General features: G+C 38.4%; 2 protein-coding genes and 1 long non-coding RNA gene across 4 annotated transcripts in view; 1 reads left to right on the top strand and 2 right to left on the bottom strand.

The window, feature by feature from the left end:
- Positions 1 to 15,878, bottom strand: part of farp1 (FERM, RhoGEF (ARHGEF) and pleckstrin domain protein 1 (chondrocyte-derived)) — a 134,768-nt gene extending 118,890 nt beyond the window's left edge. The window contains exon 1 of the mRNA XM_079811946.1: positions 15,722 to 15,878. The gene's annotated coding sequence lies outside the window, so the exon portion shown is untranslated. The remainder of the gene's footprint in view (positions 1 to 15,721) is intronic.
- Positions 15,879 to 21,288: 5,410 nt separating this feature from the next.
- Positions 21,289 to 25,508, top strand: LOC307123713. The gene is made up of 4 exons (XR_013816197.1): positions 21,289 to 21,607; positions 21,771 to 22,019; positions 22,106 to 22,169; positions 24,048 to 25,508. It is a non-coding gene; the product is annotated as an uncharacterized lncRNA (long non-coding RNA).
- An 843-nt stretch (positions 25,509 to 26,351) lies between these two features.
- kpnb3 (karyopherin (importin) beta 3) lies at positions 26,352 to 65,960 on the bottom strand. 2 transcript variants are annotated; one of them, XM_079812365.1, is made up of 26 exons: positions 65,815 to 65,960; positions 63,818 to 63,898; positions 59,389 to 59,581; positions 59,193 to 59,295; positions 59,016 to 59,112; positions 57,540 to 57,644; positions 56,754 to 56,876; positions 56,313 to 56,433; positions 51,901 to 51,988; positions 51,656 to 51,762; positions 51,451 to 51,575; positions 51,266 to 51,355; positions 47,599 to 47,772; positions 47,004 to 47,222; positions 45,588 to 45,671; positions 45,368 to 45,500; positions 45,149 to 45,270; positions 41,750 to 41,846; positions 40,470 to 40,642; positions 40,232 to 40,343; positions 37,752 to 37,807; positions 37,533 to 37,655; positions 37,227 to 37,446; positions 33,936 to 34,164; positions 33,716 to 33,857; positions 26,352 to 27,328 (listed from the first exon to the last, which is right to left on the bottom strand). In XM_079812365.1, exons 1-26 carry the CDS (start codon positions 65,890 to 65,892, stop codon positions 27,242 to 27,244), a joined length of 3,282 nt encoding a protein of 1,093 aa, XP_079668491.1. In that variant the 5' UTR covers positions 65,893 to 65,960; the 3' UTR covers positions 26,352 to 27,241. The 2 variants fall into 2 exon arrangements, with proteins under 2 accessions (XP_079668491.1, XP_079668492.1); XM_079812366.1 differs by lacking the exon at positions 65,815 to 65,960 and adding an exon at positions 63,996 to 64,087.
- Positions 65,961 to 72,089: the final 6,129 nt, after the last annotated feature.

Raw genomic sequence — 72,089 nt, 5'->3', positions numbered from 1 at the left:
TGTTTATTAATCAATGGATGGATGGATGGATGGACGGATGCATGGATGGGTAAATAGATGTACGGGTGGATGTTTATTAATCAATGGATGGATAGATGGATGGACGGATGCATGGATGGGTAAATAGATGTACGGGTGGATGTTTATTAATCAATGGATGGATGGATGGATGGATGGACGGATGCATGGATGGGTAAATAGATGTACGGGTGGATGTTTATTAATCAATGGATGGATGGATGGATGGATGGACGGATGCATGGATGGGTAAATAGATGTACGGGTGGATGTTTATTAATCAATGGATGGATAGATGGATGGATGGATGGATGGGTAGATGGATGTACGGGTGGACGTTTATTAATCCATGGATGGATAGATGGATGGACGGATGCATTGATGGGCGGATGGATGTACGGGTGGATGTTTATTAATCCATGGATGGATAGATGGATGGACGGATGCATGGATGGGTAAATAGATGTACGGGTGGATGTTTATTAATCAATGGATGGATAGATGGATGGACGGATGCATTGATGGGCGGATGGATGTACGGGTGGACGTTTATTAATCCATGGATGGATAGATGGATGGATGGATGGATGGACGGACGGATGGAATGGATAGAGTTACTGTTTTCCTTCAAATTCCATCCCAAGACCAATATGACATCTTGTAAAAAGGGGCATAATAGGTGGCCTTTAGGAAACATCCCATAGGAAACACATTAATTCATCCAAACCCGTCAAATCCTTACAGCTGTTGTGACGGCTTAAAGTCAAACAATAGGCCCACCGTCTCTCACCGCTGGAAAACACGGAGTTGATGGCTTTAGGAAATCATTAGGAAGGGTTTAGAGGGATTTCTAACCCTAAAGATCCAGATCCCGCACTGCACCTCCAACACCACGACTGGATTATGAGCTCGTGAACTTCAATACAGCAGCACTTTAACTAAATCGAGGATATGCATTAAAGCACATAATGAAGCAGCAGCGAAGACACTAAAAACAGCTTTGAACTAGTTCTGCCCTCATGCTAACCCATCTTTCGAAGATTGCACTTACATCTAAACCCTCTTAAAGACATCCTCCGAAATATTCAAAGCCTTTTAAGGTGAATTCAGGGATTGAGAAATGCATAATGGCTGTGAATGACTGCATTTGAAGGGTCGAAATTATACAGAACTCCACAGGATTCAAGTAAACACCACAGAATAAGTCCCACTTCTGCTGAAGTCATCGGAGCGCGGCCTCCTCGGTTAGGAAACGGCCCACGTTTACCTTCATTACGCGGGTTATTCAATACTTTATTAATAGAGCATTTCTGTAGACATCAATCTGTGTAAACCCAAGAGTTATAGCATTTCCTTCTCTGCAATTTGGCAAATGTTCTGCCACTGATGTTGTTGAGTTGTAAATAACAGGTCTGCTCTCAGATATCAACCTGTGAAATACACACATCACTTTCTGTGCGGAATGAGTTACAGTGGGAATCACAGATGGAAAATGGGCCAAACTGAGGACAGCCGTAAAACACTTCCCCTCCCAATCGAAGGAAACACACACACGCCTCGCTGGATAATCAAACATAAAAACGGAGAGAGATGAGAGACCAATGATCCGCTCATGGCACTGAAAAGCTTCTCCTATATACAACAAACACCTCAGCGGTACAGCACAACTGAACATGTACACTGGCATATATTCCCATGTTCACTCAACACAGGGATTTACATACAGGAAACACTGCTGAGTGAGAAACGCCACTGCTGCACGACAGATCAGGACTCAACTCATGCATACGAACACGAACATTAGCTCAGATAGAAATGCCACATTCTAGATTCATATTTACAAGATCACATCCTCGAGTCAAACACACACTCCATCTTATTCCTCACACCTGTACAAGCTCATCAAGGTCTTATTAGGAACACTAGAAATTTCCAGATGTGTTGAGGCAAGATGGAGCTAAACTCTGCAGGACAGTGGCCCTCCAGGACCCACTTTGGACACCCTCGATTCAAGATTCAAGATTCAAGAGTTTTATTTGTCACATACACAGTTATATACACAATATACAACTGGCAGTGAAATGTAAACAGGTCCGCTCCATGGACAGTGCAAATAACAGTTACAAGAACACAAGGGAAATTAAAATAGAATAGAATAAAATTAGAATAAAAAGTATTAACATAAGTAGAGTTATAAATAAATCAAGTAAGATAAAAATAGGAAATAAGATAAAAATAAAAAAATAAAATAAAAATATAAAATATAAAGTAAGTGGATATGATAAGTGAGATAAACTGTAGACTTAAAAATAAGTGGTTAACATAAAATATATATATATATTTATATATAGAGAAGTATGATGTGCATGCAATAGGTATAATTGCAAATCGGAGTATAATGTGCAAACAGGAGTATGATGTGCAAACAGGTTTATTACAGGTTGTTACACAGTAACAATAGGAACGTAAAGTGCAGTGCAATGGCAGTATGTGAATGTTAATGTTTAAACTGGATGTTTATGTGTGTGCGGGGTGAAGTGAAGTCACGTGACTGAGTTCAGGAGTCTGATGGCCTGGGGGAAGAAACTCCTCCTGAGTCTTTCAGTCTTTGCCATCAGGCTACGGAAGCGCTTACCAGATGGCAGCAGGGTGAAGTGAGAATGATTTAAATGATCAAAGAAGTACTTGGATAAAAGAAATAGCAATAAAAAATGAGTAAATCACCATTTGAAAGTAACAACGCTTCAAATAAAATTTGTATTAGCTACATTGTGTTAAAAATCTGTTTGTCAGTGTTTTTGAACAAATCTCTTGAAAGAATGATTCAATGACTCACTCATAAAGAGTTCATTTGTTTCATTAGTGGATGAATCAGTGTTTTGAATGAATCTCTTGAATGAATGATTCAATGACTCACTCATAAAGACTTCACTTGTTTCATTAGTGGATGAATCAGTGTTTTGAATGAATCTCTTGAATGAATGATTCAATGACTCACTCATAAAGACTTCACTTGTTTCATTACTGGATGAATCAGTGTTTTGAACAAATCTCTTGAATGAATGATTCACTGATTCACCCACTAATGAAATAAGTGAACTCTTTATGAGTGAGTCATTGAATCATTCATTCAAGAGATTAGTTCAGGATCACTGATTAATCCAGTAATGAAACAAGTGAAGTCTTTATGAGTGAGTCATTGAATCATTCAATCAAGAGATTTGTTCAAAAACACTGATTCATCCAGAAATGAAACAAGTGAACTCTTTATGAGTAATGCTGCGTTCACACCAAACGCGAATAGAGCGTCTGGCGCGAGTGATTTCAATGTTAAGTCAATGGAAAGGCGCGTTGACGTGCGTCTGGAGGTCTCGCGGCGCGAAGGACGCGAATCCGCCTCATTCGCGCGTCCAGTTCGCGCGAATTGGACGTGAATTGAGCGTCTTGCGCGATACGCGCGTTACACGCGAATGGTGCTTTTGTGCATTCACACGTTTGAAGCAAATTCGCGTCTGACGCCCGAGTTGAAAAATTTGAAATTTGCCGTCAATTCGCGCCGCGTTAACCAATCAGGAGCCTGCTTGCTGCTGTCACGTGGTAAAGTGACGTGTATGAGAAACCCTGCATAAATTAAAAATTGTACTATTGTGTCACAAAATGTAGTTTTAAGACTTTTTCAGGTGGGAATGTAGTTGTTTAAAGCTCAAATCTGTGGTTTATTTATAAAGAGAGTGCCTATTTAAAATTAATAATCTTGTGTTTTTGGAGTTGTGAGATCCAGGCGATCACCGGGCAATCACCGCTCATAACCCCGGCGAGAGCAGCCTTTCCTCGGCCAGTCCTTCCGCCGTCTGCCGCTGGCTCTGATGTCCTGTAGCGGTTCGTTTTGTGTGGATCTAACGGCCGAGCTTTGCTCTCATGAATCTATAATTTGTTCCCTGGCAAATCGTTTTGACTGAGGGCAAAGAGAAGTTTCATAACTTTATATTTTAAGGATAATTAAACATACATGCAGTGAAGATAATGTAGGACTTGCCTGGACCACATTTGTGTGGCTATTAATGCTTAATATATATTTTTAATGAAAATGAAAAGAGGCAGAGTGGTGTTTTATGACATATTTCTCCTGGAGTGCCTTGAACGCGCGTCAATTTCGCTTCCAGCGCTCGATTTCTACGCACGTCCAATTCTCTGCTGACGCGCGAATGCATTCAAAATGTTCGCGCGTGAAACTAGACGAGGTAGACGCGATTTTGACGCTCAATTCGCGTTTGGTGTGAACGCAGCATTAGTCACTGAATCATTCATTCAAGAGATTTGTTCAAACACACTGATTCATCCAGTAATGAAACAAGTGAAGTCTTTATGAGTGAATCTTTGAATCATTCAAGAGATATGTTCAAAAACACTGATTCATCCAGAAATGAAACAAGTGAAGTCTTTATGAGTGAATTATTGAATCATTCATTCAAGAGATTAGTTCAGGAACACTGATTCATCCAGTAATGAAACAAATGAAGTCTTTATGAGTGAGTCATTGAATCATTCATTCAAGAGATTTGTTCAAACACACTGATTCATCCAGTAATGAAACAAGTGAAGTCTTTATGAGTGAATCTTTGAATCATTCAAGAGATATGTTCAAAAACACAGATTCATCCAGTAATGAAACAAGTGAAGTCTTTATGAGTGAGTCATTGAATCATTCATTCAAGAGATTTGTTCAAAAACACTGATTCATCCAGTAATGAACAAGTGAAGTCAGTGAATAAAAAATAAAATTAAATAAAAATGAATTCAATATCTTTTAAATAGACTGCAGCAATTCGTATTTTGTCAGAACCTCTAGTAAATCAGTAAGTGGGTTTTAATAGATCTGGTTTGAACCCAGTTTGCATTGTTCAGAATTGCAGGAAAATCGTGATGTCTTTTTTAAACCCAAACAAAATCTCAATTTATCCAGAATCGTGCAGCTCAATCAGATACACTGGAAAAAAAAGGTTTAGGATTTACTTGGAAACAAATCTCACTCATAAACAATTACAAAGAAAGAGCAAGTAACAAGTAAAAAATGCAAAAACAGTGTAAATAAGCCACTGTAAAACAAAAGGACAAAGACTGCAGGGCGACACAACACAAACGCTAAACTTCAACACACACTACACTAACACACAGAGGAATAATAAACACACACATTCCAGCACTGATTCAATCTCAGATCCAGACGCCCGCTCTCAGATGTGTGTGTGAGAGACGAGTCACGACAGGTTAACAAGCACTGGGGGGGGGATTCTGCATTCACACAGTCAGAAAACCCCCGACAGAATCTCCTCAACACACACACACACACACACACCACTGATCCCACAGCAGCCTCTGGGAGTCAGGACAGTGGATGAGATGATAATGAGGTCAGAGCGGATCAATGGGGCTTATCAGACGTTTACCAGGCTCTGTTCATCAGGGGAACGAGGGAGTGTGAGGATGTTCACTGCAACACACACCACTTGAGCTTTCCTGTGATGGAAGATGATGAAAAGGCCATTTTAATATGGATTTCCATCTGCAGTTTGACATTTTGTTTGACGGAAAGGACGGCGATATAGATGATTAGACAATTATTGTCTGATATTTGGATGCTTTTTTCATAGTTTAAATTGTTTTAGGGCTAATATTTTAACTACATAACTAACATACAATTTAATAAAATATAATTTAATAAAAAATTTATTACTTTACACAATTTATCAATGTAAATATGTATTTATTAAAAATAAATAAGTTAATAATAATAAACTTATTTTACACAATTAACAGGTAAATATTTGGTCAAGTAAATATAAATATAATGAAAATAATAAAATCAAATAATTCTACGCAATTTACTTAAATATAATAAACATTTTTTATTATTTATTTATTATTTAGATAAAACAACAACAAAAATGACTTATTTTACACAATTTATTTAACTTAATAAAAGTGCATTTATTAAAACTAAAATTAATAAATCAATAATAATACAAATTATTTTACACAACTTAATAAAAAACATGTTAATATATTGATTTATTTATTAGATAAATGATCAAATTAAACACAATTTACTTAAACTAATAAAAAATTACTTTCACAATTAATTGAATAAAAACTAACAACTAAATATGTATTTAGTCATCTAAATAATAAGTAAATATATAATTATAAATATAATAAAAATAATAAAATCTAATAATTTTACACAATTTACTTAAATCTAAATAAAAAAATATTATTTATTTATTATTTAGATAAAACAACAACAAAATGACTTACACAATTTACTTAACTTAATAAAAATGCATTTATTAAAACTAAAATTAATAAATCAATAATAATAAAAAAACGTATTTTACACAACTTTATTAAATATTATTAAATAAATGATCAAATTAAACACAATTTACTTAAAAACTAATAAAAAAATTCTTTCACAATGAATTGAATAAAAACTAACAACTAAATATTTATTTAGTCATCTAAATAATAAGTAAATATAATTATAAATATAATCAAAAATAATAAAATCTAATAATTTTACACAATTTACTTAAATATAAATCAACTTTTTTTATTATTTTATTTATTATTTAGATAAAACAACAACAAAAATGACTTATTTTACACAATTTATTTAACTTAATAAAAGTGCATTTATTAAAACTAAAATTAATAAATCAATAATAATACAAATTATTTTACACAACTTAATAAAAAACATGTTAATATATTTATTTATTTATTAGATAAATGATCAAATTAAACACAATTTACTTAAACTAATAAAAAATTACATTCACAATTAATTGAATAAAAACTAACAACTAAATATGTATTTAGTCATCTAAATAATAAGTAAATGTATAATTATAAATATAATAAAAATAATAAAATCTAATAATTTTACACAATTTACTTAAATCTAAATAAAAAAATATTATTCATTTATTATTTAGATAAAACATTGACAAAAATGACTTATTTTACACAAGTTACTTAACTTAATAAAAATGCATTTATTAAAACTAAAATTAATAAATCAATAATAATAATAAAAAAAATTACACAACTTGATAAAAATATGTTAATATATGTATTTATTTATTAGATAAATGATCAGATTAAACACAATTTACTTAAAAATAATAAAAAACTACTTTCAAAATTAATTTAATAACAACTAAATATGTATTTAGTCATCTAAATAATAAGTAAATATATAATTATAAATAATAAAATCTAATTATTTTACTTAAGAAATCAGCCAGTGAGGGTTGCCAAACATATAACATCCTAGAAACATAATAATCACTGCAATAATGATCCAATCCTAGACTCTTGGTTTGCCATACGTACAGTCCATTTAACACTAACATCGACCAACAATACAGCCAACGATAATAATGACTGATAAAAGCAAAAGAAAGACTTGGAGCACGAATAATAGACACTGAAAACATGGAGAAGAGGGTGAACGGGATAGAGACCAAAGAGGTCTTCAGGGGCCGTCCACAATCACAAACACCGCAATAAAGGGGCCCATTCTTTCCTGTCCCGGCCCGAAGTTACTGGTTACACGCATTTAAACTGAATGAGTAATTGAGAAGCGGCTCCTCCGGGACCTTTAATCCCCCTCGGCTAGCGGTTTCATTACCCGCCCAAACCCAGAGTCTTCAGCATCTGATTTATGCCCTAACCACCGAGCGTCTGCAGCTCTATTAGCAAACCCTCACTTCAGCGGAGAGATCCGTTAACTGCACATCTGATCACCGGAACAATGCAAACTGGGTTCAAACCAGAGCTATTAAAACCCACTTACAGAAACATGACGACAAACGCATGGTCATTATCTTGTGCTATCTTTAGCTCAGTCGTTTTTAACAGCTCCTCCTGGAAATGTGCTGAACGCTTCTTGCATTAATCTGCTCTGAAACTGCACTGGTACTGGTTCAACAGGTTGACCTTCTTTTGCAGGAAGACTCAACATGACTTTCTCACACTTCGTTTGTGTTTACTCCAGTCTCAGAGCGCATTATCTTTCCCAGAGGAGGTCACACAAACAGAAAAGACGAGGGATCGCGTTCCCATAACGGTGTGTGTAGATCAGATCAGCCATAGAGTCAGTGAAACACAATCTATTCTAGAATATCAAGACTCAATTCTACAAATTTCAATGGAGGTTGCACAGGCATTAAGGATTGTAGCCAAGCAGTTTTGATGCCTACCTGGACATTCTGGTGGTTGCCAGGGCGTTGCTATGCAGCTGCTAGGGTGTTCCAAGTGGTTGCTAAGGTTTTGCTAAGCACATTGCTACGTGGTTGCCACGGTTTTGCCCAGTAGCTGCCAAGGAGTTGTTTTAAGAATGTTTCTAAGCAGTTGCTAGGGTCTTTGGGATGTTGCTAGGGTGTTATCAGTGTGTTCTAGGATATTATGTGGTTACAAAGGCATGCTGAGTGGTTTAAACACATTGCTGTGTAGTTACTATGCGTTCACGAAGGCATTTTGAGTTTAAGCACATTGGTTGCTATGTAGTTGCTAGGGTGTTGCTAGGGTGTTCTGGAATGTTATGTGGTTGCTAAGACATTCCGAATGGTTTAAGCACATTACTATGTTGTTGCTATGGTGTTCTGGGATGTTGCTAGGGTGTTATCGGTGTGTTCTGGGATGCTATGTGGTTACTAAGGCATTCTGGGTGGTTTAAGCACATTGGTTGCTATGCAGTTGCTAGGGTGTTCTGGAATGTGATGTGGTTGCTAAGACATTCCGAATGGTTTAAGCACATTACTATGTTGTTGCTATGGTGTTCTGGGATGTTATGTGGTTACTAAGGCATTCTGAGTGGTTTAAGCACATTGGTTGCTATGCAGTTGCTAGGGTGTTCTGAGATCCTAGGTGGTTGCTAAGGCATTCTGGGTGGTTTAAGCTCATTGCTGTGTAGTTGCTATGGTGTTCTGGGATGTTGCTAGGGTGTTGTCATGGTGTTCTGGGATGCTATGTGGTTGCTAAGGCATTCTGGGTGGTTTAAGCTCATTGCTGTGTAGTTGCTATGGTGTTCTGGGATGTTGCTGGGGTGTTTCCAGGGTGTTCTGGGATGTTATGTGGTTCCTAAAGCATTCTGGGTGGTTTAAGCTCATTGCTGTGTAGTTGCTATGGTGTTCTGGGATGTTGCTAGGGTGTCGTCATGGTGTTCTGGGATGCTATGTGGTTGCTAAGGCACTCTGGGTGGTTTAAGCTCATTGCTGTGTAGTTGCTATGGTGTTCAGGGATGTTGCTGGGGTGTTTCCAGGGTGTTCTGGGATGTTATGTGGTTCCTAAAGCATTCTGGGTGGTTTAAGCTCATTGCTGTGTAGTTGCCAGGGGGTTCTGGGATGGTACGTGGTTGTTAAGGCATTCTGGGTGGTTTAAGCTCATTGCTGTGTAGTTGCTATGGTGTTCAGGGATATTGCTAGGGTGTTGCCGTGGTGTTCTGGGATGTTATGTGGTTGTTAAGGCATACTGGGTGGTTTAAGCTCATGGCTGTGTAGTTTATATGGTATTCTGGGATGTTGCCAGGGAGTTGCCAGGGTTTTCTGGGATGTTATGTGGTTGCTAAGGCATTCTGAGTGGTTTAAGCTCATTGCTGTGTAGTTGCTAGAGTGTTCAGGGATACTATGTGGTTACTAAGGCATTCTGGGTGGTTTAAGCTCATTGCTATGTAGTTGCTATGGTGTTCTGGGATGTTGCTAGGGTGTTGCCAGGATGTTCTGTGATATTATGTGGTTGCTAAGGCATTCTGGGTGGTTTAATCTCATTGCTGTGTAGTTGCTATGGTGTTATGGGATGTTGCTAGGGTGTTGCCAGGGTGTTCTGGGATGTTATGTGTTTGCTAAAGCATTCTGAGTGGTTTAAGCTCATTGCTGTGTAGTTGCTAGAGTGTTCAGGGATACTATGTGGTTACTAAGGCATTCTGGGTGGTTTAAGCTCATTGCTGTGTAGTTGCTATGGTGTTATGGGATGTTGCTAGGGTGTTGCCAGGGTGTTCTGGGATGTTATGTGTTTGCTAAAGCATTCTGGGTGGTTTAAGCTCATTGCTATGTAGTTGCTAGGGTGTCCTGAACTGTTGCCAGGGTGTTGCTATGGCATTCTGAGAGGTACTTTTAAGCATGTTTTAAACCCTGAACTCCAGATGCAGTGCTGTGATTTGTGACAGCTATAGTTTGACCATTAGCAGTTTCTCACCATGAACGCTGATAAACAATGAGTGAAAGGGAAAGCTCCGCAAAAAGGCCACAGACTGGAAACTTTTACTCTAAGGGAAGCACAAAGTAGGAAGCAAGCAAAGAGATAAACAAGAAGAAACAGGAAGTACTTCTGGAGCAAATTATGTCTCGTTAAAACCAAAGCAGACCTACTCAGTCAAATGTCATGCCTATGAACTCAACCTGACAGAAAGAGAGCTTTGAAAGTCACGATTAAGGGAGGCCCATTTCAAAGGACATGCACGGTAAAAAAAAAAGAAAAAAAGGCTATTTTATGCCTTCCCAAACAGTAACTTTATTTGAACACCCTCAAACAATCATTTCTTTTTCCATCCTATACAAACACACACACACCCTTCCCAGAGAACAGAGACAGAAAAGTGAACGTGGAACAATACGTGCAGCGAGGGTTCGTTCCCAGACTCGCGCTCGCTCAACTAGTTAACCTGCCTCTCAGCTTGTTTGCCTGAAAGTTCCCAGAGATGTGTTCAGCGAGGCGGACGGCGTCAAACACAGGGTTCACTGAGACAGATTCAACAGACACGGATCAACAGCCCCAGACTACACAAAACACATTTTGAGGAAACTGCTTCACTAAACAAGTGTGACACTCACTCATCAGATCATCGAAACACTAGATACTGAGAATTAGAGATCAACATGCTAAAACTAAAGCCCAATTTATACTTTCCCCAAAAATGTAACAACGCGTCAATTCTATGAGAATGGAAGCGCTGTGATTGGTCTGCCAGAACCCCTCCCTCGGGTCAATAAATAAATCTGAGATAGGAGTGTGTGTGTGTCCAGACATGGGATGATAGTTCCATCCTTACATCTGCTATATAACACAATATTTTATAGTCCAGAAAGTAGGGATGTTCGATATTATCGGCACGACATCGGAATCGGCCGATAAATTCTTAAAATATAAAAAATGGCATCGGCCGATATGAAAAATTATGCCGATATGATAACGTGTTGATATGAGGCTGCAATAACTCACGTGTGCAAGGACTGCTATAGCGATAAGATCATGTCAGCCGCCATTCTTGAAGTGAATACATTTCATGTCTGGTGATGATCTATATTGACAGTTTTTAAATGCTGCCTTGAATTTGTGAATCAATGCAGGATTGCCAGGTTTTCACAACAAAAATATCCCAAAACAAGCACAATCACGTCTCCCCACTCTCTAGCGCGCGCAGCAGCTGAAGCTCCTCCAGGTCCTAGTGCCCGCCCGCTAGAATATTATATATAGCCTATTTAGTGGGGGCGCTGTTGTTTTAGTAATAAAATGAAAAGTAGAAAACACAAATAAATAGAAGTTACTTCTTTTTCTGAATAAATAAAGCAGTAATGATGTCAAAGCACAAGCATGACACTTGTAAATTAAATACTTGTATATACAGTTTATTAATCTGTAATAACATTTTATGAAATGGATGATGAAAAATAATCCAAGGAGCACTAAAATAATTGTATATTTTCTTAATTTGAAGCTAAAGACAGCGTCAGCTGATGCCATGCCACCCCCACTTCATGTGCACAAACATTAAATCCAAAAATACAATATTTAGGTTACATCTGTATCTGTCTGGGATGAAAAATCACTGACTTTATTATTGTTATTTTCAGCGCTTTTAATATACACTTATTATAAAAAATAACTTTGTTATCATGTATTTATCTTAAACAAGTATCCTTTTAGTAAGGAGACCTAAAAAAATCTTTAAAAAAGTTTTTGCTCAAAATGGTGGTTTCCAAACAAAGGGAAAAAATAAGCATATCGGTATCGATATCAGCATCGGCCAAAATGAGTTGAAAAATCTTGGCATATCCGATATCGGCAAAAATCAAATATCGTGCATCCCTAGTCCAGAGATTCTTTATGTTAGTGAATAAAAACATAGATCCGCTGTGTATAGTTTATTTATTTTCTCATTAAAACCAAAGATGTTAATCAGTGATTGTATATCAAGAACAGGGACACATTAGGGTGCATTTCGTTTTGTGATTTCAACGGAACGAATAAAGTCTCCGCAACAGCAATCGATTGAAGCACTCGGCATGATTTCACAAACGCATTCCAGCGCCAGATCGCCTCATGTAACTCTACTAATCAACTAGAGATGCTTCATTTGTATTACATACAACAACTCAAGCTGCAAGAAAAGCTGCTATCTATTTGCCGCCATCACTGCTGCAGCTACTAGGGCTGTGTATGGCCAAGAATCTGGCGATACGATACGCATCACGATACAGGGGTTACGATACGATATATTGTTATATATTGCAATATTGTAAGAAAGGCAATATATTGCGATATTTCTTTTTCTTTTCTTTTTTAGAAAGATCTCATTTAAAAGAATAAAGAACACAACCATATGCATAAAACAGTATCATTTATATCACAAATCACTATTTTGTGCAATCTAAGTAAAGGGAAAGAGTAAAGTGCGGGATTTTTTGTGTACATGTTTTAAAGGTTCAGTTTGGATTTAGATTTATCGGCTAATATACCAGCTATCGGCTTTCAGATATAAAGAATTATCGGTATCGGCAAAATATGGTGCATCTCAATTATTTACACCTGAAATGTTGGGACATGGCTTTTAATGGGGTGACTTTTGTTTTTGTAATTAAGCTATCAAAAATGACAAAAAATTGGATTTAGATTTATCGGCTTTCAGATATAAAGAATTATCGGTATCGGCAAAATATGGTGCATCTCAATTATTTACACCTGGAATGTTGGGACTTTTGTTTTTGTAATCAAGCTCTTAAAAATGACAATAAAATTTGGATTTAGATTTATCGGCTTATGTATCGGTTATCAGCTTTCAAATATAAAGAATAAATCGGCAAAAAAATTCATACCTGTGCATCCAAATTATGTTGCAGGTATACACTCACCTAAAGGATTATTAGGAACACATACTAATACTATGTTTGACCCCCTTTCGCCTTCAGAACTGCCTTAATTCTACGTGGCATTGATTCAACAAGGTGCTGAAAGCATTCTTTAGAAATGTTGGCCCATATTGATAGGAGAGCATCTTGCAGTTGATGGAGATTTGTGGGATGCACATCCAGGGCACGAAGCTCCCGTTCCACCACATCCCAAAGATGCTCTATTGGGTTGAGATCTGGTGACTGTGGGGGCCATTTTAGTTCAGTGAACTCATTGTCATGTTCAAGAAACCAATTTGAGATGATTTGAGCTTTGTGACGGTGCATTATCCTGCTGGAAGTAGCCATCAGAGGATGGGTACATGGTGGTCATAAAGGGATGGACATGGTCAGAAACAATGCTCAGGTAGGCCGAGGCATTTAAACGATGCCCAATTGGCACTAAGGGGCCTAAAGTGTGCCAAGAAAACATCCCCCACACCATTACACCACCACCACCAGCCTGCACAGTGGTAACAAGGCATGATGGATCCATGTTCTCATTCTGTTTACGCCAAATTCTGACTCTACCATCTGAATGTCTCAACAGAAATCGAGACTCATCAGACCAGGCAACATTTTTCCAGTCTTCAACTGTCCAATTTTGGTGAGCTTGTACAAATTGTAGCCTCATTTTCCTATTTGTAGTGGAGATGAGTGGTACCCGGTGGGGTCTTCTGCTGTTGTAGCCCATCCGCCTCAAGGTTGTGCGTGTTGTGGCTTCACAAATGCTTTGCTGCAGACCTCGGTTGTAACAAGTGGTTATTTCAGTCAAAGTTGCTCTTCTATCAGCTTGAATCAGTCGGCCCATTCTCCTCTGACCTCTAGCATCAACAAGGCATTTTCTCCCACAGGACTGCCGCATACTGGATGATTTTCTCTTTTCACATCATTCTTTGTAAACCCTAGAAATGGTTGTGCGTGAAAATCCCAGTAACTGAGCAGATTGTGAAATACTCAGACCGGCCCGTCTGGCACCAACAACCATGGCACGCTCAAAATTGCTTAAATCACCTTTCTTTCCCATTCTGACATTCAGTTTGGAGTTCAGGAGATTGTTTTGACCAGGACTACACCCTTAAATGCATTGAAGCAACTGCCATGTGATTGGTTGATTAGATAATTGCATTAATGAGAAATTGAACAGGTGTTCCTAATAATCCTTTAGGTCAGTGTATGTAACAATCAAAGTATATCATAATACACTTTAAATAACATTACAATGTCATAAATAAAGACTAGTGATGTACAATGAGGACGTAGTCGTCACCATCAGTGTCCCAATGTGTAGTGACTGAGCAAGGGTCCTTAAAAGGGTCCACAACATACTGATTCACCTCCTAGGGAGCTGATTAAGACTAAGTATTAAGTACTTAATGCACACTACATTGAGTGCGTCCTCAAATGAGAAGAGGAGTGTTATTACTCTACTAAAGTGCTTCTGACCATCTATTAACCACCAACAACCCTGGGAAACCACTCACAACCGCTAGTCAAGATCACTGAAGAGAACTAGTTTCCACCACCCATATTTACATGTATTGTTACTGTTCGGTACAAGTCACCACTCAAACATGAAGTAATATGTAATATATTAACATAATAAATAATCATTAACATGGTCAATGTGCTTAAAGGATTTTAAAATCCGAGGCGCTTGCTTCCAGTCGGCCGGCCGATGTAGGTTAGTCGAGTAATCCCTGAGGTTCAGATGTTAGTAGGTTAAGCTGCATTGACTGTGTGTGTGTGTGTGTGTGTGTGTGTGTGTGTGTGTGTGTGTGTGTGTGTGTGTGTGTGTGTGTGTGTGTGTGTGTGTGTGTGTGTGTGTGTGTGCCATCAAGAATTAATGTGACAGGGAAAGCCCATTATGTGCAAATGACTACTGCACACCCTTAATATACAACATCAGCTCTTATGCATTTATGGTGAAAAATGAATGCAATTAAGAAATAAAGGTCAATAATGATGTTTCACCTGCTTATGGGATATTTATGATAATTCCATGCATCAATAATCCCATTTTCTGTGTTGCATTAGTCCAAAAAATGTACTGTGGTAATACCATAGAATATAGTGATGCTATCAAATAATAGACCAAGGTATTCCCACAATTGCAAAAAAAAAAGGTACCACTGTGTTTCTGGACATGGACCAATGCATTCTTGGAAGTCCACTGGAGTGCCATTTAAATAAACTACACCGATATTATCACTAAAACATGGCACAGCACTTTCTGAAAGAGCCTGGTATTACCATGGTATTGTGGGTAAAAGTACAGTATGGCACTGTGGTAAAGCACTACAGTAAATCTTTGATGTGGAAACGTACGATATGACGCGTGGCAACAGCGTCGGCTCGTGAGATTTAACCGTGTAACCATGGAAACCGCTACAATATATCAGCGATCGTGAGATTAATAGTAACTCTTTTTTCGCTGCCGGTTTATTGCAAGCATATAAAACAACACACAATCTTACCTTCAATGCTGAATGAATACTCCTGGTGACTGGATGTGCGCGCAACTATGTTGTTAAATGATATTCCGCCGAGAATAGCGCGCGGAGCAGCGGCTGAAGTCGCGAGGATTCAGTTTATCGGTGGTTATTCGCGGGAAGCGCTGCAATCCACCGTCTTCCCGGACGCCATGACTGAACTGATCCCGAACTGAATTCATACAATAAAACACCGCCTCCAGCCTCCAACACCCGCACTACAGCCTCGTGAAGCGCTGGGATGGGGACAGCGACACCTGGCGGGGGGTTCAAACTTCACCTGGTTACAATGTTGCCAAGTCCGCTGTTTTCCCGCGAGATTTTTTACACTGTTGCCGCGGGTTGTTTGTGTAACTTTTTCTAAGTATCACCACCTGATTACACCACTGTATCATTGTAATACTATAGTATATTTTTTTGGTAAGGGATGGTAAATAAAAATGCAAACAAACTAGTACCAAAGCATCTCAGGGAACGTTCTTAGAACGTTCTGGCAACAACAAACGTTCTTCCAGTAACAGTAATAGAATGTTTGTTCAAAGTGTTTAGTGATGTTCTCAAAACGTCACAACGTTCATGGAACGTTCGCTTTTTTTTTCGTTCGGATTTAGTTTAAATGTAACTTGTTTCAGAACGTTTAGATAACATTCAAAAGTAACATAATATGTTCCCTTAAAGGGACAGTTCACCAAAATAATTAAAGTCGTCAAATTGTTCCAAACCTGTATGATTTTCTTTCTTCTGAGGAACACCAAAATATATATTTTAAAGAATATTGGTATGGTAGCCATCGACTTCCATAAGTTAAAAAAAGTAACACTTTATTTTACAGTGTCCTTGTTACATATTACACACACTTACCATAGTAATAACAGTACATTATACATAATTACATGCAACTAACCCTCGACCCAACCCTAATCATACCCTAATCTTATAATAAGTACATGTAGTTAATATTACTCAGTACTTAAATACATAATTACACTGTAACAGTGACACCTTAAAATAAGTGTAACCAAACACAAATACTATGGAAGTCAATGGTGTAACTCAAACAAGTGAGTAAATAAGGTTGAGTAAATTACAAAATGTTCATTTTTGGGTCAACTATATACATTATGAAAGCACTGTGATGAGTAACAGCTCCACCAAGCTGTGTAAGCAACACTTCCAGTCCAAAAAAATGAATTTTAAGTAACACAGGAATTTTATGTTACATGTATTTACTATAGTAATAACAGTAAATTATGCATAATTACATGCAACTAACCCTAAACCGAACCCTAATCCTACCCCAACCCATAGTAAGTACATGTACACTCTAAAAAATGCTGGGTTAAAAATAACCCAAGTTGGGTTGAAAATGGACTAACCCAGCAATTGGGTTGTTTTAAGCAAACATTTAACCCAACCGCTGGGTTAGTTCATTTTCAACCCAACTTGGGTTATTTTTAACCCAGCATTTTTTTAGAGTGTAGTTAATTAATATAACTCAGTACTTTAATATATAATTAAACTGCAACAATTACACATTAAAATAAAGTGTTACCAAAACAAATACTATGGAAGTCAATGGGTGGCGTCATCTGTCTGGTTACCAACGTTCTTCAAAATATCCTTTTATGTGAAACTCAAACAGGTTTGGAACAACATGAGGGGGATGTTCATTTTTGGGTGAACTATCCCTTTAACGCTCCCACAACCATTAGAAAACGTTTTAAAAACTTAAACTAAACTAAATGCAAGACATCAAAATTAATTCAAATAAATCGTTCAGGAACATAAAATCTGATTTATAAAAGCACTGTGATGGGTAACAGCACCACCAAGCTGTGGAAGCAACACTTTCAAAGTACAAAAATTAGAATTTTAAGTAACGCTGGAATTTTATGTTACATGTGGTTACTATAGTAACATTGGTAACATTTTATTTTACAGTGTCCTTGCTGCATTCATTACATGTACTTACTGTAGTAATAACAGTAAATTATGCATAATTACATGCCTTCAACCAAACCCTAAACCTACCCTAACCCTATAGTAAGTCCATACTCAGTACTTAAATACATACTTACACTGTAACAATGACACCTTCAAATAAAAGTGTAATCGTAATATCTATAAATTATGCATAATTACATGCAACAAACCCTAAACCCCAATCCTAACCCTATAGTAATGCCGCGTTCCAGGCAACCCGTAACCCGTGTTTTTCCAACCTTCTCCCCGTGAAAGTGGACTGGAACGGCAGCCAAACCCGTGACTTCCCACCCGTGAACTCGTACTAGATAGATGTACTCCCAGTTACGAGTTTTGACGTCACAAAGCCCGCGAAGCAACAATGGCAGCCCCCTACGGATGCAGTGTTAATGAAACAAATTTACAAATAACGTAAAATAAAAGGTATAACAGCTTTTCTTGCCGTCTGCACTGTTTTTCTCATCCGTTTCCCTCAAATAAGCAGGGAGTAAGCACCTTTGGCGATAGAAATGATTGTGAATTAGCATACACCCCGTACGGTCCGCCACGCTTTGTTCACATCAAACTACCACACAATTCCTTGCGCTAGGCAGTTTGGCGTCACTACAAAGTTGTGAGTCGTGGTTTGAAGTTGTAATTTACGGGCTCAAAAACCTGCCTGGAACGCAGCATAACCTCCGCCCACAAGAATACGCAAAAAAGGGGGCGTGGTCTTGTTGCTCTCCCACGTGGAGAAGAGGAAGTGTTGCGTTCGGTTGCGTTTGTAGTGTGTTTGTCGCCATGTCGTCGAGACGCTGTTATTTTCATCCTGAAGTCAAATCACCTTTCTTTGGCCAGGGATGCTGTAGTTTGAGCGCGTTCATCTCCCCGTTATGGTAAGAGGCGTGACCTTTCCGGGCAACGTGCGCTAAGCTGCTGTCCAATCACAACACGGGAACCGCTGGCACAATCAGAACTCGTTACGTATTTCTGAAGGAGGGACTTCATAGAACAAGGAAATTCCTGGATGGAATTTCCTTTAATACAGAATGCACATCCTATGGGTGCAGTTAGTACTTGAGAAATACATTTATTCTGTATTTTAATCAGAAAGATACTGTAGATACAGTATGAGAGGGTAACACTTGAAATGAGCATTTGTTTAACTGAATGTGCTGTTACCTCGTCTGTTGTTTTTCCTGCATCCTTCTGCAACAAATGTGCACTGTGTCTTCCTAGAAAATATTAATTACTGATTACTAATATTCAAAATTTAAAGTAAAAATTTGCTTGAATTCATAGTCTATTCCTCCCCTTCTTTATTTCTGACAACAGCAGATTCACTGATAGGAGTCATGCTGACGCACAGTAGATACATTGAAAATAACAGTTAAAACGTCCCAAAATACATTAGATAGATAAATAAAAATGGTATTATGCTTACCTGAGTAAAGTCAAACTCCCAGTCCAGCGCAATATACAGTATAGTACTGTTTCCCTTCCCCCCCCCCCACATTTTAATAACAATTATGAATATAAATCAAACTGCAGATTTGACAACACCTAAAAAAGGCATATCCCGGTGTTTTACTGATTAAACTTATGTCCATTATTAATGTTGTGTTAAACCTGGTCATTTATTACTTACCATGAACATAATATTTCCACAGTCTGTAGTGTCGACTCTTCTGGGGCAGATGAAGCTAATTATAAATGTAAAATACGCAGGGCCGGTGTTTGCTATAGGCGAGCTAGGCGGTTGCCTAGGGCGACAAATGTGTTGGGGGCGCAGGCGCCCTCTAGTGGCGCCCTTAAACTTACTTCCCATTAAGCATTAAATTAAAACAAGCGAAATAAAACATACTGTTTATTAAACATGATCATCCTTGGGCGCCCCCTCAGCCGCACGTTTAATTACTTAACCTGATTATTAGATTGAATTGAAAGTGAATATTGTCTAGCACAGGCGTTCAGACGTTAGGTCAGGCAAGTGCTCATCACTGGCGCGTTCAGAAATGAAGCGGTCTAACGTTAAACCCTCGAGTGCACAGGGACGGAAAAAGAGAAAGGCAGACGATCAAAAGAAAGCCCAGTATAGAGGTAAGTCTTCTCATCTCAGCCATAAAGGTGTCAAACGAAATAAATTTACTTCGTATTATCGATATTATCAACTAATATTGGACGGCATTGGACGTTTTATTGCTGTCACTAAGCTATCACTAGAGCTAGTTATCTACATATTACTACGCATTTCACTGACAATAAGGAAATCCAGACGAGCCAAATTTTAATGCTGCGTCAATTTTGAAGGTGAATAGAAATGCCAGAAACAACTGTTCATCTTTTATTATTTAAGATAGGGATAGAGCTACAAGAACTTATATATTTTAATTTTGTAGTGGTAAGTTCAGTGTATCAATAATAGCACTTTTGTTTGTAGAGGGTATAGTTAATCCAGTTTATGGGTCATAATTTGCTTAAGTGTCTTTACAGGTGCTTGAGAGTTTTTGCACAGTTTATGGAGTTAATATTTGGTAAATATCCTTGAATATTTTTTCTAGCATTTGTGTATGACCAATTTATTGCAGTTGATCCTTCAAGTCTTAACTTTCTTGATTAAGTGTTGGAATGACTATAAAAGCATTTTTGTTTGTTCATCCATAGTTTGAGTCATAATTTGTTAAATATCCTCCAACTTTCTTTGAAGCATTTTTGTATGTGCAATTTATTAGAGTGTATCATTTAAGTCATAATTAGCTTTTTAAGTCTTGGAGTAACAATAGGAGCATTTTTATTTATATAGTTTTTATAAATACTTAACCCATTTGTGCCCAATTTTTTCTGAATGGCATGTTCTGCATTTATTTTCCCCAGGTTTTTATATTTTTTCTTGAAAATCGTATTTGAATCTGTGGCAACTATAGTTGGGCAAATATGTTTTATGCACCCCTTCAATGTCAAATATGAATAAGAGGAGAACATTTAGCATCTAACTCAAAATAACTGCTTTCAACAGATCAATCTTTATTCATAATCAAATTTATTATGTTTGACTAAGTATACTAAAAACTATAGATCTGTTGTAAGATGTGTTTCGTTTGGATGATTCTAGAGACCTTCATGATTATGTTGATATATATATGTCAACAAAAAATAAAACAAAACTCAATCTCGCCTAGGGCAACCAAAGAGCTAGAGCCGGCCCTGAAAATACGGTACACAAGACGTGGCTCTTTAAACAATTTACTACAGTAGGTAGCGATACTGTCGTTCGCTGATATTAAAGTTATTAACAAACCTACCGATTCTTATCGAATGCCAGGGTTTATTTACTCATAATGTCTATCAATGAACTAATTTGAGCTCTGCCGACATCAACACTGTTCACACGCTGCTGTCGCCCAGCCATCATCTGATTGGTTGCTGTCACTCTTTGGATGCTAGTGATACTGCCTACTTTGGCAGGTTGTCTGGCTGCTGCCGATTTTTTTTCTGAACCCCTGCTGACATTTGGGTGATTTTTCACTCTCTACTTCCTGTGAAGTGATGTATCGATGTTCCCTTCTTCCCTGCGCCGTTCGCAGTGCCCTTCGGACTGAACATGTTGGCTCCCTTTGGATTGGAATCTCACTTATGATGGCGGAATACCCTCTGAAGTCCACTTCGCAGTGCACTTACGGTCGAATGGAACGCACCCGTTAAAAGGTTCCACCCATAGACTGTTAGGTTCCACCCTAAAGTTCCTAGTTCAGGGGGAAAAACGCGCCAAAATACGGTGTCAAAATACAGCGAAACATGAACACGTTATATTGCACACTGTAAACACAATCAAAGCTTCAAAAAAACAGGAAAAACGGGACCTTTATTTCGCGGAATAAGTTTTGTGATCCAACAGGATGAGCAGATTTGGTAAGTGAGAAAAACGGCGCGATTTTATAAGTTGCCTAACTCAAATAGTTTGAAACGTCTAAATAGCTATTTTGTATTAAACAATTTACCGTCTGTCTGTTTTTTTATAATAGTAAATTAAGAAAACTTTGAAATATAGGCTAATTCGTTCTTTTATGCCCAGAGGTCCAGTTTGTGGATAGGAACGCAGCAGCCCTTATTCAAAGGGTTTCTTCATTGATGCCAATAGTAGATGAGCTAAAAAGTAAAGGCATGATACATCCTGAAAAATATGCAGAGATCAGAGCAAAAGATACCAACCAGGAAAAAATGAGAACGCTGTTTGAAGCACTAGAAGCCGGAGGACACCAAGTGAAAACTCATTTTTATTACGCACTGAAAAATCATGAACTATACCTCTTCAAAGACCTGGGTAAGATAATCTACTACAGTTGTTATTCATTTGACACCATAAACTCAAACCTGCATACATATGACCTGTCATGTTGTTGTTAACAGGTGAGAGGACTGAAAACCATCAGCCGAACCTGGAGGAGAACATGGTGCTACGGTGAACTGAACAGTGAGTGTCATTTCCATTGCATGGTTAAAGGGTTAGTTCACCCAAAAATGAAAATTCTGTCATTAATTACTCACCCTCATGTCGTTCGACACCCGTCAGACCTCCGTTCATCTTCAGAACACAAATGAAGATATTTTAGTGTAAATCTGATGGCTCTGAAAGGCCTCCATTGGCTCAATGGCACGGTTCACTCTCAAGACCCTTAAAAGGTACTAAAGACGTCGTTACAAAGTCCATCTCACTACAGTGGTTCTACAATAACTTTATGAATCGGCGAGAATAGTTTTTGTGCGCAAAAAAACCCTAAATAACGACTTATATAGTGATGACGATTTCAAAACACGGCATCATGAAGCTTCGAAGGGTTATGAATCAGCGACTTCATATGTATATAGCCTACTGTACATATAAGGAAAAATAAGTTTGCCTTTTTAGCACTATTTCAAACTATTTTAAATTATATTTGCTCACATTCATTTATATTCACTTGTGTGTGCTTGTATAAGTATCATTAAAAATATTAGGATGAAAGTTATTAACGTTTTTTAAAATTTCACATTTAAAGAAATCTAGTGTTTGATCATGTCTAAATGTATTCAAATGAAAAAACCTAGAAATTAGTAAGCAGTTATGATCTGCAATACTTTTTTGAGCAACTAGACAAGATACATGTATATTGATTAAAGAGCCACACAGACACCTATAGTGGGTAAACCATGGCATTACAAATGAAATTAATAATTTTTCCAGACACATAATGACTCTAATTTGCATTGGATTTCTACACTTTAACCTTAATTACTACACTAATTGTAATATAAATAAGAAAAAAAAGTATTTATTTTTTATTTAATTCATTAATGGACCATAATTATTGCACAAATAATAGGCCTATTTAGTACCAAAAGATCTCCTCAAAATATTCAATAAATATTATTAAACTAAAATATAGAACATTTATTTAATTGAAAAATAGTTAAGGTGTATGGTCACATTTGACCACCAATGAGTACAAGTGTGACCAATTAGTAAGGAATAGCTGAGGGCTAAATACAAGAAAAACATTCACATTAATGTTAAGATGTTGCATCTCCATCACTCTCCATAATAAAATGATACTATAAATGTGGTTGACGTAATAATCAATGTACAGTATGCTGTACTGTTTAACAAAACTTGCTGCAAACACCTGAATAGTGAAACTGTCGTCTATCCATTCCGAAGTGTCGCTCCGTGAAGCATGTGACCGTGCGCGCCGCCGCGAGATGAGAGCATGTCGCCTCTGGCTTTAACTGTTATGCCACATTGTTTGAATTCCGTATTAAAACTTAAAAAAAAATGTTAACGCTTAGACTTTGTTTCATAACAAAAGCAGGTTTGGCGTTTGAGAGCGAGAGACGTGCGTGAGTGACAGAGAGACGGAGGGAGAGCAGGGAAAGAAAGTGCAGCTGAACGAATACACGGAGTGTTTTAAATAGGGTAAAACATTTTTTTTTAAAAGAATAATGACAAGCAATATGTGGCGGCCGCTGTTGATTCTGTGGCGCACTGCGACAAATTAGTCTATCTGTGGGAAACACTGCTGTAGTGAGATGGACTTTGTAACGACGTCTTTAGTACCTTTTAAGGGTCTTGAGAGTGTAAAGTGCCATTGAGCCAATGGAGGCCTTTCAGAGCCATCAGATTTACACTAAAATATCTTCATTTGTGTTCTGAAGATGAACGGAGGTCTTACGGGTGTCGAACGACATGAGGGGGAGGAATTAATAACAGAATTTTCATTTTTGGGTGAACTAACCCTTTAAGATGTCAAATACTTTTTTTGTTAGCAATTTTCTCGCTGGAGAGCAAAGCAAACCTTTTATTGTACTTTTACAGATTGCTGATATTCTGTCCAAGACTTTACAGACCTAACATGGACAAAAGAGAGAAGATGCAGTCACATGCAGTTAAAGGAACAGTCTTCATTTAATATACCAGGATTTGTAGGCTGTGTTTGAAATGAATGAAAGTGACCTTTTTGAAACATTTGACCTTTGCGTTACATGGAAGAAAATGTCAGGTTTTTAGGTGAACTTTTTTAAGCCATAAGAATGTGTATGCTGTTCATTGTTAAAAAGCCAATATTTTATACACCATCATCCATATTTATTCGACTTTTATTTTTTATATGAATAAATATATTCAAATGAAAGTGTTTGTATTAATAAAAATTGTTTTTTTTTTAAAAGAAATAACGAATGATTTTACAGTGCTTGCAAAGTAAATAGATGTGAGATTAAACTTTGAAAATCATCCACTGACGTACATCAATGATGTCACAATGCCATATACTTGCCTTTCTGTAATTTAGAGCTGCTTTTATGCCTTTGATTGCCTTTATGCTGTTTATTTCCTTTCACGACACATTGAAATGACTGTGCATCTGTTTTTACATTCAGAGGATTCTCTTCTTGATAAATTGATAACTTTGTGAATTGTGAATTGGTTTACACAGTATTTTTGTAATTAAACAATCTTACCTGACAAATTACTATTGAATATTCTGGACTGATTTATCTCTAGAAGTTTACAAGGACGAACGAAGCAGCTTCATCTGGTACCTTTAGATTTCTGTCTCTCTCATTTGCATGAATGTGCACAGCTAAGTTGAACTACCCTTTACTTATGAGCGAGGTTAACCTCAAACTCTGTGTGTGAGTGGAATAAAATAAAATGGCCTGATGGCCTTAAAGGGTTAGTTCACCCAAAAATGAAAATTCTGTCATTAATTACTCACCCTCATGTCGTTCGACACCCGTCAGACCTCCGTTCATCTTCGGAACACAAATGAAGATATTTTAGTTGAAAGCTGATGCTGAGAAAGGCTTCAGATAGGCCTCCATTGGCATTCAGTACATTTACACTCACAAGACCCATAAAAGGCACTTAAAACGTCGTTACAAAGTCCATCTCACCACAGTGACTCTACAATAATCTTACGATGCGACAATAGTTTTTGTGCGCAAAAAAAAAAAATCTAAATAACACCTTTATCCAACTTGTTCTTGTCTTCCGTGTGTGCCTCCACGACGCATGCGCGAGAATATGACGTAGCGCCGGGGTTCGGGAATCCATGAAATGCGCACTTTAGCCCCATTTTGAGAACTACGCCGAGACCTAAAGCACGATCAATGTAGAATCCAACAGCTTAGACACGCGCGTCTTCCTCTGCTTGTAAACAAATCGCTTCTGGTTCATGTGTCCGAACGCCGGATCTGCGTCATATTCTCGCGCATGCGTCCTACCCTAATCCTATAGTAAGTACATGTAGTCAATATTACACAGTAGTTAAAAGTGTAACCCTTTATTTTAAGTTTAAGTTATTACACTGCAACTATAAATGTAAGTGCCGAGTAATATTTAGTAACATACTTATTATAGGGTTAGTTGCATGTAATCAGGCATAATTTACTGTTACTATGATAAGTACATGTAATATGCAACAAGAACACCATAAGATCAAGCGTTACCAAAAAAAGTATAACCAAATTTTGTAATAAGAGTTTATTAAAGGGCTCAGGATTGATTCAAAAATGATCCAACATGAAATGGATATTTTAGTTCCCAAGAAATGCATAAATTCACTTGCTCCCAGAAAGGACAAACATTTGCAATTGGTGTCAAAATACTAGATACTAGCAACGCTATTTATGAAATAATTTAGGAGAATTACTACTGTCAGGACAGACTTGTGTAGGACAACTAAGGATTTAAGACATTGCAACACTACTTTTGACATAAACCGGATTCAGTAGAGTCTTATTTGATCCCATTAATATGTCAAAAAAAGAATCCTGTGCACATTGTGTAGCACTTTTACTTTAATAAAGTAAATAGAGTATGTGCATTAAATCCCACAAGTTTTATATTGAGTTTATATGCACTTCCATACACCGATATAAGACTGTTGTGCCAATATAACTACAATCTCTTCCTATACGCTCCCAATCTCTGCTGTAAAACCATAATAAAAGACCGTCTTTATTGGTCGTTCTGCTTTAAAGAACCGCATCTTGTGAATTATGGTTAAAAACAGCCATTCAGTCGTGAAAAGCATTTCAATTGACACTTTAATTGAATGCAAATAAGCAAACGGGATTCCTCCACATCGACAGAGCAAATGAAACACGGACGCGGAGCTCATGTCTTGCAGCTTTAATACTGAAAGTGTTGTAAAATGATGAACCAGGATAGATTGCATATCATACAAATGTTCCATGGACATGTGACCATCGATAAGCCAACTGGCTTCAGACTTGTGCATTTCCTTCATAATCAGAAGCCCTGAACCCAGAGTCCCGGTTTTCCCGATGTTGTTTATTTCATTGCATGGATTACGAGAGCCAATGAGAGACACTGTTAGCCGTGACACACATCATCATCAGCAGAGGAGGAGCAAACCGATGCCCATCTCTCCCAAACGTCACCACCGGCCCGAGGGACAGGCGGAGAAGAGAACAAAAAAACAAAAACCTGAACGAAAAAACAAAAAAGTCGACGACATGACCGCTGAAATCATCGCTCTACTGCATTCGAGCTCAACCAACACGAGTCCATTTCAGTCCGATCCGTCTCAGAGAGGGAGAAAAGAGCCAGACCGACCCTTAAATCAGCTTCCGGTTGGATCGACAGACACACGAGTTGTGACAAAACAACTATAACTGATCTCGTAAGGGAGAAAAGCACAATTTCTACACCAGAAATTCTTAAAGAACTACGATGGATGACGGTTAGTTTCATTTCACACCCCTAAATCCCCCCCGCATCCGCTCAAGATGAGGGTTTGTGAAGCCGTTGGCCCTTTTTGAGGTGACACACACACACACACACACTGGACGCTCGGCCCGCTTGAAGACTGAGATATTAGGTCCAGACGGCTCAGAGGCCCAACACGGACTCAAGTCACATGACCATTCTTTGTTCAAAATAGGGAAAAGGGCCAAAAATTCTAGATGTGGAGTTCCAGGTGCAGTTTTTTTAAATCCTCAGTAGATGGGCTGTTTTACAGGGTTAAGGCTTCGCTCGCTCTCTCAGGCCGAGTTCAGGAGGTCCTGGATGGCCTTCTGCTGCGTCTCATTGAGGGCCGATACACACTGCGTCCACAGGCCTCCAGAAACCTGAAAACACAAAGAACAGTCACACATTTGACTCGGAAACACCATGCAAATTCTGCTCGGGTCAATCCAGAGCGAAAAAGAAAAAAAATTACGGCTCAACTAGGAGATGCATGTGTATTTTAGGGCTGCATCTATTTTTTTGTCGATTATTTTTCCAGATTAATCTGATTATTGTATTTCAAAGAGGGTAGTGAATTAGTACATTAACATGAAATCAATGAATGACAATATTAATTGTATTTCAGGAAGGGTAGTGTACTTATCCCATTTTATAATGAAATATATGAAGCATTTTGAACATTGTGTAACTAATGATATTATTCATCATAAAATGTATACAGAGAATGCCTAATTAGGAAATGTTTACTATAATTAGGGTTGGGTATCGTTTGGGTTTTTTCCGATACCGGTGCCAAACCGATACTTTTAAAACGGTACCGGTGCCTAAACGGTGCCTGAACCGATACTTTAAAAAAAGAGCCACAAAACGAGGTGGATGAGATTAAAGAATGGCTTTTTATAGATTTTTTTTAATTATTATTTAAATTGAACAATTTATTACAAGTTTAAAGTATACTTAAATATGTAAATATAAATAAATACAAAACACAATTTGCATAAATTCACAGTAAAACTAAAGCCACCTAACCCAACTACAATAGGCCTAATTTAACTCTAAATACAGTAATAACAGCAGTAGTCTGTTTTCTTGGTATGCTACGAACCAGCTTCAAGCTTTAGCTTTATTTTGCAGAAATATGACCATATTCTCTGGCTAAATATTTTAGAGCGCATCACCTTATTGTTTCCATGGAGACGCGTTATGCTTCTCACATGACACACAGCTACTACAATAGCGCTGTATGACAGCTCACTCAGCTGTATCGGGTTTATTTCGCTTTTTCTTTTTTAATCAAAATATTCACAAACTTTCTAACTATGTCATGAACTATCTGATATTCTGATTTTCAAATATGTGTGTGAGTAAATGTGTGTTAGTTGATCTATACTGCGCGATGGGCGGCGCCACGTTAGTTTGCGCCTCAGAGAATCGGATCTGTCGGATTTACATCACATACATGTATCTTCATCTCACGAAATACATGAAAGTAAGTGACGTGCTGAACTGGGAGAAGAATAGAGTAAACTGTATAGTCACTATACGTATCTGATGTGAATAAAACACTTAGTCAAGTTATCTTAACTGTCTGAAAGGATTGTTTTTGCCGCTTCCATAGACATCATTGTGTATTTTTTGCTAGTACTTATGAGCATTTAAATGTCTGAAACCTAAAATAAACATGTGGATGAAAACACTGAATAGTTGTGATGTGACGAGCGCTGCGTGTCTGTCTCTGGCTCAGCGCCGGCCAAAGCGCGAAAGCACGTTTGATTTTAAGTGGCACCGAAATGAGGCACCGAAATCTGCGTTCTGATTCGGTCTGGTACATACCGGTCATAAAGGTACCGGTGCCATATTGGCACCGGGTTTCGGTACCCAACCCTAACTATAATAGGTTGTTAATTACCATAGTCGAGTATAGATTTACTTATTGATTTGTGTCAATAGTAAACGAAAATGCACTTGTATTAATCTGCAAAAGCTTCACATACAGGAGCTTTCAGCATAGTGTTAATGTAGAACTAGTCGTCTATTTTGAAGATGTGCATAAACAACGACTAAAGCTGCCAGAAGTTTTTGCCCAAACTTCAAAGACACATTTAAATGATTAAAACTAGAGGCATATCTTAACTTTAATCATGTAAACTACCTATATACAGCATAGGGCTGTACGATTAATCGAAAAATAACCGAAACCGACATTCAGAACCTCTAACCGACATATTTTTCCCATGTCGGTTATTTCGGTTTTCACGTGACTCCGCCCCGTCAGTCACATCAAGTGCAGTTTGAAGGCACACAGAGATGCAGGAGCAGTTATCTGTTCAAAGATTTAAATGATTAAAACTAGAGGTATACATGTTAACTTTAATCATGTAAACGACCTATATACAGCATGTTATTATGCATATGTTTGGGACAGAGCGGAACCCGGTCGCATTTGCAGCAGATATATGCAGCCCATAATAAAGCAAAGCACGAGACGCACTGGGGTCGGAGAAGAACCGGAAAATGTGACCAATTGTGTCTGTATTTGCAATCAACACGCCACGGTTCAGCTGCGCGAGACGAGAGGGAGCAGAAGCCGCCATTATTCTAGATCTGTTCTATACTAGAACGTAAATAATGTGACGTGTCGACGCAGCCCTAGTGTTTTTGTTCTGAAACGGTCTAAAAAGGGTGACTTTTTACAACAATGTTATTTACTATAACACTAAAAAGATCTAGTAAAATACAAATCTCTCTCATTCAAAGAACACAAGATAATGATTTAAAAAGGCAACAATACAGCAAAATTAAATTCTCTATGAGGGTGACTAAAATCAGATGGATCATTGCATACACTGAACATACAAAATAAAAAGTAATATTGTGAAATATTAATACAACTCAAAATACTGGTTTTCCATTTTAATACTTTCAAATATAAATGTATTTCTGTGATGAAATGCATGAAACTCACATGGTCCTTCAGAAATCATTCTAATATGCTGAAAACTCACAAATAAATTATAGTTTAACCTCTTAAGTTTGCCCCTATTTTTGAGAATTTTCTAAAAATGACATACCCAACTGAAAATGTCTGCAGCTCTTAAACCATATGGACTATATTTATAAACCTGGTCTGCGTCCCAATTCGCCTACTTATACTACGTCCTAAAAGTATGTACTCTTTTTGTGAAGAAAAAGTACATACTTTTGAGTGTGTAGCAGAAGAGTATGCAAGCTTTGGGACATACTACTTCGTCATCTTTAAAGGACTCTGTTACGTGCGTCCCGTCACCCTTTAAACTGTCAATCATCGTCACAGTTAAAATCCCCCACTTTAAATTTAATTTCCTACCGTATCGGAGAGAAATGTAGTCGCTCGTTGATCTGCCTTTCGTGGGTCTTTAATGCAGAGACTCCTCTCATGTGTTTGCAAAGTTAATGGCCAAACGTATCATTACAGAAGTTCTCAATGCTGCTGCAGGTGAAATATAATGTGGATAATATTGAATAAATATCTTTTCGTCAGGTTAAATACTGATAATTGCTCACTCAAACCACTTTATCTAATCCTCTCCACTTAACCGTCAGACTCGCGTAACCGTCATGTTTGTAGTTTTTAACACTTTTTATCCGCGTTTGTAGTTCTAATCGAATCCTCGTCCATCTCGCAATGGGTTGTGGGCAATATCAGCCGTTAGAGTGCGCATCGATCTGCACTTCAGATTCTGACCGGAAATAGTAAACCATCCGGGAATCTTTGGAATACTCTTTTCAACATACTACGATTTGGGACATACTAATTCTTTTTTCGAGTACTATTTAGTACGGATAGTATGCGAATTGGGACGCAGCACTGGTCTTATTTTAAACAAGACACCGGAGATGTTACCCAAGAGTCATAACTCAAAGTAGTATGGGAAGCGAGTAAAATAAGGCAATATACATGTAAGGAACTCACGGTTTTTTAAATTGTAATTCACTTAGGGAAAAATGTATGAGACTTGAATGTTAAGGGCCTGAAAATAATCTAAATATAAAACTGAATGTCTGATCACGTTGATTCAAATTTGAGGATGATACTTTTATGTCAAGAAAAAAAGTCTAGACGTCCTTTCAAAAAGTACATTTATTTCAGAACATTTGTAATTGTAAAGAGTAGTTTTTCATTCAAATCCATCTGCTAATTATAACTGATATACAGTTACTGAAAAACTAAAGCAACTATTTACAGAATTTACAAAGTGTAAAAAACTCAATTTAGTTGATAAAACAGTCTGTCATAGAGTCTGCGCGCTCCTATCTGGTGTGTGCGTAAATGGAGAAGCGTGTGCCGATTGGTGAATGTGAAAGATGTAACTAGCATTTTCTGTTGACATAAAATTGTGCAAGATGAGGCCTTTTGATTGGTAACTACGTCCATTCATCAAAACTTTATTGGCCTTTATCCAACTAAAACCATGGGTGCAATGATTGACAGCTCGAGAGCCAGTAATGTGCTTCCTGTATATAATGCGTCATGAGAAAGCCTGAAATTGAAGGAGAGAGACGAAGGGAGGGCTTAACAATAGTGGAAGAGTCCAAGCTTGCAGGGGAGATCACCAGAAACTGATTAGAATTGATATTTCATTGAAAATGGACATGATTGATTAACTCGAACTCAAAACGCTCATTCAAACAAAGGAGGATTTTTTGTCATTTTGGATTAAAAAGTGTGATGCATTTTGAAGAGTGGACCCTTACACTGACATGTGGGTGTTTCTTGTTTTCGTCCGATCAGAAACACATTACTCTTTTCATCTCCTATCGTTATTATATTCATGTATATTCACCCTTTCCTCTCTGGTGAATTTATTGCAAAGTTCAGAACGTGAATCGTGAGTGTTTTAGCTTTAAAATGATGCATAGTTTGTGATGGTTGATTGAATATTTTTTATAAAACAAAAGTAGATAAAAGTACAAACACGCCCACTTGTGTCAACCCCCCCGCTCCGGTGCGGGTTAACAAGTTTAGGTATATTAAAATAGAAACCACTTTTGAATTGTACTAATATTTCACAATTAATATTTTTGATCAAATAAATGCAGACTTGATGAGCATAGAAACTTTTCAAAAACATTAAAAATAAATGTTTTCAAACTTGACGGTACAGAAAAATCAGACCTTTGATGTTCAATACGTCTTGATAAATGTGCATTTTAAAATTAAAGGATCCATTAGGGCTGCTCGATTATGGAAAAAATCATAATCACGATTATTTTGGTCAATATTGAAATCACGATTATGTAACACGATTATTTCACATGACTTTGGGAATGTGTTGCATTTATTAAAAATACACCTTTCAACAATTCAATTGAAATTGTAACATTTGTTGTACTTTTTGAACTATTAAAATAAATAATATAACATATATTCAAATCAAAGTATAAAAGTATTCACGTAAAAATGATAACCACAAATAAATAAGATCAACAATATGGTTCGGCTAGATATGCTTTTCAGGTACGTCTAACATTAGTTTTCAGGTACAGAAATGTATCAAAAGTAAAATAACATTGCATATTTAAGTGCATAAATTAAAGATTAATTCTATTAAACTTACAAAAGCTATTCAATCAAGAGCGGTGAGTGATGTCCTTGTCTTTTGTTGTTTGACATTAAACAGACGGAAGTAAAGGCTAATGCCCCTTTAAGAGGATATGCGTCGTCTTTCTCGACTGTATAAAGTTCACTTAAGGCATATTCAGACTATGTCTGCTAGGATACTCATCAATATGGACATGTTGACATACGTTTTGTGTGAGTTTGTCCGTTCAAGAGCAAGACTTCAAAGAGAACTCAATATTTGCGCGCTGTGAGACGCACATTTTCTCACAGCGCGCGCGTCTTCTCATTCGCATCTTCTGGCACTAAACCCGGGTGAAGACGGCGAAATGGCAGCACTCGCATGCATTGAACAAAGTTTACAAAGAGAGAATTATTTGAAAAATATGAAGGAAAAAAAGGACGTTTACACGGCACCCCTGCTCTCCTCAGTTTTTGTTTCTTTATTAGATTGTCATAGGTCACTGTGTTTTTTCAAGTGGTTAAACAAATTCGTGATGTTCCCTTGCGTTGCAGTCACTACCAAATACCATGTAGCAAATCTTGCACGTAGCATGTTTCTGCTCGTCGTCTGATTCCTCGAAGCCAAACTGTTCCCAGACAACGGAGTTGGTTTTGCCTTTTTTGCTCACCAAACGCTGCTGTAACTGCCCTGCTTCTGCCATCTTTACTCGCGCCAAGTTTTTAAATTCCAGCGGATGATGTGCACACGAGTCACGAGACTCACGAACTGAGAGAGATTGTGGCTTCGGGAGGGGCGGATGTTTCATTCAGAACGCAAGACAAAATAAGACTGTTCTTGCAAAACTGAACATGGCAAAATAATCGTTTTTTCTCGATTGTACTATTTTGGTGATCGTTGGGAGGCAAAATCGAAATCGAAATCGAAATTCGATTAATTGCACAGCCCTAGGATCCATCATGTTGAATTGCTTTCATTTTAAATATTTAATGCATAAAACAATAATCCAGGGGGTTTGTTTAATCATCTGTAAGCACCAATATAAAACCAGACTTAATATAAAACAAATTAATATAATTAAAAAGCATAATGCTTATCCGGTGCTGAAAGCATTTTTATTTATTTAGCAAAAATTAGAATTTTGCCATTGTGCATCAATCTGAGGTTGTGTCTATAATTGTTCATATTATATAACATGAAACTCACTTGTACTTGACGAATAACATTGGCCAATCGTTTGCTGCAGCCGTCGTCTCCTTTAATCGATTCATTGGCAACGCCATCAGCGATTATGGTGAAGATCTTGGGAAGGTTCGTATTATCAGGTCCGAGAACGATGGGATTGTTACTGCAGGAAGAAAACGGACATTAAACTCCAACTGCAAGCCTGCATCCAAAACTCCCAGAGTTCACATCAGGCACTCACCTTTCAATAAGGTCACAGAGATAGTTCAACGTGTGGACAGCTTCCTCTTTATCCTCGTTGAGTGGCAGCCAGGACAGCCAATGAGGGAGGACTTCAGTGACGTTGACGCACTCTGGGCGGTACTTCATGACTTTGGCCACAGCAGAGATGCAGTTTTCGGTGGCGTTGACGTTCTCTTTAGCTCTGGAGTCTGCAGACTGGATCACACCCACGAGCAGCGGGACGGCCTCTGAAAGAGCAACGACAACATGCTTTAATATAAACACTGATGTAGGGCGCCATGATGTCCACAATGCAGAAAACAGAGGGAATCAGTCACCAATGGAACCAACTGTAAATAACAGAATTTGGGAATATAATGGAAAGGATAATTGTGTATATTAAAAACTCTTAAATGCATGGTTTTTAAACGTCTGAAACCTAAAATAAAACATGTCTTGTACAACTATTCTGTGTTTTCAAACAAGCGCTAAGCACGTCTGCATCTGGCTCAGTGCGACTGCACAAATGATGCTTTTAGGGCTTCATGAAGTAAAAATTCAAATGAAGTTGTTAAATAGCATCGGTTCCCTTACACTGTAGCCAAATAGTATCGGTTCCATTACACTGTAGCCAAATAGTATCGGTTCCCTTACACTGTAGCCAAATAGTATCGGTTCCCTTACACTGTAGCCAAATAGTATCGGTTCCCTTACACTGTAGCCAAATAGTATCGGTTCCCTTACACTGTAGCCAAATAGTATCGGTTCCCTTACACTGTAGCCAAATAGTATCGGTTCCATTACACTGTAGCCAAATAGTATCGGTTCCCTTACACTGTAGCCAAATAGTATCGGTTCCCTTACACTGTAGCCAAATAGTATCGGTTCCCTTACACTGTAGCCAAATAGTATCGGTTCCATTACACTGTAGCCAAATAGTATCGGTTCCCTTACACTGTAGCCAAATAGTATCGGTTCCCTTACACTGTAGCCAAATAGTATCGGTTCCCTTACACTGTAGCCAAATAGTATCGGTTCCCTTACACTGTAGCCAAATAGTATCGGTTCCCTTACACTGTAGCCAAATAGTATCGGTTCCCTTACACTGTAGCCAAATAGTATCGGTTCCCTTACACTGTAGCCAAATAGTATCGGTTCCCTTACACTGTAGCCAAATAGTATCGGTTCCCTTACACTGTAGCCAAATAGTATCGGTTCCCTTACACTGTAGCCAAATAGTATCGGTTCCCTTACACTGTAGCCAAATAGTATCGGTTCCCTTACACTGTAGCCAAATAGTATCGGTTCCCTTACACTGTAGCCAAATAGTATCGGTTCCATTACACTATAGCCAAATAGTATCGGTTCCATTACACTGTAGCCAAATAGTATCGGTTCCATTACACTGTAGCCAAATAGTATCGGTTCCATTACACTGTAGCCAAGTAGTATCGGTTCCATTACACTGTAGCCAAGTAGTATCGTTTCCATTACACTGTAGCCAAGTAGTATCGTTTCCATTACACTGTAGCCAAGTAGTATCGTTTCCATTACACTGTAGCCAAATAGTATCGGTTCCCTTACACTGTAGCCAAATAGTATCGGTTCCCTTACACTGTAGCCAAATAGTATCGGTTCCCTTACACTGTAGCCAAATAGTATCGGTTCCATTACACTGTAGCCAAGTAGTATCGGTTCCATTACACTGTAGCCAAGTAGTATCGGTTCCATTACACTGTAGCCAAGTAGTATCGTTTCCATTACACTGTAGCCAAATAGTATCGGTTCCATTACACTGTAGCCAAGTAGTATCGGTTCCATTACACTGTAGCCAAGTAGTATCGGTTCCATTACACTGTAGCCAAGTAGTATCGGTTCCCTTACACTGTAGCCAAATGGTATCGGTTCCATTACACTGTAGCCAAATGGTATCGGTTCCATTACACTGTAGCCAAATAGTATCCGGTTCCATTACACTGTAGCCAAATAGTATCCGGTTCCCTTGCACTGTAGCCAAATAGTATCGGTTCCCTTACACTGTAGCCAAATAGTATCGGTTCCCTTGCACTGTAGCCAAATAGTATCGGTTCCCTTACACTGTAGCCAAATAGTATCGGTTCCCTTACACTGTAGCCAAATAGTATCGGTTCCCTTGCACTGTAGCCAAATAGTATCGGTTCCCTTACACTGTAGCCAAATAGTATCGGTTCCCTTGCACTGTAGCCAAATAGTATCAGTTCCCTTACACTGTAGCCAAATAGTATCGGTTCCCTTGCACTGTAGCCAAATAGTATCGGTTCCCTTACACTGTAGCCAAATAGTATCGGTTCCCTTACACTGTAGCCAAATAGTATCGGTTCCCTTACACTGTAGCCAAATAGTATCGGTTCCCTTACACTGTAGCCAAATAGTATCGGTTCCCTTGCACTGTAGCCAAATAGTATCGGTTCCCTTACACTGTAGCCAAATAGTATCGGTTCCCTTGCACTGTAGCCAAATAGTATCGGTTCCATTACACTGTAGCCAAATAGTATCGGTTCCATTACACTGTAGCCAAATAGTATCGGTTCCCTTGCACTGTAGCCAAATAGTATCGGTTCCATTACACTGTAGCCAAATAGTATCGGTTCCCTTACACTGTAGCCAAATAGTATCGGTTCCCTTGCACTGTAGCCAAATAGTATCGGTTCCATTACACTGTAGCCAAATAGTATCGGTTCCCTTGCACTGTAGCCAAATAGTATCGGTTCCCTTGCACTGTAGCCAAATAGTATCGGTTCCCTTGCACTGTAGCCAAATAGTATCGGTTCCCTTGCACTGTAGCCAAATAGTATCGGTTCCCTTTCACTGTAGCCAAATAGTATCGGTTCCCTTACACTGTAGCCAAATAGTATCGGTTCCATTACACTGTAGCCAAATAGTATCGGTTCCATTACACTGTAGCCAAATAGTATCGGTTCCCTTACACTGTAGCCAAATAGTATCGGTTCCATTACACTGTAGCCAAATAGTATCGGTTCCCTTACACTGTAGCCAAATAGTATCGGTTCCATTACACTGTAGCCAAATAGTATCGGTTCCCTTACACTGTAGCCAAATAGTATCCGGTTCCATTATATTGTTAAATTGTATAACAGTCTAAAGGCATGTCTAATTGAAACAAATGAGACTAGCTATAATTTAACAAAACAGAATAGCTATAATTTAACAAAACAGAATATCCAGAAAAAGAAAAACCGAAAAGCATTTGGAAGCAAATGTAGGTCTCTATGAAGTCACACTTAAACTAAAGCAAGAATGGACATTGCACCTGTGAAGGCAGGCCTGTAGTTCTCTCCTCCAAACTGAGCCATGACGCCGACGCCATAAGCGGCCGCCTGTCTCACCTCCGGGCTGGTGTCACAGAGCGACTGCATCATGGGCCGCAGGAAGCACTCCGCATATTTGAAGGAAGCTGGGCTGCAGTGTTCGACAATGTCATCGAATATGCACAGACCCCACTGTCTGTCCGCCCAGGGTCTGTGTGGACACTGTCAGGAACGCAACACAAGGAGAAAGAGTTTATAACAAGCAGAGTTTAACTACGTGGATCTGAAGACTGAACGAGTTCACTCACAATCAGATTGACAATGAACTGCAGCAGCTGCTCGAACCACGGAAGAACCTTCTCTCTGTAACTGCTGAAGATCGAGTGCAGGATGTCCGACACCTTGGTCAGGATGTAAACGTCATTCTCATCCTAAAACACACAAGAGAGGCATGGAGGTTAAGAGGAGCTTTAAAACGAGTGCAAACAATCATTCATTCAAAAAGCTGTGTGAGATGAGCAGCTCACCTCATCTTGTAAAGTCTCCTCGACCTGCTCGTCATAGTCTTCATCTTGTCGTTTGGCTGTTGAGAACAGATACAATTAGCAACTTCATTACACTGAAGACCGGAGTAATGATGCTGAAAATTCAGCTTTGCATTACAGGAATAAATTACATTTGACCATATGTTCACATAGAAAACAATATTTAGTAGGGCTGGGTAAAAAAAAAAAAAAACGATGAATCGATTCTCACTTTTACAAAACAAAAGTATACAAAAAATTGACTTATCGATTCTTGGGATTTAAGAATCGATAAGTCTATGTTTTTGAGTTTCGTAAAAAAAAAAAAATACCGTTTTGGCGCTGTGGCGTGAGATCGCTCAGCTCTAGAGAACCGGCAGCACTGAGCAAACATGAACGGATCTTCTCTTCCGCCTTAATACCAGTAACAGCGCAAAATAAACACGAATGAGCTTCTGAAAGTGTTTTAAAAGATTCAGGACAACTTACCGAAATCAATGTCACGTAACGTCAATTACCTCAGAAAAAAACATATCCAGTGTCCATAAACTCGTTAGTCAGCTAAAAAAAATTAACTCTAGAGGAGCATTTTGCTAATTATATGCACCACATTACATAGGATATTCACTGTCAAGGTTCTTAAATATTTAATAATTCTGGCAAGTTATGACAGCCACCCTTTAAAATGTTTATATTTCAAAAAAACTAATTAGAGTACAATTATGATTATGATTAATTATTAAAGATGATTATGTAATTGTAAAGTTATTATAACTTATTATATATATAAAAAAACTGTGTCATTTAAAGGTAGGGTAGGTAAGAATGATCTAAAACACATGTCCAAATTTGTTTAAACTATCTTTATATGTCAATACATAATTAAAATGTAAGTACTCTGAAAAAGAGAGTCTAAAAATCGAGTGACTCTAGACTTTTTAATCTGCAATAAACACCGCTCATTATTTTCGTTCGGGACGAAACAAGTGATTGGCTTGGGCGCCTGTCACTCTCTCTCGTTACCATGGCTACCGCCGCTTTTGCTCCAGGATCTGCCCACATGCGCCCCAGTGTTGCCGAGTCGGGCTACTTCTACACTGTAGGCTGTTTTTCATGTCCGCGGGTTGAAGCGACCCCAATTATGTGATATTTTGCCTCGGGATTTACGAATTTTAGCAGGCAGCCCTACCAAAAAGGCACATATTTTACCCCCCAAATGTGATTTTTACCGGAGAAACACGATTGGGCTTGTTTTGGGCTAGTTTTGAGTAGCAATTGGGCGGATTTTGTTGTGAAAACCTGGCAACCCTGGCGCACCCGTTTGAGTTCACGAGGCTGTATTTCTGCTGGACAGGTAATCTTTCATTTTGATTATACATTTTTTTGGTTTATTTTTTCATGAAGCATGTCTCACTAGCACACGTAGCTGCCTAATATAGCTAACATAACATTACTTAGCATAAAGTTACAATGTCATACACTTAGTGAACCATTAGTAGAGATGATAAATACTCAATATGCCTAGCTCAAGTTGATCGCTGTCGTGTTGAATTTTGCAAAATGTAACTAGATAACAAAATGCATGTGTAAAAGCTAGTACACCGCATCCAGGAACTTTTTTTAGAACTAAGTTAGCTTTAGCTACTACCCTCTGTCTAAACTCTTTTACCATGTTCACCGGGAACTTTACCTGCACGTTTATTTCGGCCCTTGGTTTGTTTTTATATACTCTACTAATGTTTACTGATGTTTTTATCTTGTATCTGTGTGTGTCGTAGACACTGTGTTGTGTATTTTAAACTTTACCAGTATCGTTATTCTAGCTTGATAGTGAGTACTAAAAGACATCTTATTTGTTTATATTCATAATGATAAAGTTATATTTTTTATTACATGTGATTCTGACATGTCACTACATGCACTTCTTCTCCACTCGCCTCGGGTAAATAATGCGTCTTTCAGCTGAGCTGATCGTGGTCGGCGTGGCGCGTTCATGTGTTTTGGGGGCGTGGCTTTGGAAAGAGCCCAGAAGGCAGAAGGTGGAGTGAATGGAAATAATGAGCTGTCTTTAAAACAGTCGTGAGAGGTCTACAGGCACTCAATTTTCATACTTTCTTTTTCAGAGTACTTACAGTTTAATTATGTATTGATATATAAAGAAAGTTTAAACAAATTTGGACAAAATTAACCAAATCTTACCCACCCTACCTTTAAGTGTTTGTATACAAATTAATTAATTTTTACCTTTAATTAGTAGGCTAATGTAGTATCAACTGACTCCCATAGTTTACAACATTAGTTCAGAAATTTGTTTTCCTTGAAAAATTCTTCCATGTATCATACCTGATACATATCCAAAATAATCATATTGAATGCTTGTGAATCGAATTGTGAAGTTTGTCTCAATACCCAGCCCTAATATTTAGCAATTTTTACTATATATTTTTTTTTATCAGTTTTGGGGTAATTCCTGTGTGTCTCACCTTGTCTGACCTCCTGGTTTTTAAAGTGCTCCTCTAGTTTCCCTTTCAAAATGCCTCCCAGCTCCTCAAAGTGCTCATTGTTCAGGCACCCGTCTCCCATCAGCTCGACGCACTAGTGAACACATACAAACACAGAACAATTAACATTTTCAATTCTCACGGTACAGAACCCCACTGAACGGTTCTGGTGGATGCAGAGCGCAGAATAAACACTGACCTAGTTTACAGCGAGAATTACCTTAGCAAACGAGTGCATGATTTCTGACAGCACGTCCGAGTCGGGTTCGGTGCCGATGGCTTTGATGAGGGCGTCACACATGAAGTGCCACATCTGGGTGAGGTATTCTGGGCCACGGACGCGAGCGCACTCCAGGAGTAGAGGCATGGACTCGGCGGCCGCCACTCGCACACGTCAAGACAAAGTCAAGGATGCTAACAGTCTCAAAAAAAGGAGCATCTGCAGATCCAAAAACAAGCACGATCTGCCCAAACCAGGAGCGTTGCTCGCGTGCAATAAGGATAATGCGATCGAATTAAACGGCATAAATCAAAACTGCCTAATGTAACCGATAGGACTGAAGTTTTGGGGGTGTTGATGGACTCGATCTACTGTCCTGTTTTGATTCAGATTGATGATTAAAACTTAAATGTAATTATCTCAGCTAAATATTTCAAAGACTTCATCTTTGTCATAGACCCTTTTCCCATTTCTGGGTTTCTCAGAGCAGAAGTCGTCATAGTTGGGTTAAATATTATAGCTGTGAATGAAAATACATTAAATCTTTTTCTGTGTGCCCATTTGCTCACATAGCAAAAGAAAAACACCACAGAAGGGATTTCACAACTTTCAAAAAGGAGGAAAAAAATAGAGTGAGATTGATAACGGCAGTCAAAAGAGAGAAATATGTAAATTTTTACTATCACTCTCATAGACGCTATTACTAAACACCCTCACAGCAGCAATAATTTTTTCATTGTAATTTGATGCAAAAGTAATAAAATACAAAGTATTAGTGTTATAAATGTACATATATTAAATAAAAAAAAAATAAAAAAAACGCTGCAGGATTTACGATATTGATGACCGTTAAAACACGTCATAGTCAGTGAAAAGGGTCTATTAAACTTACAAGTTTTGATAACAATTAATAAAATGGGTTGTTTAAAAGCAGAGGCTCTGTTCATTATGATATATTTGCATATTCATAGGGCCATGAAAGTTGTGCATGACCAAAAATGCAGGGGAAAGCTGGCGGGGAAAGTTAAAATAGAAAAACTGGATCAATTTGCTGCGATTACGACCAATTAAATCAGCTGATATTCTCAGTTATCAGTCGTAAAAGTCAACGGCGTTTCCAGTTTGGACTTTGGGAAGTGAATCCGTGTAAAGCAGGTTATTTCTGAATAAACTGCATGCTACACCATCTAAAAGCATCGTAAAAATCTAGATCTCAGTATTGGTTGACCATTAAGCTGTAAAATGTACTGAAGACAACTCATTAGAGTCATGAAGGATATCATCATGAAAGTAGAACTTGAGCAGAGGGACCATCAGCTTGACGACTTGCTCCGTGTATTCGACGAAACCTTCCTTCAGCTCTTTAGCATAACACACCTGAGGAAGAACAGCAACAGACAATTAAACCATTCAAAAGGAACATTTTCACAATAACAGGCCAGTACTTTGGTTAGTTGCAAGGAGCAAAATATGGTAGGGCTGGGAATCGATTGCTTGATTCAGAGGATTCGGGAATCGAGTGTCAATTCCAAAGGGTTGGAATGCATTTAGTCAAGGGGAAAATCGACTCCTCTGTAAAAGCCTTTTTTAATTTCAGAGCTAATCATTCGTTCTCCTCTAGTGATTGAAATCCTGATTCATTTCAATGAACAGTTGTTCATTAAAATAAAAATAAAAAAAGGGATTCAGTGGGTCTTTTACTCCATTGCATAATGGCGCTACCTGGAACGCATTTCTAACAACGGTGTTACGTCACGCTGAAACATTGAATGACATATGGGAACACACAGCTAATTAATTACCTTATGTTTGTCGTAACAGTTTAATTCTGTGGTCCTGCAAATCAAACTAGTCCAAAAATGTAAGCTACTACAAGTTTCCTACATTAAAGTTTTGCACTCCAAGCACACAATACAAACACTGATACACAGGTGTGGATGTGTTCTACATGTCTAAAGCATCAGAAAAAAAAAAAAATCATGATTTAGGGGTCGCATGGGGAAAATGGCTTGTAGATAATACAAGCGCCACTAAAATGACAAGACGAGTGTTTTTCCATTTTAAATAAAATGCTGAAGTTTCACTTTCTACCAGCCATTATTGAAGATCCTGAAAGTAAAAGGCACTTTTGCTATGAACGCAACTTCCACAAGCATCTTATTTTAGTGTTAAAGGAACACTGCAACTTTTTGGGACTCTTATTCACCGTATCCCCCAGAGTTAGATAAGTCCATACATTACCACTCATCTCCATGCATGCCATAACTATCTGACGCACCCACCGCTAGCCTAGCCACTCAATGCATCTTTTATCCAAAGCGACTTACAGTGCACTTATTACAGGGACAATCCCCCTGGATCAACGTGGAGTAAAGTGCCTTGCTCAAGGACACACTGGTGGTGACCGCTGGGATCGAACCAGCAACCTTCTGCATATCAGTTCAGTGGTTTAACACACTGATATTACGCAGTGGCTAACCAACATAACCAATGTGACAACCTGCTTGCACAGAGAGTGCGCTTGGGTCTATTTTCAGGCGCTGTGTAATATTGCGCCACTGCACTCATGGGACACCTCAATTCCTTGATCATTACACAGGAATGAGAGAATAGTTCCTAACCATATCGGTCTTCGTACACGATGTACATCACAACATGTAAATAGGAAAAATGTTGGCGTTATTTTGTCACTTATTGAGCAGTAGGCTAGCTGGAGCCATTTACCTACAGTCTTTGTGCTAAGCTAGGCTAGCGGTGGGTGCATCAGATAGAGTTATAGCACGCACGAAGATTAGAATGGTATGTACGGACGGTGAATAAGCTCAAGTCCCAAAAAGTCGGCATGTTCCTTTAATATTGAATTTATTTCAGTTTGCTTCGTACATTATGCACATGCATTTCAGACGCGTTATGATCTAGCTCCATTCAAGCACTAAATGCATGTCCTTGAATTAGTGTTAGACCGATATATCGGGCCGATATTTGCACTTTTTACGTGTATCAGCCGATACAAGGCTGTTGCGTTCGCCCATATTTTTCCCCCAGCATTATTTACAGACAGGCAGCTCTGTGCTGCTGGAGACGCTGCAGTTTATGCAGTCCCTCCTCCCACTTGCTTTGCTGGAATCTTCTCTTCAAGACAACGATAAGTTTTAAACTTTCAAAGCATCTTTTAACTGTTTGACTTAGTTTAAATATTGCCATACACTTTGAAAGTGGAAACACGTTGCTCTATATGTGCTTGCAACTATAGCGAAGCAAGTTTGTGCGTCCAAATGGAAAACGCAAATGCCGAATGCCTCGTCTATAAAACTGCTTGCCATTGTATTTAGGGAGCTGCAAATAGCTAAGTTGTAGGCTATTCGAATGCATACGGTAGCTGTTTCGAACACTGGTCATAGGATTAAGTAATGTCGACGTTGTTCCGTGGGATTTGTGGGACCACGTGGCTAAGGTTTAGACGCGTGTGGTGTGTGTGTGTGTGTCTCCAGTGTTTCCCACACATAGACTAAGTCGCGGTGGTGCGCCACAGAATCAACACCGGCCGTCACATACTGCGTTTTTTGGTAAAAGGTCGGAAGAAGGAAGTTTCACGTGGAGCATTGGGAGATTTTTTTCCTGAATTACCGCTGGTGTTGCTCTACAGATTAAGTGCACCTAAGCATTAAATGACTAGGTTGTAAATGGTTTTAAAATTAAGTATAGTACAGTCAGTGTGCACTTTATTATGCTGCTTGCTTGTTGATACGGTGCGCAATAGTGTAATTTTATGCTTAAATATTTATTTTCAGAATGTACTTTTACCACTTAACTATTTTCTCTCTTGTTCTACCTCACCTGTTTTTACTATTTGTTAAATAAAATTTCTCTCTTCTTCAATAAATGTTCCTTTTTTAAATTTTATCATCATGATCGTGTCATTTTTATGATGTAAATTGAGGGAGCAAAAGCAGTATCGGCTCCAAATATCGGCAGCCCGTATCGGTCATCGGCTAAGGCTGAAGGAAAAAAAAAAAACGGTATCGGCACTAAAAATCCATATCGGTCGATCCCTACCTTGAATTCGTGTTTTTAGCACATTTACTGCTGGGATATGGGCTATTTCAGGTCAGGCCAAACTATATTTAAAAATCAGAGCTATAGAAACAGAGCATAATTCATAAAAAAGGCTACTTTCTACAACCTTTACATCCTGTAGTCATGGCGTGATTAGGCATGTTCCTCCAATCTTGTGTTACAATTCAAAAACAACAGGGAAGAATCAATTTTATAACAAGGAATCGGAATAAGATTCATTTAAAAAAAATTATAATTTACTAGCAATGCAAATGCATGCGTCATGCATAATTAAAAGTAATAAAATTGAGATTTATTTGAATTAAATTCAAGGAAACTTATTGTTTTAGTACATTAGCTAGACTCTGAAAAACAACTGCTTTATAGACGAATAATTTTTCATAATTGGAGAACTTTGCAACATCAACTGTTTTTGAACTGAAATTAATCAACATCACTAAATAGGGCCGAATTACAGTTTGAGCGGTTTCACAGTGAAGCATTTTTTTTTACACTTGACTTGCCAAATATATTAACAGCCAGTTTGTTTCTTAAAATGCATCTTAAAGTTGAATAATAAGAGTTAGTGTCGCTGGTTATGTCTGGGTGGTGTGCCATCTTACCAGCATCTGGCATGCCGTGGCTTTCTCCTCCAATCCTGCGGTCTTGATGCCAAAACTCTGCTGGTCTCCAAGATTCACAAACTCCCAGCCATCATCTTCAGACATGTTCTCCATATCCTGAGCTGAGAGAGCCAGGTGAAAGAGGCGTTACTAACACCCAGCTGAATCCATAAGAGCCCATGTTAAACTACGATAACAAGTCTGAACAAGAACTCTTACTATCAAGGAGAGCCACTTCAGGCTTGATGGAGGCCGTCTTCATCAGCGGACCCATCACCACAGGCAGGTACTGCTGAAACTCCTTCCCCAGGATCTTACACATGCGCGCCCATGCCGAGATCATGTAGGAGATCTGGAAGCGCAAGAGAGCAGCTCAATAACACAATAAGAGAGACTCTAGTTTTGAAATCAGGCTCCATGATTTGCTTGCTTGGCTGACCTGTGGGTCATCATCCTCCAGGTCATTGAAATCAGTTTGTGTCTTCAGGAGGAGCTGCATCACGGCGGAAGCATCCGGCATGAACTACAGAAAAACAAAAGGGTTGGACGGGCACAAATCAGGCGTTTAACAAAACCAAAAGCACAGTTCAGAAACCACACGGGTGCAATTCCTCCATTCAGCTGCTGGCATGAGAGAGGGGATTAAATGAGATGCTTTCACTTGTCAAAGTTACTCAAATTAAATGCATTAATAAATAAAAATACAAAAATTACCACCAAAAGTAACAAATTTAATTTTAGAAAACAATTCATTCTAATTAATATTTAATTTTAATGAATTTATACAACTATGTAAACAAATTACATCTTCATTTTAGTTGTAATTTTGGTAATCCATTTTAATATTTTTTTACTTGTGATGTCTAATTTTAAATTTATATCAAAATAGGTAAAATTAACATTACATTTTAATAAATTAGATAAACTAAAATACTGATAAATATCACCAAGTACAATATATTTCACTTTTACCTTTAATAAAATATATAAATATTAATACATTAGATCAAAATAAGAATATTGTAATAGATTAAAATACTGATAAATTAATTCGGATAAGAGTTCAAGATTTAAGAATAAAAAATAAAAAAAGGATAAAATAAATAAAGTTACTTTTTTTAGAAAACAATTAATTTTCTATTTAATATTTTAAGTTAAGTTGAAATATTTGTATAAATATTTATTTTACTTTTGGTTGTAATTTTAGTAATCCATTTTAATATTTTATTTTACTTGATTTCTATTTGTTTAATTTCAAATTCCTCTCAAAATAGGTAAAAATTTGCATTTAATAAATTAGATAAACTAAAATAAATACTGATAAATAACAGCTCACCAAGCACAACATTTTTTAATAAAGAGTAAAATATAAATATTAAAATGCATTAGATCAAAATAAGATTTTAATAGATTAAAATGAATTAAAATAAGATAAGAGATGAAAATAAAAGAAAGAATTTAAAAAAATAAAAGGATAAAATAAACTTAAGTAAAATAAATATTCAAATAAAAAAATTAAGTGAAAAAAAAAAGATTAAAATCAAATATTTAAATCTTTCCTTTTTAATGTCATGCCAGTTTCTATGGTAATATTTATGGCAAGAGCCAGGTTTAGTTATTCAAAAATAAAACTCAAGATTCATTTTTTCTAAAAACCTTATGACTAAGTTTGGATTTACTTGGTTAAAAACCTTTTCAACATAAAACCAAGGAGTGGTAAAAAAAAAAAAGAGCTATTAACCATTTTATTCTAAAATCAATCTCATCTTTACTTAGTTAATTTTAAAGGTAAATAATTTTAAATACGTGACAATTTTAGTGGACCTTTAGGGGGACAGATCATAAAGTAACACACCTTGTCTTTGCCCACAGCCAGGCCGATGAGGCTGATGCACTCGATGGTCTTTCCTCGGAGCAGGCGGAGCTCCTTCTGAACGGCGTTCTCTACGATGTGCTTGAGCGAGGGCATGAACAGGTCATAGTAGGGCACAAACTTCTCCTCTGCGGTATCAGCCACTGATGCGATGGACGTCACAACCTGCTCCAGAACCAGTTTGGTGCCTTTCTGGATCAGCTGGAAGAATATAAATCAAACATTAAGGAATTAAGTCACCACTATAGACCCGATTCAGTGTCAAACCGCATGCAAGAGAGGTTTTCACACTATCAAACCATTTGAGATCACACAACATCTGAATTGAGGGTCAACTAAATTTCAATTCAGCAAACAATGAAATGCATTCATTTCTGAATTGAAGTTGAACTGACCCCAACCCAGATCAAACTAAAATCTCACCATGTTAGCTTTGTGCACCTAACAAAAGAGAACAAATGAAGAAGCTGCAGTTTCCACAAGAAAATAGGAGTTAAACTCATTAAAGGAGCAGCTTGGGACTTAAACTCCCTTTAACAAATCCAATCATTGAAAGGGATAAGAGGCAGGGCAGCACCTCCTGGAGTTTGGCGACCATGATGACGTGCAGGTGCTGGACCAGGCTGTCCAAATAGGGGATGAGCAGGGTTTTGGGACAGTCCTCAGTGAAGTTAATGAGGGCAGCAGCTGCGTGGGCCTGGACGCGAGGGTTCGACTGATCCTCCATGGTCTGCAAGAGCGCGGAGATCACCTACACGAGGAAGTAATGAGAAATGTGAGTGGAGGGGAATGCAATGAGAAGCCCAAAGAGTTCTCAAACCGGGCTGTCATCGATTCATTCAGTGTAAAACATGAGTCCAATACTACCATTCATAATGTTTAAAATACAAATATTTGAGAAAAACGATACTACCAATAACAGTAGTTAAAATAAATCGATACTATATATAACCAATAATAAACAAAGTATTATTGTGTTATAGTAGTAAAAAAAATTATAATATGCAACATCCATTTTATTAATCATTCAAAACAATATTTTAAAATGAATCATTATTTTTTTAAAACATGATCAGGGCTACAATTAACACTTGCCAAGTGCCAAAATATGAGTAAAAAGTGGCGTTGGCAAATATGAAATTGTGTAATGTTATGAAATCTAATGTTGCTAATGTTGTGAGAAAATGAACAAACCTGAACGACGCTCAGGACAGGTGACGGGACAGTGCTGCATTGTTACATTTAAAGTTCAAAGTTTAAGCCTTGCGAATTTAACGATCACTTTATATGATGCACAGATTGAATTTAGGCTTTTTATTCACATATAACCATTGATTCGTAAACAAACAGCTCAACCGAAACTCAAAAGTACTGCTTAACACACGAGAATGAATCTGATTGGTTCTTGAAGCTCGGTTTGGAGCCAGAGCCTAGTTTCAATTCGGTTCTGTCTCTTTCCACACCCAAAGCACCAGCTCTGAACCAGGAAAAGTGGTTCTTGAGTAGCACCAAAACATTGCTGGTCTAGAAGTAAGACCCGCTTGCGTCAAGGGCTGGAGGTGGGGTTACCGTGACCAACACAAACTCATTTTTTAAATGGCAGCTAATCGAGCCAATAGCTGCTCAATTGTAAATCTCCATCTATACAAATCACGGCGAGCGATGCATCTCGAACAAGCCTGGTGTGCCTCGCTAGCGTTGCTGAGAAAGATGAGACGTATACAGTGACGCAAGACCTGGCTCTGTGGCGGCTCTCTAGCCCATGGAAAGGCAAACCGGTTCTTAGAAGGCTCGTCAGATGAACCAACTCAGAACCGGCACCGGGAATGAACCTCATTGGTTTATGAAGCTCAAACGAACATGCTTGAGTTTCCGATTACCACAAGTGATGCGAGTTGATTAATGTTGATGTGAAAAGCTCACAATTCTATCTGTTCATCATATAAAGCGATCGGGTTCTTCAGAAAATTTAGACTAACAGCTCAACTCATATGGATTAGTTTTACGATCTCTGAACTTTTTGAAGCGTAAAAATAGTAGTTGTGTCAATGGAGGGACAGAAAGCTCATTTCATAAAAAATAAAAAAATAAATTGTGTTCTGGAGATGAACGAAAGTCTTACGGGTTTGGAACGACATGAGTAGGCCAGTCGCAATAATAAATATATCGCACAATATATGTGCATGACCTTAATAATTTTGTGATGCAATATAATCGCTCATTATGTTTACATGATAATGAATGTCACCAACATTTTACTCGATTGTGCTGTCATCTTGTATGTTTTCCGTGACGGAGGCGAAAGTGGTTCTCGTGGTTATCGACAGGTGAAAAAAGGCAACATTTGAGGCGTTAGTGTTTTCCTGACAACTACTGACCGTTTGGAAGAATAATCCCAAATGGACTCAATTTCAAAGCCTCAATCCCCTGATCCGGTGCACATACAGTATAAAATGTCAACGCAGAATGACGAGTGTTAAAGCCGTTTCACAAGGGAAAATGTTTATTTACTATTTATTCAATTTTTTTTTATTTAGAATAATATATTTTTACCCTTAATTTCCATGATCTAAAGAATTGAAGGTTGTCATTTGAAAGCATGTAGGTCTACTTGCATTATTAAGCTGTTATATTAGGATTATACATTTAGTGGCATAAAATAGTCTTAAAATGACTATCGTTTATCGCAATTATTTCTGGGACGATATATCGCGAAACAAAGTTATCGCCTAGACATGAGGGAGAGGAATTAATGACCAGTGTTGGGGGTAGTAACACATTACAAGTAACTTGAGTTACTTAATATTACTTTTTCCAAGTAACTAGTAAAGTAACGCATTACTTTTCAAATTTACAACAAAATAACGGAGTTACTTTTCACATTCATATGACTGACAGCTCTCCTGCCCCCATGTTGAGAAAAATAAGTGCAGAGGCGTGTGTGTGAACATAAGGGTTATTGTAGTTCCAGACTAAATGTGAGCATTTATTTATCTCACTTCTGTACACCTCAAAATGATTAAAATCAGTCAAATGCAAAATCAGAGTATGCAAACCTCCAATAATTAAATGTTAAATAAACTATTTTTATGCATTTAATCTATCTTAATATTTAATTTACCAATGTCTTGCTGCTGACCTTTGATGAAAATTACTAGATTTTTTGTTTTTATTGGTAAAACTCTCCTGCATCCTATGGAGACGGAGCGTATTTAGGCCACGCCCACACCGGGGGGAAAAACAATCCAACGCTCTCCGTTGACTTTGTATTGTGTGAGGCTGCCTCATTGTCATTTCGGACTTATAACAAAAACAGAACAATGTCTGAAAGCTGATATGTGACAAGGTGTACAGCAAACAAGCTAAAAAAAAAAAAACAAATAAGTTTTTATAAGCTGTCGACCCAAAAAAAACGAGCGTTTAAGATGATAAAAGTGGATACAGGCAATACGAAGTGAAGCTTCAGCTGGAAGAATGGGTACATTTTGGGAATCCTGACACTCAGTATGCCTCAATATGTCTATGTGTGCAGTAAACATTGTCACTGTTAAGTCAAATATCCAAATGTCCGTTTTATATATTATATTTCCTGTCGCTGATTGCGTTCCCCTCTAGTCGCTGTAGTTCTCAGTGTAATATGACCCGCGCACTCTGTCTCAATGGCCTGAATCCAGTTTTTTGTACTTAAACGCTCGTTTTTTGGGTCAATAGCTTATAAAAACGTCTGGGTTTTTGCTTCTGGGTTTTGTTTAGCTTGTTTGCTGTACACCTTCTCACATATCAGCTTTTATACATTGTTCAGTTTTTTGTTATAAGTCCGAAATGACAAGGAGTCAGCTTCACGCAATGCAAAGTAAATGGAGACGGTTTGATTAACGCATTTGGTAACGCAATTTTGTAATGCATTACTTTTCAAAGTAACATTCCCCAACACTGTTAATGACAGGATTTTCAGTTTTTGGGTGAACTAACCCTTTAAAGCAATCAAACTACTTTAGAAGACTTGGAACAGTGCACAAATCTACTACTTTTTTTGCTTCACACTTCCATGATATGAAGAACATGAACATTGTTTAAGAAATGCCTTGTGTTCACTAGGGTTGCAAGCTGGAAACTTTTCAGGATTTTTGGAAAGTTTCAGGAAATGTACCAGAACTTCAGTCCCTTTGCAACCCTAGTGTTCAGAAAAGAGGACGAATAAATTTCAAATGCCAAAGCATACACACGACAAAAAAAGGCAATACCTTGTCATGGAATTTCTTCTGGAAGGTGGGGGCGAAGTCTGTGGCCATCTGTCCAATAGCGTTGCAGGCAGCGTAGCGAACCCTGGGGTGCTGCGGGGTTTGGAATGAGGCTACGTTTAGCGTCTGCACTTGCTTGTTCATACGCAAATGAAGTGGTGATTTATGGGCCATAAAAGAGTTCTTACAGGATCCTGACAGAAGAGCAAAACGAAGCTGACGATCTCACTCAGAATGGCCTCCATCTGTTGGTGACATCCCTCGCCGATCGCAGACAGCGCCATCAGACCAGCGTGCCTGTACTTCCAATCAGCTGCGGGAAAACCAGACCATTTACACGAATGCATCTACAGAAACATTACGATTTGAGTTCAATCATATGCATCAACTCACGGTTCTGCAGCATCTGCATGATGTGCTGTTTGATCATGGGAAGGACGATCTTTCCTCCGAGGCCACAGGCAATCCTGTCCAAAGCGCTCTCACCCGCCACGGCATTACTGAACACGAAAAATTACACAATTAGCCCTGACAGGCATTTCAAAGCAACGCCACACTCCATTACAGAGATCAAATCCTAGCAAACATCACAGCGGTGATCTTAAATATTTATTTTATGATGCAAACATTAATCTCACCTGTCAAAGTCATCATCTTCGAGTTCATCGGCCATGGCCCACTCCTCATCCTCCTCCAGATCCACCATCATGCTCAACATCTGAGGTACTGAAACACATTCACACGCAAGGCTGTTGAACGTCACAGCAGACGGCATGCTATGTGGCACTCAACGGTCAAGCTCTACACAACTACAAGTGATAAACAGTGTTCAGGGTTTTTCCTGGGTCAAAAATGGTCTTCGGTGGTGGCTGACAGACATGATCATCCACACACACAGTAAAAAGTACCCTACCCACGTGATCTGCAAGCGCAATAATGACGATAAATAAAAAATAAAAAAGTTTGTAATTTCTGCTTCTTATTTTGATACCTTGATGTTTGTTTTTGTTCCTCATTTTTTACACCATTTACAGATCATTGTTTTAGTTAATAATCATATCAATATTAAAAAGTAGTATTAAAGCTACACTATGTAACTTTTCCGTCCACTAGAGGTCGCCTGTTCAAAACAAAGGCGTAGTTTGATGACGCCACGTTTGAGCGCAGAATCTTGGGACATGTGGTCTTCACCTCAACAGCCGGTGGGAAAGAGTCAGGATAGGACTCGGGCAGAAATCATGTTCATGGATGCGATTATTAACATTACTGTAGTGAAGCAGAGCAGGAGCGAGTGTTGTGGAGCTGAGCAAGGCCGCTGGAGCGATTGAAGAGCGGGACTGTTATTATGGCATAGTCGCCGGCGGGACATTTATTATGACACGGTTGCCGGCGCCACTTCCTCTTTTCCAGTCATGAGTATGAGGTAACGCAATTGTGTTGAAAAGGAAGTTATGACGTTCGCTCGGCGGCTGCTATGACACTTGTTCACACTGCAGTGAGTGTAAAGTGTTTCACTGAATAAAACCGGAGACCGAGGGTGACGCAGATATGACGCAATCGACAGGCGACTCCCTCAAACGCATAGCTCACACGTCCCAGTTCCTCGGTTAAAATAGCAATTTCTCACGATTTACAAATAGTTGGAAACATTTGGGATATTCTAAGTACTCAACTGAACAAAATATATAACACTGGCCTAGTGGTTTCTGGATGTTTTACTGCAAAAATCCTACATAGTTCACCTTTAAACAAAGAGCCTAATTTTCAGCCATATGCAATTTCATAAAATGATCAGCTAGCTACAGGGAACTACACTGCCACCAAAATGGTCGCATATGCAACCTTTTGAAATGCCATTGTGACCCTAATTTCTAGGGGGTCGCAAATGTATCACTGATTATTTTTGTACCTACCTTATGTTTTAGGTAATATGCTATGATTTACTATGAGCATTTATTAATACAGAAATGTTTATTTTAAGAATACGTTTTATAACGTGCTCTGAGCATTCAACACATCAAGTTGGCTTCAACCCCGTGACTGCCGCCCCCTCCCGAAAATGGTGTAGGCGAGGCGTAGCCCAACGTTGATTTAAAAAAAAAATATACCTCTCGTTAAGACACACGCAGCAATCGCATATATATCTCAACATAGCCTACAATCTGTACGTGTTGAAATGAAGCGGACAATTGACTCCTATTTTAAGAAGGGAAGTTCAAGTGTAACAGAACCATCACTTGATGTCGATGCGACATGTCAAACGGAGCCTGTGAGTGATAATGAAGCCTTGTTTATACTCGACGCGTCCGCAAGAGCGCGAGGGTGCGTGCTGCAAAAATATTAGGAAATATTTAAGAGATTGTTAATTTAGTTGTATACATGTGACATGAGAACAAAATATATGCACACAAGTAATAATATCAAGGTTTACTGAGTTTTACACAATCCTTCTGTAGTGTGGATTTTGGTGAAGTGTACTAAAATAAATATCACATGAGTACATTAGCCCACTTCTCGATGCTGTTTCCTGGTATAAAACAATTACTCCGGGTCGCCCTCTGTTGTTTTAAAGAATAGCACAACGCCTTGTCCGTTTGGGAAGGAGCGCGCGCAGCGCAGTCAGCGAGGCTCGTGCTGCGGAGCCAGGCGAAAGTATAAACAAGGCTTTAAGAGGTTGAGAAGGATTCGTCAGGGAAAGCACATGCGGGAACCAGTGGCTCGAAGAATACCCGTGGTTAAGGTACCAAGACGGAGCAATGCACTGTGTGTACTGTAAGTTCTGTGGGCCTTCAATTGCAGGACTGTCCAAATTTGTAACCGCGTCAAAACAATTCAAACACAAATCATTGAAGCTCCACAATGACAGTATGAAGCACGAAGTGTAGAGACAGGTACATATCCCGTGACGCAGCAGCACTCCCCACTGCATTTCAGCGCCAAGATTTAGCAAACCGAGCAAGTGAGGAATCTGAATTGATAATTAAGTTCAACGTAGCTTATAATATAGCCAATCGATTTTGGCATGTGAGGGGGATGTCCTGTGAAGTGGACATGCATTGTTTTGTTTTTTGTATCTTTAATACAGAAAAGTCAATAGCTGCTGAAAATCTATTATAATATTTTATGGATTATATTGATTTTATTTTTCCTTAAGAGTTCAGGAGTCTGCCCATCTGTGCCAACCATAGCATGTTAAAATCCAAAAGAAATTCATTTTGCACTTTATTGTGTATTGTATTTCTAATTGCAGTAAATATATCCCAACCAATGTTAAAGAAAACAAGGCATGTGGTTTAAAAGATGGCAAGTAAAATAAAAAGCACATCTGTATGCAATACAGTTTCATTATTGTTCATTATTATCCAGAGTGGCTTACTATAAATAATTTGTGCGTCCAAATCATGTTTTGCACCAGTAACTGAAAAAGATAGTAGCGCAAGTGCCACCAGTGGAAAAGGTTAGTGTAGTTCGCTGTAGCTAATAACTTTGTTCTGGTTTCACCTCACTCCAGTCTAAATTATTTTAGGCTATTTATTTTTACTACACATTGTCAACATAAATAAGCTGAAAGACTACGGATAAAACTCTTACTACCCACTCTTGCTAAATTGGGTGAGCACTTGTGTTCTCATTTCAGAGTTGTTCTTCTGAGTAAATGATCAAACTGATTTGTGAGTTCAGTGTTGGACAGATCAGTTGTTCTAACCAGTTGTTAAAATGATTCGGTTCAAAGTCGTCATTAGGTCGTGAATCGGACATTAGCAGACGCGTTGTGCGAGAATCCCGTCTCTGTTAGAACATCACGAAAGTTGTCAACACACAGAAAACACTTCATAACTGGATAGGATTTGTTTCTCATTTATTGTAAGTATGGTTTGTCAGCTGGTCAGAGAAGAGTCAACTTTGAGCGCAATTCACACCAGGCGGTAGTTCAAAAAAAAAAAAAAAGTCCAAATGCGCCACGTGCAACATGGATTCGGTCTTCCGACCGTTTGATTTTGATTAACTTAATATGTGAAATATTAGAAAGCTAAAACAGTGCTTATTTTGAAGACAGAGCGTGTGCACGCAAGCAGGAGGGCTCTGCTCGTTCTGTCTCAGTTAACATGTGCCCTGTCACAAGCGCAGCAGTCATCTATTCTACATCACTCATATATATATATAAAAAAAAAAAAAAAAACTCTCATCAAATAAGGCTTTGGTGGGACAAATTAGTTGTTTTGGCGGTCGCCAAACAATTTTCAATGTAGGAAAAAACCTGGTGTTAGAGGGTAACTAATTAGCATTGCTACCAATTTGACTCCATTTGTCTGAAGTGACAATAGCTTTGCCGTTTTTGAAATGCAATCCTGTTTTATAATACAAAACAACGGAAATATGGGGGGGGGGGCATATCCTCCTTTGTTTGCATGAGCAGTAAATCATGTCCAATGATATATTGATTCTAATCCGTTTTCCATCATTCTGGCCTGTACTTTGAACTCTTGCGCTCAAGTTGAGCCCTCCCTCGTCTCCTTCAAACCACAGGCATTTGGGCAACTCAAATCCAGGAAACGCATTACAGGCAAAAATGTAGCATCCATAAAATACTTATCCAAAGATAACCAATCCCTTGGTGAATTGTATGAAGTCATGTATGAATCTCTTTCCTTCTAAGATTTTGTACATGTACATGATTGATTTTATTCAATCCTCCTTGCACTCCCCCACTCCTTAAGCATTTGAAGATTATGCTTTAATTTATTGTACTAAATATGCCGTTTATTTTGACACATGAACCCATCCAAGCATAGGCTTGAATTGCACAGATGTAGATTAATAATGTTATTTGTGTATATTTTCATATGCATTGTACCCCATTTGAGTTTGTAAATTGATAGTTGAAAACTAAAACTACTAACTTGAAGTAAAATAAGTGTGTGTGACTTAGTGTGTTCATTATGAAGAAAAGGGAATCTCTCATTGACCAAATGCTTAATGTTAATTTGCATGGAGCACTAAGTAGATTGTATCAATTAGCACTGTAGCATTGGTGTTAAACGCCTCTTACCGCTCTGAGCAACGATGTTGGTGTGTTTTCTCAGCATGGCGGCAGCGGTTTCAGACAGCGTGACGATGACTTCCAGAGCCAGCTGACGCTGCATGTTCGTGAGGTTGGTGTCTGCACACAGCTGAAGTTCAGAGAGGATTAACATTCTGCATTTGTCAATCATCTACATTAAGGCATTGAGGCAGTTTAGAGAGAATCTTTGCAAGGTTTTAGCCTTAAGCTAATGAGAATGTGTTCCTGCAACCGGGCTATGGAAGGTGCATGAAATTGGCAACTTCCAAGCATTAAATCACAGAAATGAATATGTGCCAGTCAATTAAACCCTCAAGGATCAGCACAGACCAGCCGTCTCAAGGAACCACAAGGCACATCTGATGATGTTATGTATATATAGTTTATGCATTAATAATCCCTACTGGTCAAGATAAAATACCTGCTTACCTTCAGGCTCAGTTGGAGAGTGGCTTCCAGGTTTGGTCTTAAGTATTTGGGGGCCGTGTCCGCAATTTCCACCAAAGACTTCAGCACTGAGTCGTCACCACGATAACAGGATTCATTCACAGCCTGATTAGGGAAAGAAAGACTATTGTAGTGCACTTTTTTGCAGGGACTAACTAGGGAATTTCTAGTGTTTTCTTCACTATAATTCTTTTAAGGTTGTTTTGACCCCATTTAACTTTGTACTCTAATAAATAAGGTTATGACACTTAAGACCTAATATATTCATACACATCCGTTTACATTCACTAAAGACATAACCAACTGCGTTTACAAGCACACTTACCAAAATTGCATTGTGCATTTGCGGAAGAACTCAATACGGGCTGTTTTAAGTTAAGGTTGTTTTGCGCTTGAATTGTTTAAAAAGTGCTTGAATGTTTAAACTGGCAAGTCTTAATCATGTGAAAATGATAAACGTCCTGAGCATCTTCACACACATCAGGCAGTCCTTATTGTGAAGCACTGTTTAACTAACAACTTTGATTTTATGCGCCGATTTACTACAAAGCATCAACACAAGATCAAAACAAGGGTGCATTCAAATAAGCAATGGTGACTAGACAAGTGTTGATATGCATGCCGCACATTGCCCTCCGGTTTAACCGTGGCAAAAGGACACTAGAAACTAACAAACAACCTTCAGAGCCATCATCAAATGTGACTGAAAGCCCATATTCTGCAGCATTTGGCACCGAGCAGAAGTGTGTGTGGTTAGCAGCTCTTCACCTGTAGAATGCCGGGAAGAAGGTCTGAAAAGTGTTTCAACAAGGCTGTGTTTCCCTCATTGGACAGGATGAAGGACGCAGCGGCACGTGCAGCCAGGGTTCGAATCTGAAAGGTGGGGGAAAAAAAGGATTTTAAAATCAAATTTAATACGTGCACACACAGAAATGAATGCCATATATCCATTCAGAACAAACCCAAAATCAAATCATGTTTTTTTTAGATTTCACACATTCAACTACAAATCAGGGAAAGAGCAAGTTTAACAATCAAAACAGGTTTTATTTAATACACATGAAAGTTACATCTACTGTATATTATGGGGATGATCGTACTAGAAAATTCAATACAATTGTTAATTTGATGTATAATGTAGGGGTGTCGAAATTAATAATTTCTTCGATTCAGTAATCTACCTTAACCGATTAATGTACTGATTATTCAAGTACTTTAAAAGGTGACATCTGGGCACATTTCAGCTTTTATGAACAACCTGGTAAGCACGACCTGGAGAACACACGCGCTGTGTGTAAATCATGTCACGCACAAATAAATTGTGCATGGGGAAATACCACAAACTTGAGAAACCACATCGGCCGTTTTCATCGTGAGCTGTTAATGCCTGTCAGTGCCATGGTGGACCAGCTCAGCCAAAAATGGTTAGTGTTCTTAAAGGGCCTGTTTACACCTGGTCACGCGTTTGATAAATCAGAAAAATTTAATTTACATTTGGTCACAAATGTATCTCTGCAAAACGGATATAAATCCGATCTCCAATTCCAGCACTATATGCAGATTTAATGGATTTAACGTCACCGAAAACAGGTATGAGCCGCATTTTATTAATCAGATAATTTTACAATCAAAGACCGCAATAGGAAAGCGCGCGGCTACAGCACTGGTAAGATCATTCAGTTTCTTTACTATGTGATTGTGTGTTGAGCACCTGCGACTTGCTTTCGGTTTTATTTGCGGTAGTTTGCTTGATGAAGAGATATGCAGCTACTCGTCTGAGGCGATGCATGCTTCAGTAGAGCTGTCATATCTGGCTATAATAGCTCAACACGCACGATTATTTTTAGCATTGTTGCAAATTTACATATATGTGGTTTCAACAACCAGATGCATTTTGACTTTAGTTTTGACTAATGCGGCCCAGCCACCTCCTGAAGTGGCTTTTAGTGTTTAGTTCATTTGTTCTAAACGCTCCTGTCCAATCCTGTGCCCAGACTTGAGTGTTGTTTGATGTTTTTTATCTACAGTAGATCATAAGCAATCGCAAACCTGTAGAACGCACAACATTGATTTTGAATGTCACTTTAATTCAATCATCAGCTTTTGAAGTTGATCACAGACTTATCAAATTTAAGACTTTATGAGCTGTATTCTCTTTTATTTAAGGGCTAGTGGGAATCCTAAATTAGGCACGCATGCTAGGTAGATGCTTTTTTTAACATGTTTGTTCATAAAGACACTGACCTGTGGGTTTTCCTGATCCTGCATACACTGAACCAACATGCGCTTAATCACTTCCATGTAATGCTGCTGCTGATTGCCAAAGATACCTGGGAAGTTCCTGTAGGAGGAGGAAACAAACGGTTCAGAAAGAGACACTCAGCCACATTCCTTAATAGCAACTAAACCGATTTTACGCACCAGAAAATATGCAGGGCGGCTTCTCTGAGGCCGACGTCCTGAGAGTTGACCGAGTCAAACAGGAACTTGAGGATCTCTGGCCACTGGTTGTTTCCGTCATCATCTTGGGATCAGAAACAGAAGGCATTAGATCGCCAGCTACACTCAATATAAAAATTAAAAAAAAAAGCTACATGCCAACCAAAAGCCAACTAACCGATGAGATTGCGAGAGAGCTCCGCGGCGATATCGCAGACCTTCTTGCGGATGTTGGAGCAACCGTCCGACTGGATCCCAGTGAGCAGCTCTGTCTTGATGGCCGTCTGCATGTCGATGGTCAGACTGGGATAAACCTCCTCGAAAGACGAGGACAGCAGACGCCGCAGCAGCACGGCTGCCATCTGCTTAACCTGTGGAGGTGCATTTGAGAGCTTTAGACAACATTTACCCTGCACTGAGAGGGACTTGCTTTGCAAATAAAACCCCTCCAAGTGGAGATTCAGTCTACAATAAGCCTCTAAAGAGCATCTTGGGACATCAATGTAAAAAGTTTTGCGCATTATGGGAACACGATTGACCAATTAGCAGTCAAGATCAGAACTACCAAGTGGCCAAACATCACATTAAACGTTTAAATTACCTACTTAGATCAAGAAAGCACTGAGAAAAGGTACACAAGGACTTTTGTAAGTAGACCGAATGCACTCTAGTTTCTCAGGTCTATAAATATCAGAGGTCAGGAGAGCGAAATGAGACCGTAGGTAAGAGGACAATTAAACCACACATTAGGCGAGAAATGAGGAGGGATCTTTTGAGTAAGAGCATGAGATTGTCATCTTGACATTTGGGTGGTTAAAAATAAAGATGTTGATCTGGTGCGCTTCACACAATTGAAATGTCTCAATATTGCTTTAATATTGGTTCTGTTGTTCAGTGTCTCACATTCACATACAATTTGTAATTCATTGTCTATAAAATGATGATTCAGCCCTAATGTACACCTCTGAGACCACTACTTAGGGCTGCACCATTTGGGGAATATTGTTGCAATTTTTGGTTAGCGAAAAAAAAAAATTAGATTAATCCCTTTGCTCCGCACCGCTCCGTTATGAATGCCCGAGGCCGAGCCAAGTGCATTTACATTCTGTGAGTGAGATCTCTCCCCTGTGGGCGGGTTAATAACATGCAGAACAGCTCCATCTACTGGCTGTAGTTTAGCCTCTGGCCAAAAAAACCTCATCAAGAGGATTTTTTCCAGAAATAAAATGCATAATTATCTCGTCTCGGGGGGGACATGAGGGGGTAAAGTACCATAATTCAAATACACTACCGGGTTTCTACTGATACAAAGTTTAATGCTAAATCGCTGAAGTTACGCTTTAAGCTGAAGCACTAAAACTACCAACTGGAAACAAATAAATAAAAGCAAGCCAAGTTATTTCAGAAAATTCTTCAAAACCAATCTAAACTTGCAATAGCATAAAAAAAAAACGCTGGTGATCAATTGCAATTTAAATATATTTTATAATTTCACTATAAAAATAAAGCATTTAAGAAAAAATTCAGAATTTACAGTTCAACTAAAGACAATGCTAATATCTCAATATATCTAATATAATGATGCGTTTCACTGCATATTTTAAATCTCAGCCTTTAATTAAAACTACTAATCATGCAGCACTACCACAAATTGCAACATTGGGTTTAAAGGTGCAGTGTGTAGCATTTATCAGGATCCATTGAAAGAAGTGCAATATAAAACACATAACTGCTTTCAGTGGTGTATAAAGACCTTACATAATGATCTGTTATGTTTTTATTACCTTAGAATGAGCTGTTTCTATCTACACAAATTGCGGGTCCCCTTACAGTGAAGTCGCCATTTTGCGCCGTCATGTTTCTACGGTGGCCCTAAACGGACAAACTTCTCTACAAAGCGCTAGTCACTCTCTGCGGTCTCACATTTGTCATGCATCGGCCAATGTAGCTTCTCTACGTGCGCGGTTGCAACTCACAACCTAAAATGTACACACTGCACCTTTAAAAGAGGGTTAAAGGGATAGTTCACCCAAAAATGAAAATTCGCCCATAATTTACTCACCCTCAAGTCATCCAAGGTGTATATGACATTCATCTTTCAGACGAATAAAATCGGAGTTATATTACAAAAGTCCAGGCTAATCCAAGCATTAGAATTTGATTTATAGTTGCTCTGTTTTTGAAGTCCATAAAAAGTGCATCTGTCCGTCATATAACTGCTCCACGCGGCTCTGGGGTGTTAATAAAGGCCTTCTGAAGCAAATCGACGCGTTTGTGTAAGTAAAATATTAATATTTAAAACTTTATCAAGTAAACTCTCGGTTGACCGCCTTCCCTGTTCAATTTATGGAAAAATTGTTGAAAGTTCCCCTGCCGATCGAAAGACAGGTCCGCTCGTCATGACGTCACGCACGCATCTTGAGTAGTGTTAGGCCGATATTTGCGATTTTTATGTGTATCGGCCGATACAAGGCTGCTGCGTTCGCCGATAATTTTTTCCCCTGCATTATTTACAGACAGGCGTCCACAGGGCAGCTCTCACCGTCTTCAAACTGTCTTGCTCTCCCTCGCGCATATTAATCAAAATCAATTGACAATTGACACGATGGTAAAAGGTCGAAAGACTGAAGTTTCACGTGGAGCATTAGGAGAATTTTTTCCTGAATTACCGCTGGTGTTGCTCTACAAGAGATTAAGTGAAGTGCACCTACACTCTAAAAAATGCTGGGTTAAAAATAACCCAAGTTGGATTAAAAAATGGACTAACCCATCAATTGGGTTGTTTTAAGCAAATATTTAACCCAACCACTGGGTCAAAACAACCCAATTGCTGGGTTAGACCATATTCAACCCAACTTGGGATATTTTTAACCTAGAATTTTAGAGCGTAAGCATTAAATGACTAGGTTGTAAATGGTTTTAAAATTAAGTATAGTACAGTCAGTGTGCACTTTATTATGCTGCTTGCTTGTTGATACGGTGTGCAATAGTGTAATTATTTTATTTATGCTTAAATATTTATTTTCACCACTGAACTCTTTTTTTTCTTGTTCTACCTCACCTGTTTTTACTATTTTTTTTTTTTTTAAATATAGTTTAGTTCAATAAATGTTCCTTTTTTAAAATTGTAAAATTTAAATTGTTATCATTGTCATTTTTATGATGTAAATTGAGGGAGCAAAAGCAGTATCGGCTCCAAATATCGGCAGCCCGTATCGGTCATCGGCTAAAGGCCTGTACACACCGGGACGAATATCGCGCGCGCTTATCGCCAGCGTTTTTCGTGCCGTTTTTCGGCGCGTCTTGAGTGTTCACACCCAAGCGATTTTCACTGGCGATGCGCCGAGTGAACGTGCACATTCAGTCGATGCGCTCCTGCTACACAAGATGGTGCTGCGGCACTTACGCTTCTGACACTCGCTTGTCACACAGAAGGAGAAGAGAGACAGTATTTACGTGCTTGCCAAAACCATAGACATATTATGTATATGGACAAAACCATTCACAAACTTTTTGCTAACTGGCAAGCAGCATTAGCAGTTCATCTTCTTCTTTGTCTACTTACTACTTCTTCGTCGTATCAATGTGTGCTCGGCAAGACCGTTTTGTGCTTGAGCGCCACCCAGTCGTGTTTTACTGTCAGTTCAGCAGCTCCAGGCACGTGAACAGAAGCGCTGATCTCATTGGTCGGCCAGTTTTAACGCGCCGCGTCAAAATAAAAAAACGAACCCGAGGCGTTTTTTTTTAAAATGGCGCTTTTACGCCTGGCGTTTTGCGCGTCGGTGTGAACACTCACATTGGCGCCCATTGTTTAGTCCCGAGGCGTTAAACGTCGGCGATAAACGCGTGCGAAAATCGTCCCGGTGTGAACAGGCCTTAAGGCTGATGAAAAAAAAATAATCAGTCGATCCCTAATCTTGAGTTTCACTTTCAACATTCAACACTTTTCCATGGAAGGCGGTCGGCCGAAAGTTTACTTGATACAGTTTTAAATATTGATATTTTTCTTACACAAACGCGTCGCTTTGCTTCAGAAGGCCTTTATTAACACCCCAGAGCCGCGTGGAGCAGTTATATGACGGACAGATGCACTTTTTATGGACTTCAAAAACAGAGCAACTATGAATCAAATTCTAATGCTTGGATTAGCCTGAACTTTTGTAATATAACTCAGATTTTATTTGTCTGAAAGAAGAATGTTATACACACCTAGGATGACTTGAGGGGGAGTAAATAATGGGCTAATTTTCATTTTTGGGTGAACTATCCCTTTAAGTGTGCTGTGAAAGCCTACATGCTCTTGTAAAGCCTCAACTATAACGCAAGCTTTGGACCAGTGCAGGTTAGCCTCATCTTGAGCAAATCGGTTGATCCAGGAATTGAATTCTACATTGGTGTTGTTCAGACTAGACCACGGTCTCCATTAAGCCTCACTACTTAACTACTCAACATCTCGATGACTACAACACAACGCCACACCATCTGACCCGGAGAGAGCAGGTATGAGGCATAATGGACGGTGTAAACAAAGCACGTTCTGCCGTTTGTACTCTTTACAGATGCTGCATAGTTTAAATGGATGCCTGGGAAAACGGATTCTCGTGTACCTCCTCGGCTGCGGATGCATCGCGGATGGCCTGCAGTAAAAATGTGATCTTCGTCTGACCGGGGATGGTGTCATACGTTTCCTGCAAGAGAAAAGCAGAAGAGTTACTGGATGGTTGCAGAGCTGAGCAACATGACAAATTATAAATGATTGTAATTTACAACTTTAAAAAGCTTTACGGGTCGCAGCTTGTTTGTTCCAGGAAGGCTTGGTGAGCTAAGAGGTTGAGTCAAACAGATTCTTGGAGTCGGTTTACAAGTGACAAATGGACGTGGTTATGTCTGGAATGAACAGTGCAATGGGAATTTGCACACTTGCTGATAACACTAAAGCTTTCGGTTTGTTAATCGCAAACATTACCACATGAGTGTCAAACACATACGAATGGCATCACAGCTGATTTCTGGGGGACATTTGGCCCTTGTCATGCAGTGAGAGTCTGAGTCTGTTTCCGCTCCGCATTAGAGGCAGGCTGCTCATGTATTGTCTGAGCTAAAGGAAAGTGCTGACCGATGGCAGAGATAAGACCCAATGACCCATCCTGATCCACATGAGCTCGGTTTGAACTCTCCACACGGCGGCTTTAGCACAGATAAAGAAGCTCCTAACAAAAGACTAGTCGAACACGTGCCAATAGGGACCGAGTTTTGGTGGGAAAGTTCGAATTTGCCGCGAAATCTGGAACGCTTCCACGTCACAAACGCGTTTAAAATAGTGAAATACGTTAAAAATCTAAACGGTTAATTAAACATCACTGACCCAAATCCGCTGTTTCCATGACTTGACAGTATGAATAGGCATCTTTTGTGATTAAACTCACCTCATATTGTGCTAAGATGGGTGTAAAGTTACTGTTTAACGGGTGAAATACAAGACTAGCCACAATAGCGACGATTAGAGTAATTAAATATGCATTATTCTTCTGAGAAACGCGGTCTGATTGCAAAGTACACACAGATTGATGTTTATGTGGTCACAGCGTTCGACACCGTGACAAATGTGTACATTTAGACGCAAATGTGACTCGTTTAGCTTTAAACCCCTCACAGAACCGACCCGCTGATTTAACGACACGTTTGAGGAACTCAAGCCGATCTGAGCGACACCTGCGCCGGGAAAGCAGCGTCACAGCCACCGCTGCTCGAATAATGACGCAAAAATGGTAAAACAGACGTTGAAAGATTAGGTATGGAAAGGGGGATTCACCATTAAAGCGTTTTGAAACATAAAATCGTATAAAACATTGTTGGTAACGTTTGAATGCTAGTTAGGCCACGTTGATACGCAACGCACAACAGCGCTGTCCGATTCCCGGACGAATCGTCTAGCTGAACCGATTCATTTGAATAATTTGATTGAACCGAGCCGCCAAGTGTTTGGCTGATTTCGAAACTTCCTACTTTTTTTTATTAGGCCTGTTAAATCTTCAGGATGACAAAAGTAAGATTAATATATTTTATATATTCCTAAATCAGCCGTTGTAAAAAAAAAAAAACCGAGTGGAGTAAAACAAGTCAGAAACATCTTATAAAACTAAATTACTAAACATCAACATGACGATAAATAGGGTCAATATTTGCAACTCTCCGGTCAAAATCTTACATTTAAATGAATTTACCCATTTCAACTATAACTTGCTTGATCCCACTTGTACTGGGACTAAATAAATACGTTCACAATACAAATATTTTCATTTAAAAATATACTAATTCTGACAAACATAAGACAATCGACTAATAAAAATGATACCCGCCCCAAAAATAAAGAAGTGAAGACTCAAAAGAGCAGATTAGTTTGATTTTTAGAGTCGGCTCGTTGAAAGGAACCGACTCTCTGAAATGACTCGGAGCCGCGTAGCAGCAGCGCGCGCTTCACACATGTGCTGGGCCAGAGCGAGGCTGAGGGGCCCGCGCTAAAACTGCGAACCGAGCTCGAGACGAATACGTTACATTTCCCTTCATACAGCCACACAGAGCGGTCCCGAAACGACTTTCATACCTCTGATTGCTTCCTGACGGTGTTGTCAGGGCTCATCAGGTTTCTCAGTAAGAGGTAGAACTGCTGCTGCTCCGCCATCGCTGCTGGATTCAGAAAGAGAGACGAGCGAATGAAAGCCGGCAGGGGAAGCGACCTCTGACACCGGACGGTGCGAATGGAGGGGCGCGATTGGCTCGTAATCCACTGTCTCGGCGCCGCTGATTGGCTAACGCTGTTGAATGAGATTGAATGATTGGTGCGTTGGGAAGTCAGTCATCGTGACGCACGTGGAACTCAGCTGCGGATCATCCTATTGGCTGTGGAACGCGGGTAAAACCGAAATGGGTGGAGTCTAGATGAACGCGATGATGTCATTGCAAAATAAGTCTGACCGTAAACGCGGGAATTTGTCAGTCATAATTCAAATGTAGTTAAAATAATATGAAAACTAAATAATATGGTGATTTCGTTACGTTGAATTATGCTCAAGTTGTAAACACGTATCTTTAAATCACAGTGAGTTGAATTTATCAAACATAAAACTGATTTGTTGGTGTTTTACAAATCAAAATAACCAAAGCTTTGTTGTAATTGATTTTTTTATTCTATATATTAATTTTTTTCTGCTGCTAAACTGTTGGATAACTTTTATTTTGAGGCCTGTTTTGTCTCTTGTTCGAAATATGCAGTTTACATATTTCACAAATGACCTATTTAGGTAGTAATATGTGTCATTCTGCATAATAATAATATCAGTTATGTATAAAAACTATTTAAAAAGTAAGTTACCTGGTTGCCTTAACATTTTGAGTTCATTGAAATTAACAATTTGAGTTAATACATTGAATATTTGAGAATCGACATCACCCTTTATTCAAATATTATTCAAATATTTCGTAAGCATATTGCGTAATTGTGTGTTTTATTTGTAATAATGCAGTGAAACATGCCAAATTGTGCTATTTTCATGATTTATCAATTTTTTTTAAAAAATCTGTGGTTCAGATACAATAATATTTTGACTTTCTATATTTATTAAACCAATTTCCTTCATTGTATTAACTCAAATTGTAAATTTCAGTGAACTCAAAATTAAGGCAACCAGGTTACTTACTTTTTTAAGTTAAACCAACAATATTTTGGCATAGTGTGGCATATTGGATCTTTAGGTTGTGCATGTGTTCACTGTAAAAAAATTATAGGATCAATAAGTTATGACAACATATGTTTTTAAGTTAATTTGACTCAAAATCAAAATAAGTTAAGCAATTTCAACTTTTTAATTTAAGTTATAAAAGATTCAACTCAAAATTGTAAGTCAGTTGAATGTAAATATATAGAGAGTTGAAATGAAATTAAAAAATATAGTTGGTTTAACTTAAGAAAATAAGTAACCTGGTTGCCTTAAAACCTTTAGTTCATTGAAATTAAAAAGTTGAGTTAATACAATGAAGGAAATTGGTTTAATACATAGAAACTCAAAATATTATTGTATCTGAACCACATAAATAAATAAAAATGTTGTGATAAATCATGAAAATAGCACAATTTGGCTTGTTTCACTTCATTAAATAAAACACACAATTACGCAATATGCTTACAACATATTTGAATAATATTTGAATAAAGGGTGATGTCGATTCTCAATTGTTCATTGCATTAACTCAAATGTTTAATTTCAATGAACTCAAAATTTTAAGGTAACCAGGTTATTTACTTTTTCAATATTTTTTTCACAGTTATAGCTTCACCAGCTAGTACTAAAAATGGACATTTGTACACCTTTTATTAAAAGGACAGGTAAGCATATTGCCGAACATTAGACATCATGTGCAGTATTAGGTTGTGTTTGTGCTTTGGCCTGTGATATTTAGTCTTTATCTGATAAACATACGTCTCATGCATCCCTTGTGCAATGCAACTGCAGAATAGAAATGAGTATTTTGAAGCTGAGAATGACACTAAGAAATAAAAATCTTTCCTTTATTTGGACACAAGAGGGCGCGAGAGAAACTCTTTGACAATCTCCAGACTCACTTCAGTCACAGGTGAACATTTCTGAATGAATGCGTAGCGTTAGGGAACAAAATGCCAAAGCAAGTATGATCTGTTCTCAAATGCTGTGCTTTTCTTCATGATATTTGAAGTCCACAAACATAGTGACTCAATATGGCTGCGTCTATTGTTTTAGCACTTCAAACTTCTTTTTTGTCATATCCTCCTGACACCCAGAAAAATGTAGTTTTTTGAATTTAGTATTTTTTCATGTCATTACATTGTTTAGAGCATAAGAAACAAATTCAATATTGAAAAATAAAATGTTATTCATGTTATGACACGTCCTCTGTAGTTGACACCAGTTGTTTAAAACATAAAATGACATGAAATTGCATGTATAGGCAAAAACAATGGGATTTATTTTTAATTCACCAATCAATTTTTAGATTTCAAGATTTTTTTTAAAACAAACTTTGTTTAAAGATGATTCTGAACTATGTAATGAAAGATATAACGAAATGCATTGAAATACCATTTTACTTGTAAAATGACCATACTTGGATTTTCCCATTCAATACAATGTGTCTGCATCTAATTAGCATATTAGTGTGTTTTTGGTGCAATATGTAAGGAAAATAGAAGTGTAATAATGGGAGTAATAATTGGCAACATTTTCATAATAATATCTGATATTTCATAGGAATATTGATATGTAATTTCTTTCCCTATTCACTTGTTGTGTCTTTAAAATGCCTGATAAACATGATTTAAATCCTGGCGTCCACTACAGTGGACATTTATGAAACCAATGCCCTGTTTTGTAACAGAAAGTCACACTTTGATTAGAAACCCTTAACATTTTCCTGAGATGTTAATTTATAACAAACAATTTGAAAATTAATCCGATTTAAATTATAATTACAAAATATTCCGAAATATTTCCATAAGAATGCTGTCAGCCGTTTTTAAAGACTAAAAAGAAGTTGCTGTCCTGATTAAACCTCCAAACATTTGGTATCTCTGCAAAGCCCCGAATGTGCTTTACAAACTGTGACATCATACATGTCAGAGAAATTCACTAAAATATAATGTCCACTACAGTGGACTAAAGTCTCTTCCTGGGTCCCAGGAGGATAAGGATTGCACATCACATTTTGATGTTTGCACATATTAAGGGTTCACCATTCAACCCTAATTCACTAAAGCGTTCCAGTTCAGCACTGAGTTTGACACGTCGGAATGTTTGTTTACCCTTGAGCACAAGTAAATTAGACATACACCATAAATGTTTATGTTCTGTTATTGTTTATTCATACTTTTATGGCTTCTTTAGGTTGTCGACAGCAAGCTCACAGCCTGTGAAGGGATGCATTGGACCGATTCTGGAAAGTGTCGCCGTGCTTCCATAACGGTCACTTTGAGCCATTACACACACTAGAACACGGGGCATAAAACAAACTCTTCGCCACACCTGCCAATGGCCAGTGACTTAAAGGGTTAGTTCACCCAAAAATAAAAATTCTGTCATTAATTACTTACCCTCATGTCGTTCGACACCCGTAAGACCTCCGTTCATCTTCAGAACAGAAATGAAGATATTTTAGTGTAAATCTGATGGCTCTGAAAGGCCTCCATTGGCGCAATGGCACTTTACACTCTCAAGACCCTTAAAAGGTACAAAAGACGTCGTTACAAAGTCCATCTCACTACAGTGGTTCTAAAATAACTTTATGAATCGGCGAGAATAGTTTTTGTGCACAAAAAAATAAATAACGACTTACATAGGGATGACGATTTCAAAACAAGGCATCATGAAGCTTCGAAGCGTTATGAATCAGTGAGCCGAATCATGATTCGGATCGCGTGTCAAACTGCCAAACTGCTGAAATTTGGCGATTCAAACCGCTGAATCGACTCACTGATTCATAACGCTTCGAAGCTTCATGATGCCTTGTTTTGAAATCGTCATCACTATGTAAGTCGTTATTTAGGGTTTTTTTGCGCACAAAAACTATTCTCGCTGATTCATAAAGTTATTTTAGAACCACTGTAGTGAGATGGACTTTGTAACGACGTCTTTAGTACCTTTTAAGGGTCTTGAGAGTGAACCGTGCATTGTGCCAATGGAGGCCTTTCAGAGCCATCAGATTTCAACTAAAATATCTTCATTTGTGTTCTGAAGATGAACGGAGGTCTGACGGGTGTCGAACGACATGAGGGTAAGTAATTAATGACAGAATTTTCATTTTTGGGTGAACTAACCCTTTAAAGGTGCAGTAAGCGATTTCTAAGGAACACTGTTGATATTTATAATCACCTAAACAAACATGCCCCTTACCCAAACCGATCACACCCATAATTTGATAGCTCCACCCCCAAGTTCACTCTATTCCAAGGCCCTGTCCAAAATGACACACTTCATTTCAGTCTTGTTGACTTACAATGACTGCCGCGTGGGGACCACAAGGTGTCCCATTTGTCATAATTGCGGTCAATATTTCTCAAGCTGTGTTCACACCAAACGCGAATAGAGCGTCAAAATCGCGTCTACCGCGTCTAGTTGGACGCTTGAACATTTTGAATCCGTATAAATCGAGCGTTTGAAGCGAAATAGACCCGCATTCAAGGCGCTCCAGGAGAAATATGTCATAAAACACCACTCTGCCTCTTTTCATCTTCATTAAAAATATATATTAAACATTAATAGCCACACAAATGTGGTCCAGGCCACTCCTACATTATCTTCACTGCATATTTAAATATCCTAAAAAAATAAAGTTATGAAACTTCTCTTTGCCTTCAGTCAAAACGATTTGGCAGACAACACATGATAGATTCATGACACCAAAGATCGCCCGTTAGATCTACACCAGATTAATTATGTTTAACATGTTTAACTCATGTTTAACCACTACAGGACATCAGAGCCAGCAGCAGACGTCAGAAGGACTGGCAGAGGAAAGGCTGCTCTCGCTAGGGTTAATGAGATTAGATTTTTTAAACAGGCGCTCTCTTTATAAATAAACCACAGATTTTAGCTTTAAACAACTACATTCTCACCTGAAAAAGTCGTAAAACTACAATTTGTGACACAATAGTAGTATTTTTAAATTATGCAGGGTTTCTCATCACGTCACTTTACCTCGTGACCGCAGCGCGCAGGCTCCTGATTGGTTAACGCGTTGCGAATTGACACCAAAGTTAAAAAGTTTCAACTCGGGCGTCAGATGCGAATTCGCTTCAAACACGTGAATGCACAAAAAGCACCACTAACGCATATCGCGCAAGACGCTCAATTTCTTGTCAAATTTGCGTTATTTGCGTGAAATGGACGCGCAAATGAGGCATAATCGCGTCCATTGCGCCGCGTGAAAGGCGTCTATCGTGCCGCGCGTCAAAGTGCCTTTCCATTGACTTAACATTGAAATCACTCACTCCTGATGCTCTATTCGCGTTTGGTGTGAACGCAGCATAAAACTTCAGTTCCACTAATGCTCACAAATAATTTTTTTTATAACAGTAAAACCTCTTTTAATGTAGTGTTGTTATATTGTCATGTTGGCTTATGTCAGGGGTGTCCAAAGTTGGTCCTGGAGGGCCACGAACACTCCAACTTCCTCCAACACAGTGTGCGAGTAATGAATAGAGTTCCCTTTCACGTCTTCTTCGCTTGAATATTTAAATTGGCAAGGCTTAAACTTTCATGTCCCGTCAACTGTCCAGAGCGTCGTTCATGCTAGTTCATATTCTCACAAAATTGCATTGCTAGAATTCATAAAAACATTACCAGCCAAGTGGCGATTGACACCCTTTCATATTCTCCAACGGCAGTTTTTACTCGTATTTTGGCGCTTGGCGAGTGTAGAGGGCCTCCAACTTGCCTCAACACACCTGCCTGGAAGTTTCTAGTATGCCTAGTAAGACCTTGATTAGCAGGTTCAGGTGTGTTTAATTGGGGTTGGAGCTAAACTTTGCAGGACAGTGTCCCTCCAGGAGCAGGATTGGACACCCCTGGCTTATCTTGTGTTGAACTTTATTCTTGAACAAACAGAGGGGCATTTTCCACTGTGTTACCTGATTTGCTCACTTCATAGTCAGGGTAGGGTTTAGGGGTGGGGTCGGGTTGGGTTGGGATTGTATGGTTTATAAACACTCAGTTTGAAAACACCCAGAAATTTAGAAACGTCCCCTTTTGTTCCGCAGAGACCCCACTCCACTATGTGGCGAATGCACCTCCCCCCTCATGAGTGGACACGCCCCTTAATGCTGATTGGCTACAAGTGTGTTTTGGTGCTTAG

This window comes from Gobio gobio, assembly GCF_949357685.1.
Source record: "Gobio gobio genome assembly, chromosome: 3".
NCBI lineage: Eukaryota > Metazoa > Chordata > Actinopteri > Cypriniformes > Gobionidae > Gobio > Gobio gobio.
Note: the sequence above shows the minus strand (reverse complement) of the source record. Positions and strands in the feature narration are given on the sequence as shown.

What these genes read in the sequence shown, in the direction of transcription:
- kpnb3 (XM_079812365.1), bottom strand. Translation starts at nt 65,892, where the DNA reads ATGGCGGAGCAGCAGCAGTTCTACCTCTTACTGAGAAACCTGATGAGC. An exon ending in GAAGATGATGACTTTGACAG is followed by an intron (nt 51,763 to 51,900) that starts GTGAGATTAATG and finishes TTTCGTGTTCAG; the next exon opens with TAATGCCGTGGCGGGTGAGA. An exon ending in CATGCAGATGCTGCAGAACC is followed by an intron (nt 51,576 to 51,655) that starts GTGAGTTGATGC and finishes GTTTTCCCGCAG; the next exon opens with CTGATTGGAAGTACAGGCAC.